Genomic DNA, 70,520 nt, shown 5'->3' on the forward strand with positions numbered 1-70,520 from the left:
TTTGCTGTAGAAATGTGTTTCTTATTTCTCTCATCTGCCCAAGGTTCCTTTCTCTCTGAATTTTGTCTCTTATATTCTCAGATCCAGCGCTAGTTTGATCTTGTTTTCCTCTGCTGGTGTTACCCCACTGTCAGCCAGGGAGAGGGAGACAAGAAAACTGGTTTTATCAGGAACAGAGTTACTCTTTTGTTCTCCAGAATTATGACGGGCTTGGCTTCTAATGGTCTTTGCTCAACCTATGCATGGATAAGCAGGTAAAAGACATGGTGGCCTTTACTCAGCCTAAGGAACATGGGGCAGTAGGCAGTGAAAGATGTTCAAACGATAAGGAAGCAAACACTTAGGTTTCAAACAAATAAATTTGGTTCAAGAGGTTTCCCTACCTACTGAAGCATCAGTGAAGCTGTAACAGCTCACTGTACTTGTGAAAATTTAAACTGCAGCACAAAATCTGAGTGTGCTTCGATAAGGGTAAAGGCTTGCAAAGGTATGGCATAATTTTTTGGTTCTGTCAAGACAGTGTAATCTCCTACTGTCTAGGAAAGCATGATCAACAAAACACTGTCTTTGGGGGTTGCAAGTATCTGCTGGGCAAGTGAAGTAAGTGATGTTTAAAGGTCAGAGTACTCTGTTGGTAAGAGAGACGTATTGAAAGGGCAAAAGAACCACAGAGGACTTCCTGTGTCATCACAGCGGGTGCTGTATGAAGTTGAGAGAACAGCTGAACAAAGCAAATCACAATGATGACAGGATATTTAAAGCAAAATGGGGAAATAATGAGTCATCCCCGTTTATTAAAGTGGAGGGAAAGAGATTTCTGCCTCCATTAATTTCTCTCTGGGATATAAAGGCAGCCTTTAACAAAACGGGGAAAAAAATCCCAGTTCCGTTTCATTCCCTTTAACCCAAGCAACCAAAATCCCTTTTAGACTGTGGAAGTTACCAATTATGTAATGTTGTTACCAAAAAAAATCAGTATTTTTCAGGAATCTTGAGTTTAATCTTTCTTTGTAATCAAAGTGATATGTTGCTTGGTTATGAACAAACACATCTGTACTCCTGAGTGTTTCTCAGATATCCAGAGTTAAACAGCATTAGTGAAACCATGTAGCTGAGGGCATGTCCTCAACTGTATGCAGTGCTGTATGAAGACACACAGACTCTCTCTGAGTGACATCAGCTCTCCTGGTCTGTCATCCAGCTAGTGGTTCAGGGCAAGCTCTTGAACTGCTCTGCTGTGTTGTGTCGTGAAGACTTGCTTGCAAGGCCTTAAACAGATAGAAAGCACAAGTTTATTTGGAATAGATCATCCCCATGGAATAGATAATGTATTGATTTGGGAATTTATTTTATTGGGTTTGGTGTTCCTCGGTGAAAGTTTGACTTCCCAAAAGGAATGCTTATTTGGGGGAAGACCTTGCCAATGCATTTTCCAAGAGATTCCCGCCGTTTTGTGCAGATTTATACTTCACACCCTCTGGTATGTTAAGTGACTTCTTTGTCCATCAAAAGCTTTTCCAAAGAGCTTTTATGCAAGTTCTGTTGCTACTTATTACTCTGGTAGTACATCAGGTTGCACATGTTGAATGCCTAAGATGCCCAGCTCTTATGCAGGTGATGCCCTCCCCCTTAATAAGGCAGGCTGATGGTGTCAGGAAAGCTCACTCCTCATGGAGAGTGTCCATATGGTCTGTTACTATCCGTCTGTTGGTATGAAGACAGACATCTTGCAGGAAATAAAAGTCTGATAATGTGCACAGTGTGAGAGTGTGAGTAGGGGTAGGTTAATGTTGACATCCTTAGTGCTTGGTCACCTAGGTGATGGATCTTGCTGCTATAGTAACCTGGAGGCTACATTACTCACCAAATACGAATTTTAATAAACAGGAATATTTTAAGGTGTTTGTATCTTGTGTCCCCTGTAACTGTTTGTTGCCCTTTTAAAATATTTACAAGAATTGTAAACCGAGACTTTTAAGTAAAGGTTTTATTCCCCATTTTTTTTTTATGCCCAAGCATCAAACTTAGGATACAGATTTTTGAAGAAAAGTAATGCTATTGCTTATCGCCTTCTGAACTCTTGTCTTAGGACTGTCCCTCACTAGGGAAGCTGATATTTTGACTTGTATCCAGAGGAGTTTGAACCAACTCAAGATATATACCTTTAGGCATCCACATGGACTTTTCATATACTTAATGCTATCATGCATACCTGCAGCCACTTGCTGGTCCAGGGTCATGTCTGGGACATGGATATTCTGTGTATGGCTTGTGGTAGTTTGCGGGACACTGTAACTTCTCTTTCTTGACCCAGAAAATAAGTGATTTTAAGACATGAGGTGCTTTCAGCTCATTAGCAGCGTAGTATGTTCATTCAGAGATGCAACCTTATATGCTGCTGGGTAAGAGATTTTCTTGGTTTCAGACACCAGCATGTTTTGGTGTGTCTCACAGAGACCTGTAAAAGATGATTCGGAAGTCGAAAGAGCACAGAGTGGGAGAGTGGGAGATCAGCTCATAAGACTACTGATTTTTCTTTTTGATGACTATATAGATATTGGCTGTGTGTTTTCAGGAGTCCCACAGAATATCCTCTCCATTACCCACAGTTTGTCATCTTTTTCACTTGGACAATAAAGATAGGAGATTTTTTTAATTCCTATACAGTGATACTTAACGCAAGAGCGGTTTTTAAGTTCATTTTGGCAGAGCAGGATGGGACAAGGGGAGTATGTTCTGATGACTTGTGGAAGGGCAGACTGGTATACCCTCCACAATCTGACCTGGCTGAACTAGACTTTCTGCTTTTTGGAAAATTTTACAGGGGATGAATAAAAATCTGGAAAAACACTAATGAAATCAAAACCACAAGTGATTAAAAACGAGACTGCCAACTTTGTCCCACTTACACAGGGCACTCTAGGCTTACCATGAAGATGGAGCAGGGCCAGCGTGTGCAGCCCAAGACTTCACCAAGACAAAGCTCAATGTAAATGGGGAGCTTTAGAATACGGCAGCCCATTCATCAGAAGCAAATCTGTGGAAATATCCCAAAGCGTAACTCCAGTCATGCTTGAAACGTCCAAGAGAGTGCTCTGATGTCCCACCCTACAGTACTGAAGCTTTGCCTGCTCCTGGCACAGCCAGCTGCGTGGCTGTTGATGCAGCTGTGTTAGATGTTTTGAAAAAGCCTGAGAAGAAAATATGTTCATGGCACTCCAGCTGTAATACAAACCTGAAAATACTGCCTCTGGGCATTAACAAGATTCTTTAAATGCTCTATTGACCAGCATCTTCACTGGCAGAACAGGGACTAGCTGTGTCTGTACGATCTGCTAGCTGATGTTTTCTTATGTGTAGGATTAAAGCAGAATACACATTCTTGGGAATGGGGTTAATTGGTGGGGAGGGATACAGTTTAATAGACCTTGAAGACAGAAACATGGAGGAATGGAGGCTGCCATTGGAGGATGCTCTGTACATAAAATCATCTGGATTTGCTATGTCTATGCTATGAAGATAGGGTGGATAGAGAAAGATGGCAGCATAGTTTGGGCATCTACTTGTAATCTGGGGCATCTATTTGTAATTTGGGTTGCCCTTATTCCTGGGCAGAAAGGTGTCAAGCAGTGTAGGGGGACAAGAAGAGAGTGTAGAGAGCTTGCTTTAGCTGCATGACTATTGGCCCCATGTAATTAGCTGGATTAGAACTAATCTAATTACATTTTTCATTGCTTGTCCATTGGCTCTATTGGCTTCTAATTGTGGTGGAGTCCAGCAGCCCCCATGAAACAGTCTCTTCTAATCAATGAGCAGCTGCCCTCTATGTCGTGTGAGATGAGGCCAGTTTTCAAAGAAACAACAAGCAATGAAGTGTGTGCTTGAGAAAGTAGAACAAGCTTCTATGAAACCCAAGTGTTTCACCATTAAATATTATTTCTTCCTCAGTCCCTTAGGAGGCAGACTGGCAGAAAGAATTTGCCTATGGCTGGCAAGCCGGGTGAGGATGAAAGTCCTGGAAAAATACCCTTCATGATGGAATTCTGCAAGGGGCCCTGATCTCAATCCCTGGCCTGTAAGATCACCAGGCTAAAGTGCTGCTGCCATGTTTGTGAAGCCAGAGCCCTGTCCTGTGAGTGTACCAGACACTAAATAGGAGTGAGTAGCTACAACCCTTTTTTTCCCCAAAGTAAAGCCAGCTGCTTTTCCTCAATCCCTTGGAAGATAAACCCAATTTCCATGTCATCAGCTGAATTTCATGTTCCACCTCCCATCTTAAAGTTGTCAAGGATAGTTAATAGTGATAATAAGTGAAGAGGGAGCAAATCTAATAGGTGGCAATAGGTAATGCTTCTAGCCCTATACTGAATCGCTTATACTTTTGTAGGGCTGAAGCAAAGAAAAGCTGAAGGCTTCTAGACCAGGTGTTTCCCTTCAGCTTCTTTAATGCTTGAACATGTTTCAGCTGGTGAGTGCAAGGGGAAGTGGACAGATCATTCCCATCAGTTAAGACTAAGAATAACTTTTGGTACCCTTTTTCTTCTCAATAATTTTCCTCTCTCAGAGTTGAGTAGTGGCTTGTGGGCAGATCTGCCTACAGAGCAGGTTTTTTTTGTTCACCAGAAAAGCTGATGTGTGAGTGGGCCAAGCCAGCCAAATTGGTGGCAGCAGTTGAGGGTGAAGGTGGAGCTGACTAGGCCATGCTTGGTGCTCTGTAAAGGTAGCTGGCCTCAGAGTAAAAGAGGCTTCTGAGGTTAGAGAAGTCAGCTATCCTAGATACAGACGCCTACACTTAGTGTTTGAATGAAAACTATTTTTGGTGAAGGTGGTCTTAAATGTCATCTTTGTTGCCTTGTTCCTGGGACCTTCTGAACAGGAGCATGGCAATTAGTAGATGCAGTTGAATTTGCTTGCTTTGGCTTTTATTTCATTTGGGCTGCAAAGAAGAGGATGCTTGCATAGCAAAGGCTAGATTGATTTCTGCCAATTGCTGACTCCAAGCTTGCTTGAATTTGTATAATGTGCTGATGCTATAAATAAAAGCAGTTCTGTCTCTTGTGCTGAAAACTCTGTCATCCATGCAATACCGAGATTTTGTTAGGTATTAATTAAAAGTTACAGGTATGTATAGGATGCCATGTGTTGCTAGGAGGGGTGGCAGACTCTTTCAGTGTGACCCAACCCAATTTGCAGTAGGTTTGGGTGTGAGAAACAAGGTGTCTGAACAAAAGGTTTGCTTACTGAGTCACACTCCCAAAAAGAAGGCAAAACTGAGGATGTCCAAGCAGTTATTTGGCTTGGGTTCTCAGTGACACATTTTTGTCTGCAGGTCTTTCTAATATGCTGGCCATGGCTTTGCTCTTGTTTTTTCCTCCTCATTTTGGTGTGTGTTTTCAGTACTGCATTCAAAGGCAAGGCACCAAAAAGAAGTACTGAATCCAAGGAACCAGGGCAAGAAGGAGGGTGCCTGCTGTGCAAATATTTTGCCCAACAACTGGGCACCAGGCAAAAATTTCAACAAAGACAGAAGAGGCAAAAGGGGGGAAGAAGAGATTCTTTCTTGCTCAGTCCTGCAGGCAGTTAATATTGAAGTCTCTATTTCCTAAGGATTATTAGTATTATTATGGTGTCCTGTGATACTTCATCCCTCTTGGGTTCAAGGTAATGGTAGTTTTCTAAGCATGTAACAAAACCCTGAGATGTTTGTCAAGATCTGCTAGTTAAAGAGACAGCAGACTCTGTCACAAAACAACACAGCAATTATCTTTGAGCTTTGAAAACCAGTTCTTCAACAGTCAAACTCCTGGAAAGAGATGACATTTTCTTTCCTTCTTTCCTGCATAAAACCTGCTGGAGAACTGGTGCTGGCAGTTAGTGTCACACTCCTTTCTCTTCAGTGTGTTCTGCTCTTGCCAGAAAGCATTTTATTCAGGCTGAACATGCCCACTCACTCTTAGCAAGCCCTGAAGAGGAGGAAAACTGAGAGATAACAAAAAGGTGGAGTGGCCTTTGCTCACAGTGTGTTACTTGCATGATGGGTGGCATGAGCTGGTGAAAACTGGGGGCTGCTGGTGTGAGCTAATACACACCGCTTGAAACTACCCAGCTTTTCTGTAGCTGACTAAAGTACGCATTGCGCTCAGAACTGTAGTTGCAGGCTTGTTTTCTTGGAGCCAGGCACCTGACACCATAGAAACTGGAGTCAATGGTGCTTCACTCCGCACATCTAAGATGGATACTATGCTGCGTCTGCACTACGTAACTTCATGTGATGAGCCTGTTGGTTCAAACACTGCTTTGGCAGAGCTCATGACAAGGGAACGCTTGCCTGCACTTGTCAGAAGATAGTTTTTGCTGGGCCTAATGACTTCATGATACTAGTCCTTATGGTGAGGGGGGTATCAGTCAGCCTCCCAAGATCCCTTCCTACTCTTGTGGTTTGGAGGTCCCTGGCTTTGGTTCAGTTTGTTGCTTCCAGAGAAGACAGATGCCCTGGGCTTTTCCACATCAGTTGGCCTCTTTCAACATCAGACAAGAAGAGTATTACAAGGTTGGTGCAAGTAGAGCAAAAAGCCCAGTATTTGAATACAGAACTGGAAATGAGGTGACGGAAGGGAAAGGGAAAGCAAAAGCTCAGATTACATCTTCTCTTGTACTTGGGAGTCCTTCTTTGGGACTCTTTGGGAACTGGGGAAGGATGCAGCTGTGAACTCTGTGGGGCTGACACCTCCCACCTGCCTTCTCCCACAACTACTTAAATCTAGTCCCATGCCTTGCCTTTTATCTTATCAAGCCAGCATCTCCCCTACATTCCCTTTTTCCTGCTTTTGCTCCTAATCTGTATTTTAACACTTGCATTCATATGTAAAGGTGAGGAATAGGGCCCTTGCCACTTACTGGGCTTTCTTGGCTTTTAGGCTTGTATCCCATTCTTTTCACTAGTGCTTTCCCACCAACTCAAATGCTCTCCCTGCTGGCACAGCCTTTCCAGAAGTGATACAAAGTACTCTGCAAAGTTTTCCAAAGTATTTTAATTTGTGGAACCCCTAACGTGTTTCCAGTTAAATTGAGGATACCCCTATAGAAAAACTCATTCTAAATCATAAAAAGTATAAACTGTACAACAGCTCTGGTAATTATGTTGTCTCTGATATGCTTCCTGCTTATCCTATGGCATAAAAATACAGATTGGGTATTTAGGGTGCTGTCTCTAAGCCACCTTTTTCCTTCCCTTTCTCACCATCCCTCCCTACTTTTTCACACATACCTGTTAGGGGGTTTTGGTGCCACAGCAGGCAACCAAATGGTAACAAGCTTCCTGGCTCTGGCTTAAAACAGTCCTGCCACCAGTGGTTAACTGAACATAGTAGGTCAGGTCAAATCTATTGTACATGCACTATGAATGTACATGGTCTGTACATACTTTTTGAAATGTGGATACTTTTTTTTTTTTTAAATACTGACTGAAGGATGCTAAGGATGCTGTTAGCCCTTTATAGACAAGAGTTTATAAAAGAGAGATAACTGAGATACCTGGAGCTCACTAGTTTCCAGGAGGGAGACTCATCCAGGATAATTCTTACTATTAGAAGAAAATTACTCACTTGTTATTTTTGAAGTACATAATGGTAATAGATTTCCATTTACCCTTCTAGGTGGCCCAGGGCTTCCTGCTGCTGCTGAACCATCAGTTTCGTTTCAAAGAAAAGAAGAGAAGGAACAAAACACTCGATCCATGATAGCTGTAGTAGGGATTGACATGTTACCCCAGCTGGTGTGGCATGCGCACCCAGGAGTGACAAGAAATTCAGCTCAGGTCAGCTGCAGATGAATGCTGTAACTTTGCATGGAAACTACTGGATTGGTTCTCTACCTTTGGCTACAGGTAATTGCTTTGCCTTATGCAATTATGTAGGGTAATTAGAAGTAGATTATACAAGGAATAGCAAAAACCTTCACTGCATCCTCTGCATTTGTGGTCTGTTTCTTTAAGAGTGATTATGATTTTTTTAACCTTTTTTTTTAGCCCAACCTGTCTGTTGCTTTCTACCCCAGCTGATCAGTATGGCATAGGAGGGGAAAATAAAGTGTAGTTGCAGCACATTCCTGAGTTCTCTTAATTTTTACAGCACGCTATCTAGTACAAGCTGTTATTGGAACTCCAGTGGAAAAGCAGAATGATTTAAGGACTCTAAAATTCACATTTTCTTCCAGCCTGATATAGTGAGGGGCTATTAATACCCCAGGCAGACCTCTGAAATAGATGCAGCTCAGTAAATGACAAACACATTTTAGTTGGCTCAGAATATATTAAGACAGTTATCTTGGGCTCTCTCTTGGCTATTTTTTTTTCCTACATAAAGTGGTACTTTTTTCAAAAGTGAAAAGTGGCAAGGTAGCAGACAGTTTCTCTAACAAAGGTTTATAAAGTTTCCACCAAACCATTACTCGAGAAGTGCTATCGTGCTGCTATGCTTAATGAAAAATCAGTCAAGTAAATTGTTTCTGGGATTCAACTTAATTACATGCAAGAGATAGAAACTTTGTTATTGAAGACTAATAAAATACCAGGTGGCTTTAATGAATTCAGTAAGGTGGCAGTTTTAAACTGAAACCTGCTTGCTTAATAATAGAAGGGACAGTAGATTTGAGCAAGATGTTTTATAAGCAGTGTGTCACTTCTCCACCGCAAGGCAAGAGACACATTTTTTAAGCTGCATTAGAAAGAAACGTTAAGTTCATTGTCAGTGTTTATCCTCTAAGCCTCAGACTGAAGGGCCTGTAGCTGGAGGGAGATTTCTTATTGAAAAATTCTTTTAGTCTGCAACTGGGCATATGATGACTAGGGTGATTTTTCTTAATGCTTGCAAAGCCATTTATCCAGACATGTAATTGAAATCAGGAGATGCCTCAGAACAACGTGGCTCTGACTGCTACTAAATTTTGAAATGTTCAATAAGTAAAGGTGCTTAAAGTTTTAGACTTTAATGTTGACCCATTTTATAATCATTTGGATGTTTTCCTATACATTTTTAAATTACCTGTTTTGGGTTCATTGTTATGCTGAGAATAACTTGCCTTCCTTGCCAGTCCAGCAAATTTTTTTTGTGGTACAGTAAAATTAATACGAGTATTCCAGTTGTATTCACAAGTACTGCAAACTGGTAGATTGTTCGAGGCACTTATGCATATTTCCATTAAAAAAAGAAAAAATTATTTTAAAAAAGCATTTTTTTAAAAAAGCATTAACAGCATTCTGCAGGATTCCTGACCTGATGGGGAGCAGTTCTTGCTGTGCGGGTGCTTTTGGGGGCCAGTTCATATTTTACAGGGTGACGTTGTTTAAGCTGTGCCTGGGCATAAGTTGCAGGACCAGCAGCGAGGGAGGGCAGTGGGCTGTCAGGTGGGGCTTCCTGATGGAGAATAGCCAGACTGGTCCAAGCAGGCTGCTTCTGAGATGTGAATAGGGGACTCCCCCAACGCATACACTCTGATGTCAGTCTTGCATATTTGATCAATACTACTTTGCACTTAAAACAGGAGATAAGTTGTTGTACTCCGGAGAAGGTACAGATTGGTTCAGTAGTTGACAGGCCAACACCTGACTGGCATAGAAAGGGCAGAGCCACTGTCACTGCTGCCTGGTGCTCTGCTGCTGGCTTGGCATCGTGTGATGCTGTCTTTCAGTCTGTTCGCCTCTGCAAAAATCAATAGACTGGTTCTGTCAGGAGCTGTGATGAACATCAGGAGCCTCATGCTTATTTCTCTCAGTATCTTTCACAAATGACCTAAATATTAGAAGAGGATCCTTTGCTCTCCTGACTGCAGGCTTGTCCCACCAATCCCACAGACTGATTGGAGATGGGAGTTGAAGGCATGTTTGCCACAAATGGAAAGAACAAACCCCAATTTTCTACAACTTCTGCCTTTAAACTAAAGATTTTTTGTGTCACACTTTCTCTGCCATTTATCAGATGTATTGAGAGACTTCGTATCGCTTTTCCCCAGCTGGCATCCTGGCTTTGGATTTCGTCTCTTTGATGAGAGCTGCCCAGGGGACCATTGGACTGGAGACAAAGGAGGTAACATAGTGTTTCTTGTACAGAGAGCTGCGCCTGAGGCAGAGTGTAGGCAGGGCTAAGGCTATGCCCAAGAGTGATGAAAGGGGTAGAAAGCAGGATAACCTGGTGGATTGAGAGGACTGGGGGACAGGGATTTCTGCCCCTCTGCTCTTGTACTGGATGTTTCCTTGCTCTCAGGCTACATGTCATTTAGGATAGACATTATTAGAGTAGTTAACAATTGCCTTATAGCTTTTGTCACAGAAGATCCTGATGGTGTCTCTTCATTTTGCATGTTGAGTGTGAGATGTTTTGATCTGGCTGTGAACACTCCTGATGCAAGAAATTTGGGACCATCTTGTCTCAGTTTGAGCTCCTAAAATTAGGGGCTGTTTTGGAAATGCTGCCCCTTATCTCTGTGTGAGATAAAAGTTGCAATCCCAGTGTAACTTTTACCCACATGGCAGGATGCCAGGTGGACTGAGTGGCTCCAAATATTGAACAATGGCAAGTCAGCACTATGAGCAATTGTTGTGAGTCAACGTTGAATCCCTGCCAAAGATGCCTTTTTGCAAATAAAATTTAGCACTAATTTATCAATGGGTTAGTTCATAACACGATGTAAAGCACTCAGTACATAATGACTCCTTCTGGATTGAAAGAAAATGCTCATAACACCTTTATTATAAATAAATACTATGTTTAAGTGGACCAAATCAATGTAAGGGTATTGCTGTATTTCTCCACTGCCAGTTTGCTACTTTTGTTACTACCCACCAGAGAGGGTTTTGTTAATAGTTTTTTTTTTCTATTTTGTTACCTTAACAAAACTGTCAACATGTGTTCCTTACTCCTTGCTGTGCAAATGCTTCAGTGAATCCTGTGTACAGCCAGGTAATGCCCTGCTGTTCCTGCCATTCAGAGAGCCTTTGTATCTGCAGCCCCTCGCAGGCAGCTCTGCTCCCTGCTGCTCCCCAGCCAGCATCCAATGGTACAAGATGCACAAAAGCAACCCCTCCAAATTCTCTCCCACATGCCACACTCTGCTTCTGTCAGGAAGGGCTTTTTCTAGATCATTGTCCCCATCCCTTACGATGAAGGTAATCCATCTGTTCTGCTGCCCAGAGCTGATCCTGAGGGAGAGACCACCTGAACGCTCTCGGTTCCTCTACAGATTCTGGTCTCAGGCCTTGAAACCAACAGCAGCTGGGTTTTTCCCAGCTTTCCCCAGAGCAACCTCTGCTCTCTGTGTGCATCTGCTCCAGGCTGATGCGTCTTCAGGCTTGGTGGGTTGTTAGTTTTGTTTTGCTTGTTCTCTAACGTTCGCTGACCCCATTTCAGCAGTGCCACTTCAGTACTAAAAATTTAGCACCGCCAACAGCCAGGGCTTCCTGGGGCTGCTGCTGCACCCTCCGTACCCTACACCTGCGGAAGGGCTCGAGACCTGCAGCCGAAAGCTGTGTTAAAGCAGGACCTGACGGTGGCTGGTGGGGGGAGCGAGCAGCTTTCGGCTCAGGTCGGGAAGCAGCCGTGGGTGCTGTCGGCGGGCAGATCCCCGAGGACGGCTTTATCGCCCGAGACTCGGACGGTGCTGCATTCAGCACCCCCCCCCCCCGACACCCCCCCGACGCCCGCTGGTGCCCCGGTGGTTGCAAATCCCCGTTTGCCTTCACAGCCCTGGGCGGGGGTGGCTTGGGGGGACAGCCCCCTCCCCGGTCCCACCGGGGAGTCTGCCGGGGGCGGGCGCGGCGGCGGCGGCCCCTCCCCGGGGCGGTGCCGGTGGCGCGGGCGGCGGCGGCGCGGGGCCATGGTGAAGATCGGCGTCCAGCAGCCGCCGGCGGCCCTCAAGCCGGAGAAGGAGAAGGCGGGGGGCGATGGGGCGGCGGGCACCGTGCTGCTGCCCCCGGGCGCCGTGAGTGCGGGGCGGGCGGGGACGGGCGGGCGGCCGCCGCGGCCCGGGCTGTGCGACCCGGCCCCCGTGGGGGCCGCCGGTGATAGCCCTCTTTGCGCCGGGTCTTCTCCCTTTTCTGCGAAGTTAGAGCTGATGAGAGCAGGAAGGTGCGTGCGCGGGGTCGGGTGTCAGCTTGGAGCTCGCTCCTGTTCGGAGAAGTGCCCAGGGAAAGATAAAAGGGTCCGGTTTGATGGATGTTAGTTCACCTCCTAGAGGGTGCGAAGGCATCTGAAGTTTGGAGAAGTAGGGAGGGGATGGGGCAGGGGAGTTTAGCCATTATGGGGAGCCACCATCCTTAGGCACTGAAGTAAATGTCCAGCGTGGACAAGTGGCGTCAGAACTCATCCCTTTGGTCTAGGTGGTTTTGCCTGGGGCAATGTGATTTGGGATAGATCATTCGTGGGTGGATTTCAAATTCTAACATCTCTGGAGGCTTAGGGTTGGCATGGAGAAGAGGCGAGAGGAACAAAACGGCTGGTGCTGGAGCAGGATGAGAAGCAAGGAGATAAGAGCACGTGCAGCTCTCTAGATGTTTTGCAGTTTTCAGGATGGGAGTTGACATGCTGAAGTTGAATTGCTCTGCTGGCTTCGGGTGATGAGTATCAGAGGGGAACGAGTGCACACGCCTGCAGAGGTTGGGATCCTGCCAGGCGTGAGGTGAATGAAGGCGTTGGGGCATCCCTAGCAGATGCAGAGCATGGCTGGGGCCTTGGGATAGAGTTATGTCGAGTCCCATCCAGATGGCTTGAGTCACGGGCAGGCACTGTCAGGCAGTGCTGGGCATGAAGCAGTGGTGGTATGGCTGGTGCCCCTCTCGAGGAGGGGAAGGTGAAAGGGACACTGTTGTGTTTGGCCAGGAGTTGAGTGTTTCTGAAGTCTCTTGTGCTAGAGAACCCCCTGCTTGCAGGCTCCTCTGTGAGGTTGGACCTGCCCGGGGTAAATACCACACTGCGTAGTGGGAGGGTCTTGTCCAGAGAGGTGGGCCTGACCCACAGCATCAAGTCTGCCTTTTTACAGTGCTTCTGTCTCAGAGCAGGAGACTTAAATGGCAGTTCTGTATTGCTCATAAATGCCTCAGACTGTGCGTGCAGTTTGGCCATTTGATGAACCCTAGTATCTCACTGACTCAAAAAACTATGGAGGAGCTGTGGTTTTGCTCTGTTCCTGCAGCAGTGCAGAGTGTCCCTCCTCATGTGTCTTACCAAGCGAGTGGGAATTACCTGCCCTGGAGAGTTGCTCTGCGGTAGGGGCTTCAGGAGATTGCTCAGTTCTGCAGGCAGTTCAGGGAGTTGCTTATACATCATGCACAGATGTGCTTGCAGCTCTCAGTTGTGCTATCAGTGTCTGGATGTGCTCTGTCTGTCATGATTGCATCTATTACTTTAACACCTAGGAGCTGTACAGAAACCTGTAATGGGGGAATGTGGCCAGCTGTGATCTCTCAGTGATTTCTAGACTTCATCTTTCCTAATTATGAACAAAAGAAGGTGGCAGGTTTCTTCCCACCTTTGATATTCAACCCTGAAAGCTGACTATCACACTGGACTTCTAGCTTATGCTGCCTTTAAACCAGCTTTCCGCAGCTGGAAGTCGGTTGTTCTGCCGATCCTGCATGAGCTTGGGCAGGATCCAGCTCCTTCTCATAAGCACGGTGAGAAAAGGGGTTTAAAAAATAATAAAAAATAAAAGTGACAGAAGCTTATTTCCATCATTAGTGCTGCCAGATCTCAGCAATCAAAATTATTCTGATTCAGGCCCTGCCAGATGAATGAAATTGGCTTAGGTAGCAAATAATACATTTTAGGTTCTTTACATTGCCTTGGGCCTCTCTCTGACTCGTGGGGGGCACAATGTTGTTCTTTTAAGCCCACGTGAACTATAGAGGAACTTAAAAACATGAATTTAGAACAAAGACTCTTCAACAGTCTCTTAATTCCAGCGGATAGGCATGTAAGAAAATCAGCATAAGACCTGTGACAGAAGGGCAGGAGCAGGTTGGGGTGAGTCAGTGCAGCATGAGGGTGTCCAGGGAGCAGCACATCCACTGACAAGAAGGTGGCCTTTTCCTGATGCTGTTTTTCAGAGCATCTATGACACTGGATTCTTTGGTGTAGTTTGTACTTAGCTGGACTGTGGGAGTGTGCTGCTTTGTAAAACTCCCAACCTGTGGGCTTGGTCTTTCCGCAGCCAGGCTTTCTTGCCGTGCTCTCTCTCCTACTGCCAATAATTCTTGTCTGTGTGTGTCTTTCTCTAGCTGCCTCGCAGCAAAATGGCATTGGTGACATGCAAACAAGATGCTCTGCATTCCTTTCCTCTTTGATCTCACAATTTCAATCCCAGTGATAGGAGCCAGAGCTGGGCAATGATTCAGCAGCAGCTTCCGCAGCCTGTGAATTTTGGCAGGTGCTCCGTGAATGCAAAGATGTGGCAGGCAGGAAGATGTCTGTGATGCTAATGTGTCCTGAAAAGTAGTAGGTGAGGAGTCCTGACAGCAAGCTCACATGCGCTGAGCCTTGTTTCTCCCCTGTGCAGCTCAGTTTGGATTGGAAAGAATATGCAGTTTGAACTCTGTCAGAAAAATCCACGTAATTTTGAAGCAATGGCAACATTTTAAGGGCTTATAAAAGAAACAATCTTGTTTTAGGAGCTGGGAGGATATAGCAGCCTCGAGCAGAAGGCAGTTTGAGGTTCAGTCAGTAAAATAATTTGTTGTGTTCATTGGAAAATATTTTTTCAGATGCAAACTAGTATGCAGTGAGTTTTAATTGAACTCCAGATTTACAGTCTGAAATGGAAATAAATACATAAGCTGTGTCTTTAATTGTGCTGGGAAATACGCTCCTTGCATTTGTGATGGACGTCGAAATCCACAGGAATCAAGTAAAACTGATGGCTGGAGCTCTCCAGTCAGAATTTGGTTTGGGTTCTTTTTTTGGTCGATTCCTTGTAAACCCTCTAATACTTGCAGCTAGTTATTCTACAGAGACAGTGTAAGAGCCAGAGGAGAAGGGGTTTCATTAAAATCTGCTTCATGAGATGTAAATGATAAGTATTGGAGGGGAGAGGCACCTCTCATCCCCCTTGCTCTGTATGTAGCAGAGACTGGCTGCTCAGCTGCCCTGGCCAAGGGCTCTGCTAGACACTCCTCCCTGCTGGCCTGGGGTGAATTGTACCTTACAGCAAATGCTGCAGCGCAGACAAGGTGTTTGTGGAGACCGGGATGGTTTGCGCATGATGGGAGGACATCTGTGTGCACTGGAGGTTGCTTTCACAGAAACCTGTTGGTAGAGGAAGCAGAAAGCAAAACCTGTTGTCCTGCATCTGGGAAAGGCTGTGCTGAGATGGCGTGTGCAATTGTGTTTGTCTTCGGCTTGCCAGAAGGATGAACATTGAAGGGAGGGCGATGTCTGCTCAGGCCGTGACTGCTAGGTCTGGCTGGTGGGAGAGAAGGGCTTTATGGGTGAAGCAGGAGGACTGGGAGAGCTCTCTCCATACCTGCAGGCCTGGCAAGCCTGCTGGAAACACTTTGGCAGTGGGTCATAGGCCTGGGGGCTGTGAGGGACTTTCCAGGGTGCATACAATGGTGTCCTGTGGGTGTGACTGATGTTTTTCTGTGGGTTGGTTGCGGTAATACCAGGCTTTGGTTTCGTGCCTTTCATCTTGTCCGCATTCCCCAAGACTTGACAAGACTCTTCCTTTCAGTGGGCTTTGGATCACATCCTTCCTGGTCATATGGAAAAGCTTCCTACAAGGAGCTGCTTGCTGTCTGGTGCTGGATCCGTCCAACCCTTCTGTCTCTGCGTGGTCTCTTTGTAGGCTGCACCTCAGCACGACCATCTGGTGGGGTGCCTCAGCCTCCTGGCTGCAGGGCTGCCGCTCCCTGGGCAGCCAGTGGCAGCTCCTGCCCTGAGCGCTGTTGCCCTGTTTGTACAGAAATAGCAGGGGAAAGCCCTGAAACCCTTGGGGAGTGTATTGCCTGGGCGGGCGGCTGCCTCTCTGGTGCCCGGGAAGCTCTCTTTCCTGTGACTGCCACTGCGAAACTCCCCAGTGAGGAGCAGGTCCACTGTGGATGCAGAGCTCTTAGCAGACAGATAGTGTCTTGCTGCTGGGGGTGTTGCTGTGCTCCCACTCCCCTGCCTTTTCTTGCACTCAGACAAGCATGTGAGCCGTGACTGCTTTGCATCCACCTGAACAAGCCCAAGAGGACATGTGCTTCATGGGAGGTGGCACCAGATCAGAGCAGGACAGGCAGCAATGCTGCTTCTGGTCTTCCCAGAGGTACCGATGCATCATGAGCAGTGATGCTCCAGAGCTGGGCTCCAGCACATGGGGCACGTGGAGAAGCAGTGGCTCTTGCTGGCCATGCAGGCATCTGCCAGCCCTGTAAAGTGGAATCATACCAGCTTGGTAGAAGCTGCTGTGCCAATGAAGGGCTGGGTTTTGTGACTGACTTCCTTGCAGGATGCTGTGAGGAGGAAGACAGATGGCGAGGGAAGGGGATGTGAGGAAAAGTCTTTTAAACAGGCTTTTTTACAAAGCAAGCTGTAAATCCAGAGAGAAAGAGAAAAACTAGCTGGCAGCGATGTGGATTGTTTATGTTTATTGACGTGTTTGCTGGCTTGAGTCCAGGCTTGATGCTACTGAGCTGCGGGTATTTTCACCATGTTGAGGTCTTGATTTAGTGACCTAAACATGGTAGATATTAATTTGAAGAAGCTGCCTCCTCTAACAGAAGGTTCTTCCTGGCCTTTGCCCAACCTTCCCATATCCATGTGGGCTGAAGTGATGACTTCTTTTTGTGTCCTGTATGGAGTCATCAGCTTAAAAAGAAGCATTGCCACTGGTTCTCAGTCCTCTGTGGTTTGGGGATGCCTTGGAAGCAGAGGAAAAGGACTGAATTGGAAAAAACCATCTCCGGACCCTTACAGGATCCGCTCTAGTGAAATACTAGACTTGAGTATCTTACCGGACTCTGGACATGAATATTTGATATTCTAGCTGAGCATGACAAAGGATCTGGCTAAAACTGGTGGGGCGATTAGGAGAGGGAATGACTGTTTCTCGCAAAAATGTTATAAATGTGACTGAATTTGGAAACACAGAGCTCACTGATGAAGGAGATGTAGACTGAAGAGCTGGAGATGGAGAAACTTGAAATGTCTGTCTAGAGGTGTGCATTTTCCCAAAGTTGGGGGAGAGCCAAAGCCAACGCAGCTTTGCATGTAGGTGCTCTCTACGTGGGAAGAACCTTCTGTGTTTACCCCCTTTGGGCACAGCAATTTCTTTGGCAAAACACAGAAAACCAAGAAATACCTTTAAAAAGAAGCAGCTTTAAAGGGTAAAAATGAACCAAACGTAAGTATGAGGTGGAAGCTTTGCTGCAAACGCTGCATGTATTAATACATCCTTGCCCTGCTGTAAGAAGCCCTGTGCTGTGCGGTGATACGCAGAACGCTGGTTTCCACCCTGTCACTGCAGTGTGCTGCTGGCATGGGGGTTCAGGAAGAGGTGGCCTGGCAGGTGTTGTGTCTATGGCTGCTCAGAGGAGGGGAGCTCCTCCACAGCAGAGCGCTGCTTCCAGGTCTGGAGAGCTGGAGCATCTGTGGAGGATGAGTTGTCCTTGTGTGCAGTTTTGCAATTCCTACTTTTGTGCTACCAAATCTTTGCTCATTATTGGGTTTACAGGAGATGGAAAAGGCATTTTCGCTTCTGGATGGGTATTTTCTTCCAAGGTGATGTGTGGGAACCTAGGCATGGGGATTTTGTTCTTTTTTTAATGCCAGTGTTACCATTTGAGGGAGGACAGTGTTGAGGGGGGTTGGGTTTTTTTAACTCATCCCTCTGTACTTGCATTGCAGAGTTGTCTTCCTTGCTGCCATGCCCTACCATTGAAGTCAGTTTGAGCAACGAAGCAGAGAAGGGTAAATTTGCCTCCTCTGTCTTGCTGTTGTTAAACTAGACACTGTTTCTTTGTGGTGAATTTTTGAGTGTAGGACTGACTGTCAGGGTTTTCCTACGCTGCTGCTGGGAGAAGTGTTCTGAAAGGGAGCAGTGACTTCATTTTGTGGTGTGATACTGTGTAAGTCCTGGTTTTCAGGGAACAGGCAAATGTTGTAACCTGAAGTCTGGTTCCTCATTAAGATGCTTCAGCTTGTACTCCAGGAAATGCTGGACTCTGACCCCTCTGCTTGAAGTGAACAGTATGGATTTACAGCTCTGATGCCCCCTCTCCTCTGCAGAGCCAGCAGAAGGCAGTACCCTGGCTGTTCCAGCTTGTAAGCGTCTTGGGCATGGCTATGTCCTCCTCTCTACCAGCCTTTTGAGAATCAGTCACCTCTAGTGAAAGAGTAAGGTGGGACAGCGATGGCTTAATTGGCCACAACCAGATAGCAGTGCTTGGCTTGCCCTAGGTGACATCCAAAATGGCTAATTTGCTCTTGACCATCTCCGCCTGCCTGACTGTAGAAGCTCAGAGCTGGGTGCTGTCGTTTTAAATTGTACGTTTACGTGGACCCCAAAACTATCTGGACATGGAGCTTCCTGCAGGGAAGCAGTGGTTATAGCCCAGCAGCGGTGTTCAAGTGAGTCCTTTGCCCAACTGTTGCTCTGCTCTGGTGCTTCATTAGGATCCAAAGCTGTCACTGATGGTGAACAGCTTCAGGTGAAATCATGTGAAACCTTTTGGTGTGTGTGGAGGTCTTTTCCCTGTCATGTTTTCTGCTTTCAAATACGTTGAGACAGCACCTGATCCTTCACACCTTTTGCAAAAATCTGTCGCTAGCTCTTGGCTTATGCCGAGGATTCCCTGGGCCTCTTGCACAGGTTGGTAGGTATGTTCATTTTCTATTGGAGCAATTGTACATTTTTAGTCCAGGAAAAAGTGAGCGTGTGGCTGTCAGAAAGGAATTCTGTCCAGCTCCTTCCCAAGCACATGGTCCCACTTTCCTGCCACAGGACAGCTTGTCACTTTGGTGGGCAGTCAGGCTTGTGGCTTGCTTCTTCCCAAGCCACATGTGAAGGTGGAAGGAAGCAGACTCTTTGTGGGCAGCTGTTAGCAGCTTCTCTTCACCTGGGAGGAGAAGGAAGACTCAGCTACACGAAGAACAAGCTGAAAGCTTTTGGCCTTTCCTTGCCTTAGTTTATCAATGTTCTTTAATATTTTTGGCATTGGTCAAAGGTCTTTTAAGGAGTCAGGTGTCTGCCCACCTGCATATGTCTTTACCTTTGAATCAAGTCTCTCTTTAACTTTGCCAACCCCTCAATTTAAGAGCTTCCCCTATTCCCAGAGCAGCTGCTGTGCTTCACTCTTGCTTGAGCTGCCTTTTTGTCTTTAATTGCTCTAGATCGGTTTTGAGACCCAATGCCAAAGCTTAACCTTCATTCTTCTGCTGGGGAAAATTCCTATTCTTTTAATGCTACCTTCCACTTCAGGGTTGCAGAAAACCCCTGGCCTTCACTTGGCTGTTCTGATTCCTTCCTTCTCCCAGGTGAGGTCTGCCCAGGTGCTCCAGAGCCTTTTAGCTGTGGTGGTAGAGCTGCCCCGGGGGCAGGGACTGATTTTCCCCATTGTCACACTGAGTGGCTGCAGTTCCTGTTGATATCCGGAAATCAGGCCATTTATCAGACACCGTATTTTGGCAGTCAGGCTGTTAAACACCCAGGTTGGGACATTTTTTGCCTCTATCACAGCTGTTTATTTTCTCTCTGCCTGCCTGTTCAGTGTGACACTCGGGGCTTTAGCTGTGTGCCTGGTAAGAATAGCTGTATTTTTACAGGGGGCTTTGTTGGTTCTGCTAATGCTGTGAATGGTTTTACTCCTGGGAAAGAGGAGAGGGAGGCTGGAAAAACTCCAGCTGGCAGTTGTTGTGCCTCTGCCAAAAAATAAAATAAAAAAAATATGGAAATTAATTCCTCAACCCTGTGCAAAGAGGGAGGAGAAACAGCCCCTTAGTTCCAGAAGAGGATGGAAAAAGGAGACAAGAGGGGGGGGTTATATCTCTCTTGCTGACAGGGGAGAAGGAAAATATGATCACTGAGCACTTAGGAGCTCCCATATGCTAGGCTGTGTTTTTAACATCCTGCTGTCTTTGTCATATAGCAACAAAGCTGGGGGTTTTAATTAGCCAGTGGTTGTTTTTGATATTCTAATTTCCAGTGCTGCGAAGGGACTCCTGAGGCAGGTGGCTTTATTGCTAGTCACGTGCTGTGGTGTCATTTAAAGATGTGATTAGATTCATTTATTGCAGCCTTTTTGCCTTTGGCTGTGATAGTCTCTTAATTACATGCCTTTTTTTTTTTTTTTGCTTCCAGGTGTCTTTGAGTCCAAAAGCCATCAGTTGTGTTCTCTGTGGAAATGCTGCTGTGTGCCCTGCACAAGCACTGCTCAAGTACAGTGTGCAGGGAGTTCAGTTGCCTCGGAAACTGTATGCCATATATATGTGTGTGTGTGTGTGTGTCTCTCTCTCCCCTCCCCAGGCATGCACACGTTATTTTCTTTTCTGACCTAAAGCATTAGAAATGCTCTTCAGCCTGGAAGGACTTTGCTTCCAGGTGACAGGCTCGTTCAGAGGCCTCTCATTGCTAGTGCTGAGCACTGACCCCTGTGACTCTCTGCCAGGGCGATGGCCCAGGCACTGTTTCCCCCTTGGTGTCACTTGGTATTTCTCCTCATTTCACTCCCTTTCCTCCCTCCAAGTGTAACTGCTCTTGAGGACCGGACTCCTTTTTTGTTCATGTGGCAGAGGAGCCTTTTTTGGAGCGTGGGAGATGCTTTGGTGCATGCAAGGATGAACTGCCTTTGCTGCTATGATTTCTCTCTCTCCATTCCTCTCCCCCGTCTTGTCTTTCTTCATCTGCCTTTTCCCTGTGCGCAGTCTCTCAGTTTCCTTCTCCAGAGCTCTAGCTTGGCAAGTGCTCCAGTCTCAAACCCTGGCTGGCCACCTCTGCTTGCTCTGGCCGTCCCTGGGGGCTCTTCACCACCGAGCTCCCCTGGGTCTGAATGCCTAAATACAGGAGTGGTTGTCTCTGGGAGGGGGGTCTGGATCTCTTTGCCCTACAGTTTATCCCACAAACTCTCCAGTGCTTTTTCTCATTCAGAGCAGCAGCAGTAGGTGCTGGCAGTGCCCAGCACCTGCAGGCAGTAGGGATGCTGTCTGTGAGGTGGCTGGATGAGAGGGCTTTGCTTCACGTGCAGGAAGAGCAGCCTGTGCTGGTGAGGACATGGGGGTCGCTATCCTGAGAGGTGACACTCAAAGCCAGGCTCAGCACATCAGAGGAGAGGTCAGTCTGTACCAGCTTACGCCCACTGCAGCAGCAATGCAGTTTTCCAGCAGTCAGCTGTGGGGTTTTTCCATCTGAAGTCAATGGATATGCTGCTATTGCAAGTCCTTAAGTTTTGTAAAGCAGTAACTGATTTTGACTGTGAATATGGGACTTGATGTGCTGGAGGTAGATACTTTGAACTGATTTTTTTTCTTTTCCCATAGTCTATATTGGCCTTTAGTTACCAGAAATGAGTAAACGGCGAGGTTAGTTAGATTTTCTGATGTGGGTTTCTTAGGTTTCGAGCCTGCATCCTTTGAAGAAGCCGTGGCTGCCTGTGGCAGTATCTGTAGTTACGTCAGTGCATCCTCTACATTGAGAGCTCAGGCTGCTGCTCTCTTGAAACAAACAACCTCCCAGAGAGCGATGACATGTTTTGCTGCCTTTCAGACAGTACTCGTCTCCAAACCATGTCCCTTTGAGTATTTACTCTGCATCGCATTTCTCTCCTCACTTGTCAGTCATCAAAATCATATCTGCTATTTTTAGTCTCCCCAAGCTTCTTTGCCTGTTGGGGATGTATATTTAGACACTTGCCAAGCTTTGTCCCCTGTTTGTCAGGCCCTGCTACACCTAAAATGAAAGATTTCAAACCTGTGTGTTTCAGAAATGCAGGAAAAGTGGTTTGTGGAGAACTCAGCTGTTTCCAAAGCTGAAGAAGCAGGAAAAGGGTATGAGCTGAGTCCATCTCTGCCAAGGCGGTGTGCAACTCAGGAGAGAACAAGGCATGATATGACACCTTTAATTTCCTCACTTCTGTAATCTTCAGGAAGACATTGTTGATGAAGAAACGATAGAATCAAATATCTATTTTTCATAACCCTGTACTGTATTCATGAGAAATATCAAAGGCAGCATGTCACTGGGTGTGGTTCGTGCTAGCAGCTCCTACTAGTTTTGTGTGTCCAAAGGCTCAGTGCCGTGAAGCCAGGAGGGTTTGCTCAGCAGTTGGTGCCCTTGGCAGTGCTTGGCAAGCATTGATGGTTTCCCTGCTCTGTCTTACTCTGGCCTTTGGACTTGATTTCCATGCTATGGACTGGACATTGCACCTGTAAAGCACAGCCAGGCTTTTGTCCTCCAGCCCCCTGTAGTAGAGATGTTCCTTAGCCATTCAGTAACAAATAGGGATAACAGGACACCAGCCATTTTCATCATGTCCTCAGCAAGACCTGAAATTCTGAAGAAAATCCACAAAGACTGAATTAGGACTTTTTCTCCTCCCTCAGGCTAATTTCAAGCCTCCTCTGCCAAATGGTCTGTATCATAACTTCATCCTCTCCCATCTAGGTATCTGCTGGCTGTGCTCTGCTCCTGTGCCAGCCTTGCAAGCAGGCAGGGTGCTGAAGCGTAGTGAAGAACCTGTTTTATCCAAGGAAAGGAATTCCTTTTTATATTCCAGTATCTTGTCTGCTGCCAGGCACTGGGCTGAGTGTCTGTGAAGCAATCGTGCCTGCAAACTGGAGCGGAGTCAGCATGTCTGGTTTTCCAGGCTTGCATGCTGGAGCTTCCTCTGTCTCTCACCCAGTGGGATGAAGTATTAGCAGGACAATGCCTGGCGGAAAACCAAGATGCGCAGGCACTCTTCTTGAGAGATGGTTGCTTTCCCCCATTGCCCACGCAGAGGAAGAGTGAGCTGTGCCTTCCCCTCGGGTTGTGCAGGGGAAGGAGCTCTGCCCACGGCTTCTTTCAGTTTTCCCAGTGGAAGGGGAGCCAGCCCAGCCCTTTCTATAGGATCAGCACAGCGGTGGCTTCCGCTGCCTGCACTGGCGCTGGAGCATGTGGTGGTGCCAAGAAATATGGAGCAAAGAAAGGATCATCACATGGGGTGGCAGGGTTTTCCTGCCCTGAAATCGCAGAAGGATACTCCGCAGAGCTGTGGATCTGTCTGTGCATCCTCCTTCTGTGTACATCCATAGCGCCTGGACCATGGGACATCATGCTCTTCTTCCACTGCTGTCACTTCTCTATCTGTTTGTTCATGGAGGAGCAAATGAGTGCTTGTCCTCTGCACCACCCAGAGAGAGGAGGAAGGACCTTATGTTGATTTTTGTGTAAAATATGCCCATCTGTTGGAATATCATGTTTAAAATGATAACAGAAGGAAAGCCCATTTGCTGAACTGAAATACCTGTCCCTGCCTCTTCCCAGGGATGGTTTTGACACCAGCTTTTGCCATTTCTCTTTGCCAAAAAACCCCATAGTTGTTTGAGGCAGAGAATTAGTAGGATGGCTTGTTGCAAGAAAAGTATCTGGTTAATGAATTCTTATGGAATATTGTTAAACATCTGGTGAACGTACAGCATTTTTGTGTGTTAATATTTTGATTTTTTTGTCTTCAGTGGAAATGCATGTCTCGAAGGTGTGATCTGCTCTTCAGGAGAACCCTGCTGCCGAGTTTAATTCTTTTCCCCACCACCAAAATTCATGGAGACCAGCAATGCTGCCAAATCTGCAGAGTCTGCCATGCGGCATGAGCATGGTGCATGGTTTGGTTTGCTGGTTTGTCCTGGTGTCTTTCTGGCATGGATGGCTTTCCTGCAGCTTGCTGCTGGGACTGCCTGGTTCTCTTTATGATAAGGTTAGCTTAGGGGAAAACTGCTCCCTTGCTGGAGAGCCAGGTGTTCCTATGGCAAGAACTGATGGAAATCAGCTGCAATGGATTGCCCATTTTTTAAAATACCCATATTTCTACTTCAGGGAGTGGCGGTCCTGTGGGAAGGAGGTACATTGTGGCATGAGCAGTGCAGCAGGCTGTGGAAGAAGCTTCTTGGATTTTTCCAGCCTGGTAAAGATTTGTTATCCTGGGTGAAATGCTGCTAAAGCAGGTTGCGCACTGCACCGTCCACAGGCTGTCAGCACTGAGAATGCCTCCAGCCTGAAGCCGAGGTGCCAGCTGGCATGTAGTTGCTTTTAAATTGTAATTCATTCACAGTGACAAAGGCTGATGGCCTTTCAATCTGCTGGGCTGGGGGATGGAGATGCATATTTTAGTGACGGTTTGCGCAGGTGATTTTTATGCAATATTTTGCAGGACTGTGGTTAATTGTTCCCCTTGGCCTGCCTGGCAGCATTTTTAACCTCACTGCCTTAATCCCCGCTCCATCAGAATGGTTGCTGCTGAGTTTTTCTTTCCCTGCTCAGAATTTGAGGGTTTTTTTAATTTTTCCTGGTGTTTTGTAACTTCTCCTAGGGCAAAGCTCTCCTTCACTTCCCCTACCTTCTCCCAAGATGCAAAATGCAGGTGTTTTTCCTGAAGCCATTGAATGCTTTGTAGGGAGCTGAACTCATGTCCTTTGGCAGTGAGAGGTGGGATGTCTCACTGTGTCTTTGGCTGTGCAAAGAGCACAGAGCTGCTTTAGCAAATAGCAAACCAGCAAGGGCTTATTTGCCCCTCCCTACCATTCTTCAAACACAGGTGTTTTTTTTTACTGGGAGTATTTGTTTTCCTCTTTGAGTCACTGTGTCCTTCTGAACCCTCTCCCCAAGCTTTCCATGGGGTTAGCACTTGCAGCTCACTGAGGAAGCGAGCAGTGCATTATCCATCATGGGAACCTGGCACCTTTCGGATGTAATTCGCTTGTGGAGCATTAAACATTTTCTCAGCCTTGCTTCAGTGTCAGTAGCAGGAGATCTTTTCATTCCTCTTCACCCCCACTGTCTGCACTCTTTCTCTGATGACATGTATCTGGAGAAATCTGTTTTTGTGATACACTTGACATGCAGCATGACTCTCCTGTCCTACCAGTTCATGTCAGAGAGCCTTTAAACTTCCTCTAGTAATGTGACTTTTTTTTTTTTTTGTGTGTGGCTTCTCACAGTTGCTACCCCTTGTCTGCAGGAGGAGAGACAAGGAAAGATTGAAAGTGAACTTAAAATGTGGTATTCTTCAGTTTGCTCATCCCTTTCTTTGCTGGAGGAGCAGCAACAAACTGGTTACACTGATCCTTCAGTGTAGAGAGCTGGCGGTGAACAGAGGTGCTGTGGATCTTTCAACAGCTGGGATGAAGGAGAAATAAATATAGATTAGTTTCTCCTGGAGGTGTGCTGGAATTGTAGCTCTCCCAAAGCAATTTGGTCTTTGCAATTATCAGTCTGTATGTGGCCAGAAAAGAAAAAGTCAATGGCTAGAGCAGTCCTCGTTGGCTGGGTGTGGAGCAGGTAGCAAAGGGGTTGCAGGACCCTGGCTCTGCCCCTGTTCTGTACCTCAATGGAGCTCAGGTGCCGGGAAGGTGGAGGGGATCCCTGCCTGGTGGGCTCCCCATGGGTGCCCCAGGGATGGTGGGGTGCTCTAGCCTCAGGGCAGGAGCGACCTGATACCTCCAAGCCTGGGGCTGAACTGCTGCTCTCACGAGGGCAGCTCCATGGCAGGGAAAGGGGAAAGAGGTGTTTGCTGCCAGCTCTGCTGGGCAGAGCTGATCACATACCACCAGAGGGTGGCAGGGACCCAGGGTCATCTCCCCGTGGGCCTTCAGCACCTGCACCACCCTGCAGGTTTTGGCCATGTTACCCTGGAGAAACATCTCTTTAAAAAGAGATGAATCTTAGAAATGAGAGGCTGTTGTTTGCTTTTAAAACTGTTCCTCCAGTTCATACTGGTCTCTGGCTAGCTGTGGAGAGTGTCTTTCTAATCAAACACGTCCGATCATGTACTGCACAGAGGGAGTTAATCTGCGTGAGTCCTCCCTGGCGCCTCTCTCCCCTGCCTGCCTGCTCAACTGAGGGCAGCTTTCAGCTCTTCTGTGTGGAAACTGGGGCATCTCTGAACCGGCTTCTTTCATCTGCTGCTGAAAGGCCTTACATCCTCCTGCTTAGCATTTTGGAGGGTTATTTTTGTAGTAAAACCAAGAACATCGTAGGCTGGGATGAGTGGTCCCCAGGAGGTAACCCTGCCTTTGCACTGCCCTCCTTTTTGAGGGCTGTAACAAGGTGAGCTGCTACTGTCTAGAGAGATTGGGTAGTGCTCAAAAACGGCGAGTATGTTTTCTTTTGATGCTCTGACCATATTCCTGGAAGGTATGTGGGAATCTTCTTGAAAATGAAGTTGAGATCAACACAGTTGTTTGGGTAGGCTCACCCCAGCACAGCCAGGAGGTATCTCTCTGAGACCAGTAATTTCCACCTCAAAAATTTCCCCTGAAAAATTCTGCTAGAGTGGTAGCATTTTAGCAAAAATTTTTGAGTATAGATACATAAATGCTGTTACATTTAGTAGCCAGGAACTGTTAGTTTCTGATTTCCTTTTTTTCAGTTGCTCCTTACTGCTGAAACAAAGCTTGACTTTGTTCTGAGCAGTTGGTGGGAAGCAGAGTATACATATATGTGTGTATGTTCACATACACTTTTTTTTTTAATATATTTTATATATTATATAAAAAAATATATGTTTGGGGGGGTGGGAGAGCAAAATGCACAAGAAGTGTTTTATTCATGCTGTCAGAAGTGAAGTAACTTCTCAGGACGGTGCCTGCCTTCTTCAGTTGCACACCGCAAACCTGTGCACAGCCTTTGCATAAAATACAGTTGATTTTCTGATCCCTTGCAGTGGCAGCTGGCAGATACTCTTGTTTTTGTCTCGCAGGAGGAGCCAGGTCCCACGGTGCAGGGCAGGAGGTCATCGCTCAGCGGGGTGTGCTACCTGACCATGGGTCTCCTTGTACTGCTCCTGGGCTTGGTCTTTGCATCGATGTATGTGTACAGATACTTCTTCATCACCCAGGTAGGGGCAAGTTGGGAAGGACTGCTGGCTCTTCAGCTGGAGCAGGCAGACAAGCCGCTTCAGCCTTTGAAAGAGATGGTGCTGTTCTTTATTGCTTTGCACTGCGGTAACTTGGGAGCCAGTCCTCTGGGCACTGCAGTCAAGGCATGTCTTAAGTGGTGGGCTCAGGCTCACCTCCGTCCCGACTGCTAGGAAGGGCCTTCTAGAAACCCTCCTTTTGCCCTCCCTTGTGGCTTTGTTTTGACTTTTTTTTTTTTAACTCCATAAAAATATTCTGCCAGTTCTACCTTTTAAACCCAACGTCACTGCTGTCAGAGGTAGGGCAGTCTGAAAGCATGGCTTATTGTGAGGGGAGAGCAGGGAGGTACAGGCAAGGGAACAACTTTTTGCAGTAGGTTTTTTAGGCCATAGCACAGCAAAACTGTGTAGGTGTAACAAAAATAGGTACCACTATTGATAAAGTAGGCAGAGAAGTGAAAAGCAAGTGGGAGATGGTATGGAAGGTGAGCCCTCGACGTCCATTACATTCAGCACCTTTTCTTCCACATAGTCTTTGCAAAGCTTGGCCTAGCTGAGGTGCTGGGCTGGCAGCATTGTGGTGACTCAGAGCATAGGGAATGAGACAGGGCAGAGCTGCTTTTTAAGGAGGAAACTGCTGAGCTCTGTGGCTTGCTGAGTGTTTTGCCAAGAAACCCCAGAGCATCAATTTGCACTGAAGCCTTCGTTCTGCTGCAGAACAGCTATTAGTGAATGAGTTCTCCCAAGACCACTGGCTGCCTTCCTCTCTGCAGCCAACATTTAGCCACTCAGCAATATAGTCTTTTTATACACTCCCTTGCTTCATAAATTTTCTTGCTTTCAAATTAATTTGCAATCTTTGTTTTAAGATACATCAGTGCTTTATTACCCTCTGTCGTGGTTTAAGCCCGCCCGGTAACAAATCACGACGCAGCCGCTCGCTCGCTCACTCCCCCCTGCCCCTCCCCGCCCCCGCCCCCGGCGGGATGAGGAGAAAACACAAAGGCAGGGTCGCGGGTGGAGGTGAGGACTGGGAGGGATCACTCGCCACTTATGGTCACGGGCAAGAGACAGGCTCAGCTCGGGGAAGAGACCAGATCGATTTAATGTGCTCCCAGTCGAACCGGAACGAGGACCCTGGGAAGGGCACCCGAACCTTAGAACACCTTCCCCCCAGCCCTCCCTCCTTCCCGCCTCAGCTCCCCTCCCGGTTCTCTCCGCCTCCTCCCCCCGGCGGCGCAGGGCAACAGGGGATGGGGTCAGCTCGCCACCCCGGGTCTCTGCCGCTCCTTCCTCCTCACTCAGGGGGAGGAGGACTCCTCGCTCCTCCCCTGCTCCACCGCGGGGTCCCCCCGTGTTCTCCCCGAGGCGCTACCACCGTCACCGACGGGCTCGGCCTGGGCCAGAGGCGGGTCCGGCCTGCAGCCGGCGGAGCTTCCAGCAGCTGCCAGCGGGAGGCGGCCCGGACGACCCTCCCCCGCCAACAAACAAAAAAAACCCGCACCACACAAACCCATAACACCCGAGCTCATTTATACCTGATCTGGAAACCCTGTGGCAACCGTAGGGCTGCTCAACCCTCCCCCACACCGCTGTGATAGTGTGATGGCGCCCTGTTGCAGGGCTTTTGGTGTATACACTTCCTTATGAGATGAAGCTGCTGACACTGAGGAAGGTTGTTAACTGGGTTATGGCCTGCATTCAGTCCATCACCCAGTCAGTATCTACCATTGGTGTGTGCTGAATGGCACTGGGAAATGCACGCTGGTACATTTGGGGCCACCTGTTGTCACCCCAACTGCCTGCCTGGGATACCAAATGACAGCTCATACCCAATTACACAGCAAAGCCCACTCAATGTGGTCAGAGATGCTTTGGAGACCGAGGGAACGGGGCCTTTATGTCTCAGTCTCCAATGGCTGCAGTTCGTCCCTGTGATCCTCCTGCTCAAACTTGATTTCTCACCATGCGTTAGCTCTCTTGCCCATACCTTGTGCTTCTGGAGCCCTGGAGAGCAGCAGCTCCTGTTTTGCTGTGAGGTGAAGCTCCTTTGTTTTGGTGCATTTTCCATATCCAAGCTAGAAGTGCCTTTAGAAATGATGCTCTGCTTGCCCCAAGCCTATATGCCTTATGTAGAAAAATGCAGTTACTGGAAGCCATGTCTATGGATGGATGTGAACAGCCTGGTTATAAAATTTAAGGCAGTCAGTTTGCCTTTCTGAATTCCTCCTCGTGAAATCCCACAGGAAATCCTTTATTCCCTTTGGACCCGTCTAGCAGGAGGGGAGACGTGGTCATTTCACAAGGGTGTTTTTCATTATGTCTTCATCAAGAACATTTTCTGGTAAAAAGACTGATCGTGAAATATATTCAAGCATCTGTTTGAAAAGAGTTTTTTTACACAGTACGGGTACATTTCTTCCCATGTTTGCTGTAGCTGTTAATGGGGTGTGGGGTGTATGAGTGTTGTACCTCCACCTGGATCTCGTCCCTGCAGCTGCCCCGCGAGAGTGTGTTTCACTGCGGCGTCCTTTATGAAGACTCGCTGTATTCGCCATTCAAAGGGCAGCTGGAGTTGCACGAAGATGTCAAGATTTACATTGAGGAGAACTACGAGCAAATCAGTGTCCCAGTGCCCCAGTTTGGCGGGAGCGACCCTGCGGATATCATCCACGATTTCCAGCGAGTAAGGAGCTCTTGGGGCCTTTGGGGGCGTAGCACGGGACTGAGCTGGGGTGCACCAGCAAGGTGCTCATGTCGCATATGTATACGATGATCTTGTTAACTGAGCTGTCCTCCTTCCCAAGGCCCTCTCTGAGATTTTCCAACATGCTCGTCTTGCTTGGTAGGGAGGTCCTTGGACAAGTTTGTTGCTTAAAGCAATTTCCTGTCTTCCCTGAATTTCCTCTTTTCACCCATCTTCCCAGCCATGTTTCATTGCAAAGAGCTCAATTCCTAAATTTCTCTGCCTGGAATGCAGGGTCTGACAGCTTATCATGACATAACGCTGGATAAGTGCTACGTTATCGAGCTGAACACCACTATTGTGATGCCTCCTCGCAACCTGTGGGAGCTGCTGGTTAACGTGAAGGTACAGCTGCAATCCTGTTTATTTTGCATGCTTTTCTTCAGTTGGCTCCTGAGTGCCAGCTAGAATCTCATGGGAAACCAAAACTGCTGTGTCTGTGGAAGTAAGCCTTGGCCCTGACAGAGCTGAGCCTTCACGTAGAGCAAGGGCTTCAGGGGGTTTAGCTGAAATATTAATTTTGCAGGCAGCACAGTAGCACTGGCATGATGGATCAGCCTGACCAGGGTGATGCAGAGAAGCAGCAGATTCCTTCCCTCTGGTTTTTACTGATAATAGGAATCAAGGAAAAAAAGAAAAATTTCCCTCCTTCCACTCTTGCCTTGGTTACTGCTGCAGTTTGCCATTTGCAAAGCTTTGTCACCCTTTGGGGGTGGAATCTGTGCTGCCCTCCCCACAGTGTTGCAGGTTGCAACACCGGACTTGGGCTCATGCAGTTTTGCTCACAGCAGGCATTAATTGGGTTTAGTACCAGCAAGGTTTGTTCAGTTCAGAAGCCTGTACCACAATTGCAGTGACTGGAAACAGTCGTCTTAAAATAGAGTGCTATTTAATCTTAGCAGCAGGAAAAAAACCCAGACTGCAGAAGGTGCATATCTATCTCAGTCTTTTGCAGGTAAAGCAAAGCACTGAGCCTGGGTCTCTGACTCCCTTCTGTGATGGTCTGTTTAAAAGAAAAGGAAAAAACCCCTAACAATCTAACTCTTTCTCTTTCTTAAATTCTATTTGCTCACTTGCTGCTACATGCAGCGTGATGAACTTTGTAGGGGTTAAGCTCAGAGGCAAAAAGTTGTGCCTTGAGAGATGCCTGATCTCCAGTCCTTGTCAAACTCCCAGTTTGTTTCCTAGCTGTCCTTGCAATTTCTTGCACTGTGACCATCTGGCAAATGTGCTGGGAACCCTGCTGAGGTAGAACACGTATTACTTACAACTCGCTCCAAACCAGCCACAGCTTCTCACCATGGCAGGTGACCAGGCCCTGGGGCAGAGGGAAATGGAAAAGGCAAGACGGTACAACCTGACAGCAGAGCCCCAGAAAAAAACCTGAGAGATTGGGAATGCTGGTCACATCCTAAAATAACAGATATAAACTCACAGTCAATGAAAATGATGCTTTGTCTTTATCAGAAATTGAATTTAAAAAGGGGATAAAAATACAATTAAAATGGTCTTACGTGTTTTATTCTTTAAAGGGAGTACAAAGCAGATATGGGTTTAAATAACTTTCTGATCATTGGGATGGGTAAATGTCTAATCTGTCTGTGGAGGTTTTAACATGCACCTTAGAGACATTGTTTTTAAGTGTTTAGTTTGGTCTTGAGCTCAGAAAAAGTTTATCACCATGAGGACAGTGAAGCAGTGGAACAGGTCGCCCATGGAAGTTGTGCTGCCTCCTTGAAATCCTTAAAGGTTTTCAAGACTAGACTGGGTAAAGCCCTGAGGTCCCTCCCCAGCTGAATTAGCCTGTGAACCCATGATCTTAATGTCCACAGGTAGGGCCTTACTCGTGGCCTGTGTCAGGTAGAGAGGGCAAATTTCTTCCTGCTGCAGGGACCTTCATCACCTGATGACTTGCCCCCATGCTTAGAAGTGCTCCTGTTTGGATGCTGCATTGGTCCTTGGACTTGGAGACTTTTGCCTTCCCTGCATCTCTGAATCCAGTCAAGTCCCTAACAAATGAGACTAATTTCCAGCTGAAAGTTTACTTTTGAAGATGTTCAGTGGTTTCAGTCCTGTTTCTAGGACCAAACCTTAGTCCAGCAAATAACGCCAGCGGTTTGCTCCAGCAGACTGTGGCAGCACAGGGAGTCAGTGAACCTCCTTTGCACTTTTCTCCCCAGCCAGCCTGGTGCTGAGGTGCCCCATTGCAGTGTGGCTGTCACGTGTCCTATGCCTGCTCTGCAATCCTTGCTGTGTGCAGGCATGGCTGTGCCAGACCCTCCTCACGTCTTGGCCCTGCTGTCACCATGTATGCATTACCAGGCCTCTTGTGTCTGTTTTTTTTGCCTGTAAATGGCAGCTCTGCCCCTTCTTGCAGGCTATATTCTGTATAGGTGTGACAGTTTAGTGAACAGGGCTGCATAAGTATCTGAGAGAAAAGGATGGAGGGATGCTCCCCTCATGCAGCAGCAGGAAATTGGAGATGACCCAGTTAAATGACGGACAATCCACACCTTATGCAGAACACAAAATGCTCAAAGCTTTAGTTTTCTTAAAACTCTTGGTGGAGAATTGAAGGTATTGTCCTTGTTGCACAGTCCTGTGATGGAGGAGTGATTATCCCTGACTACTTCAGGTGTCACAGCTATTTAAATCTAAAACAATGAAGAAACTGGATTGTGTGCATGTGTCTGTCTCTCTAAGCCCTCTCAACAGTTCAAGGATATGGCAAATCCTGAGCCCCAGCCCCAAGTGTTAACATGATAGCTCCTGCCAGTAACTGCACATATTGCATGCCCTCTCCTGCACTCTCCCACTGAGAATCAATAACTGAATTTCTTGCAGAACTGTTGTGTTAGTGTAGTACAAACTTCCACTAATAGTCTAGTCCTCCAGCATTAGAGGAGAGCTTTATCGATCCAGCAGGCTATGCCAGCCCAACAGCATGGCATGAAGTTAAGACAGCGTGTTTCCAGGTACATCTCTATGGAGATAACCAGCCCTGTGGTGGAAACTGAAGAGGTGGTATTTGAAATTGTGCTGTTGTTGCTTGCTTTTCCTCTTGTTTACATTTATATTGGACCCAGGATCTGCTGGTTCTTTTATTTCTTTGTCTCTTCTTAAGCGAAAGGGGCCAGAAGTGAGTCTTTGCTTCACGGCCTAGTTAGCATCTAGTCTGCTCAGAAGTGCCCCCCCAGCCCAAGGTGTCCTTGTTACACAGCTGCTTATTGCCACAGTGGTGCCCAGACAGCTGCGAGATGCCCTGAGCTTCCAGGGATCAGCTTGCAGAGAGTCTTCAGTGCCAAGCAGATCTCTTTCCTGCAGGGGAAGAGGTGGCCTCCATCCCCAGGGCGCTCCCAGGTACCCCATTTTCTCTCTCCCCATTTTTTCCAGCCCCTGGTTACTTTCTGCCATGTCCCCCCACCAGGCACCGCACTCATCACCCTGGTCTTCACAGCGGCCTCCACCCCAACAGCAGGGAGCTTATGTGTGCTGCTTTGCCTCAGCTTGGTCCCTGGCGTGAGCTGCCTTCCTGTACTGCCCCAGAGTCACTGAATTATGTTGCTGGGTGATGCAAGTGTGCCGAGAGCTCTCTTTCCCCTGACTGCCTAGCGCTATCATGCAGCGCGGTGTTTCTGAATGTGGTGTCCATCTCTAGTCCCTGTTCCTGTGGGCTATAAGGGCAGGAGATCACCGTGGCTGTGCTGAATGGACCAAGGAGGAGGGGGAAATGTGAAAAACTCAGGAAACTGTTGGAATCTGAGCAGGGCTGGCATTTTTGGTTTTTGCCTTTTGAAGTAAGTGTAAAATCCACATTTTCAGTGGAGTTCCTGGCATTTTGGTTGAGCCTTGATCCCTCTCCAGATGGGTTTGTTGTGCTCTCAGAGTTACAGCTTCACACACCCTCCTTTAAAACTGGGGTTAGTTTATAACAGGGTTGATCCTATGTTGGCTTAATCCCCTATGTGAACATTCAATTCTTGGATCTAATTTGTTTTGTGTGCCCTGTGCTAGTAGCATGAGACAGTTTACTGCAAGGACAGGGAAGCATGTTAACTGGCCTCAGTAAGTGGAGCTTGAGCCTTCAAACAGTGAATTTTCTGCAGTTTGGCTGTTCTTGGTGCTCTGTGTGAGACAGTTCTGTTCAAGGAGGAGATCATGGCACCACTTCTGCTTTATTTTGGTGGAAACTGTGTCGTTTCAGAAAGGGACATACCTGCCTCAGACATACATAATCCAGGAGGAGATGATCGCGACTGAGCATGTCAGTGACATGGAGCAGCTTGGCTCCTTCATCTACCGTCTCTGCAGTGGCAAGGAGACTTACAGGCTGAAGCGGAGGAGTGCGAGGAGACGTAAGAGCCTTGCTGTGTTCAGCTGTCCTAACTCGCTTTACCCCCACATCACAATCATTATTTCTGCTGTTACAGCCATGCTGGCCTCTTCATGACAAGAGGGGAGGTTTCACTGTGGGTGTAAGCACACAGGAGATCTCTTGAAGTGTTTCGCATCTCATTAATCTAAACCCAAATACGGGATGCTGCTGCTGTAAATGGGTTCAGGCTGCTGTGTTTCTATCATCTATCAGCCTAACAGAAACATTAAGAAAATGGTTAGGGGACCCAGCAATTCATTTACACGTGGGCTCATGAGGCTGAACTAATAGCAGTGCTGTTGGGAACGGTTTGGAAAATATTCCTAATGGAAACGCCCACTTCAGTGGTAACTATTCAGAGCAGATTAGATCTGCAAATTGCCTTTATTTAATAAAGTTCCTAATAATATGGGAAAAGTTGTGAAGATAGAACATTTGACTACCCTAGAATGATTTCATGAAAATCAGCAATATGTATCTTATATACCTTAATATATCCTTATATACCCTTAATTTCAGTATTTGTATTTATTTGTTTTTAGATACTGGTGTACTTAAAGGCTCACCTGAAACATGAACCTATAGTCAGTTTGGGTTTGGATCTCTGGGGAAGCTGCAGGGTGCTGATAGCATTTGGGTGCAGAAGTCACCATGGCTGTAGTTCGTGGTTGCTTTCCCAACAGGATCTGCACAATTGTGCGTGGGGCTGCTGGCACACTGGTTGCTGCTCTTGTGGAGCCCTGGCATGGTCCTGTTCGTCAGCAGGGCACCACTGGGTTTGCTGTAAGAGGGGAGTAGCTGCCTGGCAGAGCTGCCCAGAGTTGAGGTCTTGCAGTTTAAGGGCATGGGCAGCATTACTTGTTTCCCAGAGAGGCTGAGGCCATAGCAGGATCAGTGCATGCAGAGATACAAACTGCCAGAGGAGTGGTGATTTTAAGCCCTCCTTGGCTGCGTTCAGAGCTGTGCTCTGTACCAGCCTGTGACTTCTGCTGGTTTCGTGAGGCTTTCTGGTCTCTGAGTTAACACTGAGATGCTGTCAGCTGAAACCAGCTGTTTCCAGGCAGCTCCCCCAGCTCATGACAGCTCTTACTGCAGGACCATGGCCTAGAGAATATGGCTATTCTTCCAAAGACCAGATTATGCTGCTTTTGATATGGGCTATGTTGTTGCCGCATTTCAGTGTTCTGCTGTTGCGTCTCATCTGCTTTCCTTCCCCACTTGCTGCAGCTCTTATAGATTATCATTTGTTGAATTTCCCCTCTCCTCTCTTTCAATTACTTCTAGGTATCAGTCGACGCGAGGCTGGAAACTGTCATCATATTCGTCACTTTGAAAACACTTTTGTGGTTGAAAGTGTTATCTGCAAAAAGTCATGAAGCCACTCTCCAGATGTAACCTTCCTTGGCTTTGCTTCCATACACATGCACACCCATGCTCTCAGCCCTCTCTTTAGACATAGTAATCTGTCTTGCTTTTTTTTACTCCCCTGCTTGTGCAGCTCTAACCTCTTGGGCCTATTATGGCCTCACAGTGGATTCTTTTCTCTCCCTGCTACCTACCTGAGACATTTGCTGGGCTTAAATTTACACAGTGGTCAAAGATAACCTGGTAGTAGATGCAGCTTCTCCCACACCACAGGATGGAAATCTCTTTTGGAAGCCGCTTTAGGGTTGAAGAGGTGGCTGAGAAATAGGAGTGCTGAAAATAGGTACTCTTTTCCTGGCTGAGCGATTTCAGGCTGGTACAGTGCTTTGGGGCTGCCTTGGCACCAGGACAGAAGGTGTATGCACAAGAGGGGAGGGTTACCATTTTGATGCTGATGTAATGACCAAATATACATAACCAGATGCGCTTAAGAAAAGAAGAGTTGTGAGGCTACAGACAGGGTGGTTCAGAAAGCTCAGCAGAAGGAGGGTTTCTGCCCAAACCATGCTGTGGTGGTCCCAGCTTGCTCTGTGCTGTCTCCCTGAAGACCAGATTTCAAACATTGAAAGCAACCACTATGTGGGGTTTTTTAATGACGGGCTCCTGGATTCACCCCTCATCACATCTCCTCCTGAATGTGGCATGGCTCAGCATGACCCACTGAGCAATGCAGGGTATCCTGATGGGTGTTCAGGGTGGGTAGGAGGCCAGGGCAATCAGGTGGGCTGGGAATGGCACAGCACATCCCTGCTCCATGACCACAAAACAGAGGGTGAAGTGCAAGGCTGTGTACCCTTTAACACACAGTTGCAGCGGCTGTGGATCCAGGGCAGATCTGCTGTCACTTTGCTCAAGTAAATAAAGAGGTGAATCTTTGATGCAAGGTGCCAAAGCTCCACTGATGTCCCATCTATAGGCTGTGGCTGTGAGTGGAGCCGGGTGGTTTACTCCAGCCTTGTGTCTGTCCTGGCCAGCTTTGCTTGCTTGGGAAGATGAGTTATGTTCACATGGGGTCTGCCTTCCTGAGTTGTTGAGATTCCATCTGCGTGCAGATAGGGTGCCATGCCTACGTACAAAGTGCTATCAGCAGCAGAACTGGTAGTTACTGGCAAGTGTGGAAGCAGAATTTTTTTTTTTTAACAGAGCGTGTATTCTTGTATAACTCCTCTGATGAAAGCTGTTTTGATAGTAACTACTGTAGTCCAGCCATGTATCACATTATCTGCAGGCACCATTGTAGTACAGATATTGATACAAGACAAGATTCAGCTGATCAATATACTGCAGAGAAATTGTGTGAATGAAACTGCATTTCTATTGATAATCAGACAGAAGAATTGCAGAGTAATTAAATATTCTTCCCTCTGTTCTGTAAATATAGTTAAAGCCAATTAGGTTCTTGAAATGCAGGCAATTTTTTAGCTTGAAAGAATGGGGTGAGTTTCAACTTGGCACATTCTTGCTAATTGGTTTCCAGCAAATCTGGACCTGTTCACCATCTGTTGAAATGAGCTTGTTGTTTTAGAAGAGGAAGGATAAAATAAGTGCAAGTATAATCATTAACTCAGCGGAACCAAAAAAAGGGAATATATTTTAGAATAAAACTTTTAAGTAATAATACTGGGAGTTAATTATGTGAAAACAAAATGGGATCTCAAAATGGTCATGTAATGCAATAGGAATTAGTATGTTCTTAGAGGCTGAGAATTTCTTTTTTATATAAAAAATGGTCAGCTATAAACATTAAGTTTCAATGAGTAAAGGAGGACACTTTGGTTTCATTCTGCTTTAAGCCTGATGTAAAATGAAGAATTATGTGCACTTCATGCAGTTTAGTAAGGAAATTTCCCACTGCCAGAGGGGTATTTGCTTTTCTAGTGTTGTGTTTTTCCAACGATAACTTGCTGCTAGCCCTAACCTTTCATTGTGGAGTGGATGACAAGAAGTGGGTCAGAGAATTGGTTCGCTTAATGGAAGTGCCACAAACTGGTAAATTTAAGCCCCACATTTCTCTTCATTTCTAGGAACATAAGCTTGCACTCAGGTGAGCATTACAGACCTTTTTCCCCTTCCTTCTTATTCTGCATGAATTAACTAGTCATTGAATATGCTAACTCCGTGCAATCCCGCAGCTGTAAGGACAAGCCTTGGTTCTTTAAGGTGAACTAATGTGGTCAGTGTTTCATAGGATGAGAATGCGTTTGTCTAGAAAGAAAACATAAGATGCTTTGTATATTTTGTCTGGTAGGACTCTTACTTCTTAGGAAAAATCCATGGGATAATAAAATCTTTTACCTCTGATCTGTAAAGTGTGTGTTTGTTTGGAATGAAAAGCACATGCCCTCCATGAAGCTGTTGCTTGTCAACAGCCAGATCGCCCTGGAGGGGCTGGCCTGGAGGCATCTTAGAGCCAGGCTGTGGGAAGATGCTGCAGTGTGGAGGCCCGTCCTCATGGTGATGGGAGAGCTGCGTGGGGACATGGTTGAGCCACCTGCTGTGGAGCCTGCCTGTGCCTGCAGGCTCTGCAGGGCTTTTCCCCTGTCCTTGCACTTCCCTGGGAGACCCAAGGGTAGCCCATGGTGGGGAAGTTGCTGCCAAACTGAGGTCCGTGAAGCAGCAAGATACCTCTGCAGCTTGGGTGGCTAGTGGGTGTCTGATCTTCATGGTCAGCCTTGCTTCTCCAGCTGCCTGACTTCTAAGTAAAAATTTGTCTGCAAGTGGCCTAAGCCTGCTGTTGCCTTTTGGGCTAGCTCTGCAGTGCAGGCCATGGGAGGGCTTCCCTCCTCGCTCCATGCAGCAATGTGGGTGCCTTAGTGCTCTCCTGACCTTTCTCTTCCCCTCTTTTGTCCTGGTAGGGAAGTGTCAGAATATTGTTCCTGAACTTGACTGTTCCTCTTTCCACAATTAGTCTCTGGTCAATCAGTGAAGACGTTCACGTTTTGCTTGTTACGGTCATTTTTGCTGCATTTTGCATTTACCTCTTCAGTGTCTGGATGCTTTTTCCATTATTGGGGTTCTGCAGAAGAGCTGCATCTTACAGTAATTATGTTTGCCAAAGCATTTTCTCCTGGGCTGGCTGAGCCAGCTCTGCCTGACGGCCCTCTCCTTCCATCAGCACTAGGCTGAGGAAGCAACTCTGCATCAGCCCATGGGGAACCTGACCCCTTCAGACATGTTCACCTTTTGAAGGCTGAAATGCTGATATTAAGAACATGACTGATGCATTTCATTATATCTAGTTACCAGTAAGTCAGCCACCTTGAGACTTGTCCAGTGTAAAGAAAACAAGCTTGTATTGTGAAAGTTCACATTTTCTTTTTGAACATTCACTCTTGGTTCAGTTTTTCATTTCCTGAGGTTGTATTCATTGCTCCTTGCTCTTAGGAGACTTGAAATCAGTCAGTTCTACTTCCTGATGTTGCTCACACTCTGGCAGAAGGCTGCTTTATTTGATTGAACAGTGGCACATATAAAAGCTTGGCAATAAAGCCTGCTTTAGGAGGACTGTGTGGCAGAGATGCAGTTGAAACCCTAAGATATGGGTCACTGTAACAGCAGCTAACACCTAACATAACTTACTTTTTAATACTTGCATATTGCAGTATGGCTCAGTGGTTGTTGTTTAGCCTTGCCAGGCAGTGTTCAGTAAGTCAAAGTTTTGCTTTAACTCTGGGAGCATCCACTTCCAGGCTCTCGTGGATTTTTAAAAAAACATGTGATGGAAACCTGTTAACTTGGCAGTTGAGAGGAGGGACCTCAATGTCTCTTCTAAAACATAAATGAGCTCTTTATTTGTTACAAGTCTTCTACAGCTACATTTACAGTCCAGACCCATCCCATGAAGTGCAGCCCACTGGGATTTCTGCAGCCTTTGGACAAGGAATGTTTTGGCTGTGATGGACCACATAGGCTCCAGCAAGGACGCTGAAGGACCTGTTTTTTCACCAGCATGATGGGGAGCCCATTTTTGGTCGGGGTAATGGCTCCATCTTGTTGATGTGTTGTGCATGCTTCCATGCAGGTGGCAGGATGCCTCCTACGTCCCTTGGGAAGGGGCAGCGAAGCATAGGCAGTGGGCGCACTTGTCCACTGCCAGCCTGGTGATGCCATGAGGCATGGGAAGCTCTGCGCTTGCAGGCATTCCACGCAGCAGCTCAGCTGGGGGTTGGCTGCCCACTGCCAGCACGGATGTGGTGTGGCTGGTCCACAGGGTGTCCTGGGTGTCTGAAAGGCCGTGCTGCCCACACTGTCTTAGTATGAGCAGCAGGAAGCTGCTCTCCACAAATCGCCTTTTGGCTTTGGGGATGAAGGGGGATTGTTGGGCCACCTGTGTGCTGTGAAGAGTGAAAATATCTGTCAAGTGTTGCCCTGCAAAATGGCTCCCTGATGCACGTGTCTGAAAATTGAGTGGTCCCCATTTTATTATGGCTTATAAGACTTTCAGTTGTCCTTACTGGGAATTGACTACAGCCTGTTTAGCTCAACATGGACAGCTGTCTGATCTATGAAGTTGATGCCAAGTTAATGAAAGCCTGTTCTCACTCTTACACATACCTACGTTTGTGCCTTAGGATGTACAAGTTGTTCCCGAGCATTTTGCTGCCAGCATTCTGATTTCTACCCAGGACATTATAAAAGAAAATACTGTGGATGCTGTCACAGCTTCCCAGGGAAAAAAAAGCTATATAATCTACCAAAAATAGCTTCCCAAGTTAGTGTCCCAGGTCTCAAGAAAATGCCAGTTTCTCATCCTTTTGGTAAGTACAATTCCTGATGATGGCATTCATGTCCCAGTGAAATCAATGAGGTGCTGCAGGCCTATTGGAGGGAATGTTTTCTGGATTAAATTAACAGAAAGCAGAGTTTGAGGGGAGAGAGTTGCTAACAAACATGGGCTGATCTTTAGTGAATATTTTCAGCTGGGAAAACAAAAAATCATAGCATAAAAAGGTAGGTGGTAGCACCTAAAATTCCTGATGTTAAGCTGAAGCATTTCTATTAATATTTTAGCAATTAAGTTATTGTTTCTTGTTTTGAAACAATTTTTATCTAAAAATGCTGAATTAAAATGGTCAGGTAACATGGGAATAAAACAAACACTTTTAATTTGTGTTAAAAAAAAAATTTATGTTGACCAAAATGTCAACAAAACATTACTACTTTGTTTTTTTGTGCTGAAAAAAACTGAGATAAAGAATCTAATTTTGGTTCAATCAAATTTTTTTTTTTTTTTTAATTTGCTTCATACCTCAACAGGGAAAGTCCCTTATTTTCTATTCAACATCCTCCCTTGCTGCCAGCAGGGCCTAATGTGACTGAAAAGGGAACTGAAGCTTGGAGTGGCATTTGGACCATTCAACTTACACTGAAATTAGGAGCCTTTGCTTCCTAAAGAGTAAGGACATCTCTAGAGGATGATTTTGAGATTTTGAGTGCTCAGTTTAGGAGTTTCTGCATACTTTAGTCTCCTAAGTTAGACAATATGAACACCCTTGTGTGTCAAGTATTTTCGATGACTGGTATTTTTTAAAATAAGACTGACTTTAGGGTGGGGTGATACTGGCTGATGCTTTTACTGGCTGCTGTGTACGTGGCCCCTTGTATGTAGGACACTCCTGCTTCTCTGCGTGAGGACTAGACCTGCTTGCTCTGAAATGCAGCTGGCTCTGACTTGCTGTGTCTGCGGGTAAGGAGGTAAGCGCTCAGCAGAAATACCAGTTGGGTGTCACTGCGTGCTGGCTTATGGCTGCTGCTTTCACAGTTTCTGTTGTATTAAAGGAAAATCTCTTGATTGAGGTTGGAGCCACCTCTACAGCAGCTTCAGCTGCACTAGGTGACCTTCCTCATCCCCACAGTCTCCTTTTGTATAGTCCCTTTTCCATGAGGTCCTCACAGCTCCCAGGTGGATCTTGTGGGGAGGAGCTCTCCCAGCAAGGTGGCACGGGGCAGTGCCCCATTGCAGGGGACTGTCCCCAAGAAGTGTCATCTGACAAAAAGCCTGCAGATGGGAGCAGTGCAGCACAGCCCAGAGCCTCAGCCCCTGCCCGACTGGGCTGTGACTAATGGCCTGCTGGAGGCAACGGGAGAATACTGCAGAGGTGATGTAACATGCAAGGCAACCTTGCAACTGGGACTGATTGTATACACTTACACACCTCTTCTGTAGGCAGATCATGTCAAAGGATGGGCTGGAGCTGGGTGCGTTAGGCAGGAAGAGCACACAGTGCAGGGACTGCTCAACAATTCCCAGCACTTAACTCCTTCACTCTTGCTAAAATCATAAAAGAAATGGGTGGGTTGAGGAATCAAGAATCACATGTTTCCTTAAGTTTGCTGACAATATTTGCTCTGGGAATTTTATTATTCATAGTGAACGTGGAAGGTTTTTGTGCCAGCGCTAATTAACTGTTCTCACTAGCACAAAGATGTTCTCCAGTGGAAGCCTGTACATTATTCTACTCATTTGGATTAATTAATGTGAAAAGGCCAAGTATGTAATTTCATACTTGAACTTTTATATCTGTATTTGAATTGAATTGAAATATTGTTATGCGATGATTGAAATGTTCTCATGGTCTGACCAGGGAAAGAGTTTCAAAAAAAGAAGACAGCTTGATGCTGAAGAAAACCTCTCAAATGAAAATTTGTCATCTTTTAAAGATATTTCTCTAGGATGTCACACTGTTCTCCCATTCGTTAATTCATGGAGGAAGTGGTTCTCAGTAAAGTAACAGTGAAGGCTTTGGATCAGGCCCCAACTCATTTCTCACTCTTTTCAGATGGTGATTTTGTGGTTGCCACTGCTAGAATGACAGTCAATTCTCATGAGCCATTCTCCCTCCTCCAGAAATCACTGCATGTTAAAACTCAAAGAAGAAGCTATAAGCTTACTTGCTTTGGCACTGTGGATACATGGGGCTGCCTTCTGAAAACACCCCTATGTCAGCAGTGTTGTCAGAGCATTGCCCTCTGCAAAGTCTGCAGAGGTTTTGGGGGGTGCAGCCTGCCACTGGCCCCCAGGTACCTTATCCTGCAGCATGGCTGGGTCTGACAGTACCAAGGAGGCCTGGGAAGCGCCTGGGGGCAAGTGGGCAGTGACTTAGCAATGTACATCATTAAGAAATTTGGCAAGCTGGATTTGAGAAATGAAAGAAAATTATAGCTCAGTGTTTTTGAACACATAGCAGTCTTTGTGGTAATTAAACCAGCAGCACTATGTTAATGGTCTCTGTGGGGGAGTATTGGAAAATACAGACTAATAGAGTTACCTTTTAGTAAAGGTTTGGACCTGACACTGCTGTGGTTTTGAGTGCTGAAAGTAGCAACTTTAGGCAGCATTTTATATGACTTGGCTGAGTTCCGTTTCATTTCCAAATGGACTGATCATCTTGTAGGTTGAATATTTGGGAGCAGTCCAGTAGACTGATGTGTTGTTGTTATACAAGCTAAGGATAAACACTGGAGGTCACTACAAATATGTTGGGGGGGGGGGGGGCGCGGGTGATAAATGCCCAGGATGGAATAAACCATGCACAGACACCTACATCTACAGGCTAGCTTTACAATTAGCTGTGAGTGGCTTTGCATGGCCACCTGCAGCCCCAGCTCCTAGTGGGGGAAGCAGGGGAGGCTGTGTGGGTTGGCAGCCCCACACTGCCAGCTTGTTCATGTTGCAGGTTGTGCAGCTGATTGCTTTTGGTTTTGCAATGATTTTAGCAAGATCTCAGAGTGAGTTAGGGCTGTCAGACTAGCTGAGGGGGGAAGGGAGTAGGGGGCTCGGTGTGGAGGGGTGAATGCTGGCTCCAAACCTCAGAAAGCGCTCCTCATCCTTGGCCTTTCCCCAGTGTTACTGAAGACTCTCTGCATTATAAGGAGCTTTTGATATATATTTCAAATGCCCCTTCAGATGCGGCATGGTATGGAAGCAGCTTGCTGGGGGGCTCAGTCCCTTTGTAGAGCACATACTGCAAAGGGCTTGCATGCTGCCTTTGAGACTGCCAGCTGGGGTCTAAGATGCTGACACAACCTCCTCCTTAAAAACTAATAGCATACCCAGTTATTGAGCAATGCTGGAAAAATCCCACAGCACCACAAGCAGCACCTGTTTGTGCACAGGTCCCCGCGGTGTAGGTGAGGCAGAGCAGGAGGGTTCATCTGCTCCTCCCTGGGGCAATGAGTGTGGCTGGGAACCGCAAACGGGTGATTTCCCACTCCACCACAGTAACTCTGTTTAAACGCGTTGTGTTACCCTTTGTGGGCAAGGTTGTTGTGAAACTGTCCCATAAGTCAGGGGTCTGGGTCAGGACAAGTGGGGTTAGCCCCTGGGACATGCTTGGATGGCTATGGTGAAATGGCAGCGGTTTTGGGGCAGGCCGTTGGTTTGCCTCTGTCATGCAAGATGATGACCTGTTGGGAATGAGTGCTGAGCTCATCCAAAGCCCCTGTGCTTTGGCTGGCTGTGTGCTCCCTCCCTGGCCTGCCAGCTGCAGAGGCAGCCCTTAAGTAGGTCTTTATCAGGCACTTAGTTATATTTTGGGGACAGTTCCATATTTGAGGGGTCACAGCCGACAGTCTCGCCTCTGCTTGCGCCCAGGACCTGAGAAGGAAATTAGGGCCAATTAAGCATGTTCTGTCTCCTGCCCTATTTTTGTCACTTCTCTGTTCAGTTGAAGACATCCAGGTCCCCTGCACTGCCAGGAGGGGCTACTCTCTCGGTGGCAGCAGGCTGGGTTGCTGGGCACTGGGGAAAAAAAAAAGCCTGATAGAAGTGCTTTGAGAAGCATTTTATAGTACTTGGAAAGAAAGGAGGCCTTTAAAACTGATGCTTATTCACTTCTCCAAGGAACATGAGTGCTACAAAGGTATGGATAGTTGCAATGTAGCTTGGGCCCCTCTGAAGCGTGAGGCAAGTTTGCAAGATTTTCGACCATCTCTCTCTGAGCTTTGTAACAGCTTTAAAAAAAGATTCAATCAAGATGTCATGGATATAAATGGTTTCTCTTTCTCCCCACCCCAGTATTTTAGTGTTAGGCCATGAAATGCATGAGCAAACAACAAAGTCAGACCTAGCTGCCTTTATAACAGCAGGTACCAAATATTGAATTGGCTGCTTGAAATGTTAAGCGAGGAGAGGAAGGCAAGTCAATTCCATAATGAGGTTTGCAAAGGAAATGCACTTTGCTTTCATTCAGTGCTTTGATGAAGCTGTTTAATTGCACTAAAAGGTAAATATTTGTTATCGACCTGCTTAACAATCTGAATTCATCCAGTGTATCTGTTTCTGAAACGCCACCTCTGCCAGAGCAGTGCTTTGTGCTTGCCCGTAGGGACTTGGTAGGTCTTTAAATTTTCAGTTCACTTCTTTCCCAAAATTTTTTATTAATAGCAAGTGCTCGACTATTTTTATGCTATAACTGCTGCAAGGGCAGCTCCATGTGGGGTTGTTTGCAGAAACTGTAAGATCAATTAACACCTTCTACTATTTGCACCTCTCGGCACGTTCAGTTCGTTTGCTGTGAAACCTGTGGGCAGCATAACCTTAGCTCCCTGCAGCTGTAGCAGGGCAGGGTGAGTACTGCTTGCATCCACCAGCTTGGCTAAAAAGAGTGAATTTTTCGAGCGAGGAGAAGGTTCTCCATGTCTGACACCTGCCTCTGAGGGCTCAGTGGCCGCACCATCGCGGCTCCAGTCCCGGGCATTGAGCAGGCCTGAGGGCTGCTCAGTGCCTGTGCCATAGCATATGGGGCTGCTTGCCTAAATTAGCATGTTGTTAACTCATCAAATGCCCCCCATCATTCAACAGTTTTCCTGGCCATGCTGGCCATGACTCCTCTCAGCCGGCCAAAGCACGTGCTGGGGGTGATGGCTCATGGCAGCAGCACTGAGGGAAGGCAGGAGCTGCCGGCTCAGGCCTGCATGCCCCACGCCTCAATCCTCCTCACATGTTGTTTTATATTTGCTTGTGTTAATGTCCTGGCACTCACCCAGACATGAAGTAAGTGGGGGAAGCTTAAACAAATAGTTCAACGTTGAAAACTGTGTTGTTTCCTCACAGAAACGTGGCCCTTTGGGCAGTGTTTTGTCACTGGAGCTGTGACCGTTTCTGTGCAAAATCCTCTCTCAGTACAAGAAACTTTTAAAAGTAATGCTGCTTTTCTGACTCAAACTATTTCTGAATTTGGCAAATGGCTTTGGGGAGAAAGAAGTTAAATCCCTTGCTGTCTGTATTTAAAAGACACCTGTGGGGCCACCATGTTGAGGTGCAGTCTGCTCACAGGTGGGCTTGCCCTCCGGCTCCCTTGGTCTCTTGCAGGGGCCATTGCAAAAACAGGATCCCCAGGTCATCTTGTGAAGACAAAATCCCGAGTGTGGTGGTGTATTTAGGAAAGTATTTGAGGGTGGTTGGGGTTTTTTTGTTTTGCTTTGTTTTTTTAAACAAGGCATTGCAGCCTGCTCTCAGGGGACGTGCAGCACCATGAGGGGCAGCATTTCTTTGTCATTTGCTGTTGTTTTGTCATTTTAAAAAATGTGGTAAAAGAAGTAGCTGGCATGGTCAGAGTCAAACGCTGGGTGGCAGCGAGCCTTTCCCAATGTGGGTATTGGATGTGACTTGCTCTTGCTGTGCTCTGATGTCAATGGTGTAGTTTGCAAGGGAAAAAAAAAAAAAAGAGGGAAAAAGCTGTCTTATGTCACCAGGGCTTAACACAGAAAAAATTGCAAAGCCATTGAGAGAAATACGTGCAAAATACATGATCTATTCAAAGAGCTGTCACTGTGTGTACCTTTTCTTGGCATTTTCCCTCTAGGGCAGTTTAAGCCCGGAGTTTTCCCCATGGATGTAGCAGTGCTTTGCACAAGGCCTTAAACACTCTCCACCTGCTGCTGCAGGCATTACCAACTGCTGCCTCACTGCTTCTTAGCTCGTTGTGCCTGCTCCGAGACGCTCCCTCAGCCCTCCATCATCTCCCACCACCAGCCTTCACTGGCACTTGCTTGCCTTGGCTCGAGGGTGTCAAGATCTTCCAAAGGAGCTTTTCACAGCCAGCACCTGCTGAGGAGAGCTGCTGTCGTTTGCCACCACTCTTCTTTTTACTGCATTTTTCTTTCCTTTTTTTTTATTCTTTCTTTTTTAAAGATTCTTTCTCCTTTAAAAGTTTGGTAACAGATGTTGAAAATCGTTCCCATCTAAGGGTGTGAATAGGAGCTAAGTGACAAAAAGAAAGTTAAAGCAAATTGGACGCTTGCTTTTGGTCGCATCTACCAACTCCCTCCTAGGGATGCAAACCAAATCTAAAAACGCTCTGAAATTTTGTTTACAGTTTAAAGAGCAGCTGATGCCTCTTGAAAAACCTTCAACCCAGAAGGATTCTGTTGCTTTGTCTCTGACTTTTCTTTATTTCTTCTTTATTGTTCTTCCTTACAAATGCTATTTGCATGAAAACGAGACCTTTTGTTTTTCAAGAGCTGATCCATCCCTATTACTTATTCGTTATTGGGACATTGACCATTTGAGTCTGAGTCTGTCCAGGGAGTGCAATTAAATCAGAGCCTCCAGACTAATCCTCTGGGATACTGGGCTCATTTCCACAGCAACTGATTGTGATATAGAAAAGGGTTTCTAACTTCAGGTGGATTAAGTATGCAGTAAAAGTTGAGTGAACGTGGTTGTAATGGAGAGTGGGGTGCAGGAGTACAGAAAATGAAAGTTGCATTGGTGAATTACCTTTCTGACAGGGATGCTTCCCCAGAGCCCTCCAAAGGGCAAATGTAGCTGTTATAGAACTGAAATTTGCATGTGCTGTTTCTGTCCATGTTTGAAACCCCACTTTTTCCCTGGAAGCTGTGAATCCTGGAGCTGCAGGTGCCTGGTCTGCTGCCCCTTTGCTCCAGTGGGCCACCTGCAACGTGGCTCTGCTCCACAGCTGGTTTTTCACCTGCCATAGGCTTGTGGTGCCACCTCTTCATCTTGTTGGATTTTGGAAACTTGCTGAATGGTACTTTGGGCTGCCTTCATTAATATTTGAAATGTTCCAAGACTTTTCTAGGTGTCCTCGAATAGACCAGCAAAGTGCTTCCTTCCTCTCGGCTCCCTGTCAGGATGACCTTCAAGCTTTAGTGCTTTGACATTTTGTATTTATTCAAGAAAATAATAATTTGTACCCTGAACAGTTTTGCCAAAACTTTGGTAAGAGACATTATGACCTATGTCATTCTGTTTACACCTGTGTTTAAAGGACATGTAAACATGAATAGGAACTGGATTGTAAACTTAATGTGACTAGGAAGAATGTTGAAAATAAGATTCTTGGGTGTATGCAGCAGGGTTCTGGAAAAGCAAACACTTCATCTGATGCAAACAAAGTAGTTTTTAGTATGGAAGTCTGGCTGCTGTGTTGTGCAAGTTCAACAACCTGTTAGACTAAAAGTTAGAATGGGTGTATTTACCCACAGGATCAGATATATTTTTTGCCAAAAAGTGGAAGAGAGATTTGGGATGTCTTTTAAATATGTTTTGTGATAGGCGTGTGTGGGCATTCCAAGGCAAGTGACACAGGCTAATTTGAGAGAGCAATAACCCATAATAGCATGAAGTATAATAACAATGTGAACTGTGTGATTATGTCCAGAAATGAAATCTAGGATAAGACTCAGTGATACTACTTGATTTGTGCCCCATTGTTCCAAAACAAGGGAACATACTATTCTTGCCTCTGTATTTTGTGTTGCAAAGGTGTGGGGGCATTAAATGTCTCACTATTGCTACGAAGTGTAGGGTTAAGTTTTGTCTTGCCATTATAGCACCGAGTTGGTTACAGATGCAAATGTGTCCAGCCCATTGCTTTACCTCCTCCCACTCCTGGCAGCCTAAATGTGTTTTTCTGAGGAATCATAAGGCAAGGTGTGTCAGGTGGTGGGTTTGAATTGTGTGGTCTGGCTCCTTTCATATGATTTTTGCAGTGAGAGAGAGGTAGAGGTGAGAAGGGCCTGGAGTAGCCCATCCCCATTTGATTTGGCATTAGAGGCTGGATGGGATACTCTGGCGTATCTCAAATGGGAGCAAACACCCCTTGTTGCACAGCAGGGTCCTGCCCCAAGGTCCCAACAGGTCTCTGCACAGCCACTGCAGGCAGGAGCAGTAGCAAGAGCCTGAGCTCAGAGTGAGATGAAGACTGTTTTATAGCTCAGGCTTTCTTTTATCTTCTCACTACTCAAATAAAATGGTCTACATAAACATATTTATTATTAATATCATGTTATTTTACTCTGCATGCGGGAAACAAATCTATCTGCAGGGTTTTTACAGCCATGCCGACCTTGGTCTGTTGAAAGTCCCATTCCTTTATTTCTGCCCCCTTCCACCTGTGATGTTTTAAAGCCACTGTGCTTCCTATTAGTTCCTGTTAGCATGAATGAAGTCAGACTGGTGTCTGCTGTCTGCAACTTCTCATGCTTTCCTAAGCTCCTCTCTAAACTGAGTAAAGCTATTTCAAACAGTGTCCTTCATTATCTCAGATACTATGGCTGGCCGAGTGGGACCAGGTTAGATGCTGGTGTCTGGGAGGTGGCATTACTTGTAGTCACAAAGTTAATACTTAACAAGGAATGGCTGGGATTGTGTTGGTGTACTCTGAAATGTAATCTATACTGGATTTTCTGGGTTTGTAATGCTTAGTTTTGGATTAACAATTGCCTGGCAGTGTTTGTAACTCTAAACTGCTGATACTTGCTCTCCAATATAATCCCAGTTTAATGCCTTTTTTGTCTTGAAATAGAGAGAATGATTAATGGGAATCTGTGGTATACAGTAGATGTGAGGTTTTACATCCTTTGGTGTCTGCAAATGGCACTGATTCAGCTTTTCCTGGGAAATATTTCTGATTCCTCATAGATTTTTGGTTGTATCAGTATCCTGCAGCAACTTTTTTATCACTTAGACGATGTGGTGAATGTCATTCTTATGGACTGACTACATATAAAAATCAGAATAAGAAGGATACATGAGAGAAAATGAAGGAGGTTGTAGGTGTCCTTTGCCTTTCACAGCAGCTAAAGACACTGATTCATTAGGCTTTGTTGCTATGGTAGAAGTTTCTCAGTGAGCAAGAAACCCAATGGAGGGAAAAGTCTCGGCTTTTCTAGCAAATTCAGTGCCTTCAAAAAGCTGAAGACAGAGGCACGTGAAAGGGAAGGAAGGATGAAGACAGGGCTGCAGGTGGGCTGCAGCACTTGATTGAATTGTAGCTTTGCACTGGCCAGTTGTAGTTGAGTCTCAGAGTATCCTCCCACCAAAACTGGACACATTCAGGACTCTGCACATCTCTATCACACCAAGGTCAGCAATGGGAATGCTCCATCACTTTATTGTGTCACTTAGGACATTTTTACTTCTTTATGAGACTTCTAACTCATACCACCAGTAAATGCAGCAGATGAAAAGGGCACACAAAGAGCTTTGCTGTGTGGAGAAATAACTGTGAAGTGAGCTGGGGTGCAATTTCTGCACGTGCCTAGCTGTAGTGCTCCACTTTCACAGCAAAATTAACTATTTCACACTTGTCTGCACGAGTTTTCTCAGAGGGCTTCTCCCTAGCATCTAGAGTGCTACAAATTCATCTTTAGCTCATGGTGCTGTCTTTCTGCAGAGAAAACAATGGAGAATTTTAACTCTCTCTAGTGACAATAGAAATGCTAAAAACACTTTGAGAGAAGTGTAGGCATATGAAAATGTCTATAAAAGCCTATACGTTTCTCTTGAGACTTGCTTTGCTGAGGTTTTTCTCATTATCACTGACCACAGATGCGGCATTGCTCATGGTAAATGTTTTGTTCTGTTCATTGTATGTGGACATCTTTCATAAAACATAAAAGGCAATAGTGAAATCTGTAGGAGATACTGCATGCCTGGTACCTGTGCTGATTCTTCCTTTTTGGGAGATGAATGCTTTGGCTGGGATTTCCATGGTTATATGCAAATATCATCAGTGATGTTTTCTTATAAACCTTTTTCCTTCCCAATCCAAACAGATACTTTCTGAGCCTGAAACAAAAGATAATAGCTGTACTAGAAGAAAAGAAATTTGGAGAGCAAAGGACAGATGTGCAGAGTTAGTGGATACCTAAGTTTGAGCTTTACTGCTTTCCCAAGTGAGTGAGGCTGCAGGAAATATATTTGGCTTGTTTAAGTGTGAAATATCAAAGCTGCTGAAACACATGCCCAGTCTCTTAGTGAAACATGCAAATAAGTGAGTAGGAAAGTTACTTATATGAATACAATACAGGCATGAATGTCTGCAAGACAAGTCTCTTGGTAAGAAATCTGGCAGCGTCAGGGTGCGTTTTGTGAAAGGCCTCTCAAATGAAGTGGCTTGGTTGGCCCACAGGATGAAGTTCCCCAGCAGAGCACCTTCACCATCTCCCATGACCCACTATGCTTTCACTGCTGGTTTAAGCCCTTTCCCTTTCACTATCCAAATGCAAAAACAAGTGGAAAAAGTGCTCCATAACAGCTCTCTAGCCCCCATTCTCATTCTTTCAGAATAAACTAATGATTTTTAGTTAAGAACTGTATGTGTTCGGAATGAGTCCTCACTCCTTAGAGGTGAATCATTTCCAAACAAATCCTCAGTTTTGCTTGCTTTTTTCCCCAGATGAATCATTACCTGTATTCTGGAAAGCCTGTGATGGCTTTAGATTGCAAATTTTCAGATTTTTTTTCTCCTTTTATTTCTTAGCACTCTATGTCTTTAATATTCTCTTGGTGGAAAGAGAAATCTCTGTAGTCTCACTAGATAGCCAGTGTCATGATTTGGATATAAAGCCCTAGGAATGAAAAAGCTGTTACAGCTACCCACCTGAGCAAAGAAGGGATCAGACCACACCAGACTTGACCTGGAAAGTGAATGTTCAGAGGCCTACAAGCAATAAGATCCAGCAGAGAACTTTTGAGTAGAAACTGTTGCCTTTGCAAAATTATCATTTCCCCTAGAAATCTGGAACAAAAGTTGTTACCCTGCCCTGATAATTAGTGCTCTCTTAGAGCTGGCAGAGGCACTGCGAACCATGTGTAGAGGCAGGGAGCTGAGACAGTGGTTGGCTGTACCCTGTCTATAGGCAGGTACTAGCTTTTCCACACCTCAGCCTCTTTGTTTCTAGAAAAATCAATGGCCAGAAACACTGGAGAAACATAGGGGAGAGGCTTGGGAGAAGAAATGTCTCAAGCACTTTTAACTTGTCCTTCTTACAGTTTTAACTGCCTATTTGGTCAACATTCCTGGTCTTCTAAGCAGTGTGTTATTGCTGAGGTAGGTAGCCAAGAAGCCAGAGTGTCCTAAATTTAATACTCATTTCACTGCTGTCTACTAGCACTCTAAATGAAATTACTGTGCAAGTTACTTTATGATCTGTGGGAGCAAGGACAGCAGGGTAACAAACAAGTAAGAACAGGCATACTTAAAAATGGAGCTGAGCAACAGAGGAAGCATAAAACTGCAGGTGAGCTTCTAGTCTCAGTTATAGCAGTGTAAGCCCAAAGTCATGTAGGTAAAACTAACAGAGCTGCCTCAGGCTATAGAAAAGCAATTGAGATAGTTTTCTCATGTATTTTGGCATTTTCTGCCTCCTGAGGTACTGACAAAATCCCTGTTCCCTATGTTCAGTCATTATCAATTAAAGTGGAGGCCCTCTTGGCATGGCCCACTGCTTTGAGATGTAAAATAAATCTTCTGCGTCAGCACTATTTTCTTCTATTATTTGTTAACTCTGCTTCCAAAAGGAGCCTGAAGTCTCAGTAGTAAAACCTTTTTGTCTACTGAAGCACAGTTAGTTAAGAGAGAAGTTATGAGCAAGGATACGATGAGGATTCAGTACCTGCTGGCAGGGAAACTAGTCAGATATTCTGAGTTTACTGAGGGAATCAATGGAAATGGCAATTGATATGGAGAGAGAATTCTTGCTGGAATATCCTGGTGGATTTTATTTTCATGCACTTGGACATAACCAGGACATGGTTAGTGTAAATGCACAACCCTTGTATCCTCGAAAGCACTGTTCATCACCTGAACACCAAAAGGACTGTCTAAACACCACCACACACTTATGTTTATGTTGGGTCAGACTTTCCCTCCTCAGCAACTGGACTTCTTTGGTACAGCCTCATACACAGATGTAGCAACTCCAAAAAATTTCACTTTTGCGGACTGGAGTTTCCATATGCAAAGTTGCCAGCTCGGGGAAGAAATCAATACATGGGTTGTGCGTTATCCTTCTCAAAAGTGTACAGAGAAAAGACAGTTCAAAGGATGGGATTAGTATCCCTGCCAAGAAGAGGTATTGCAAGGATCCAGCTCAACATGAATATGAAAACTAATTGCTTCGGTTGTCATCATCCTCATTGCTCAGGAAAGTGGCAGTTGGCTGCCAGGGTAGCGGTAGAGGCAGCAGTGGAGGTCCCCCAGACCCGTAAGCTGCTTCTCTCCAGCCTGGATGCATACTGTCATTCAGTTTATCTAGATGCCTGTGAGCACTGATAAGAAGTAGCTGACTGGCATGTTAGGCTCCTGCTGGTGGATTACTTTTTATTGCCTTGTTTGTTTGGGAAGTGGTAGTGTTCGGTTTGCTCTGAAGTCTGAAAGGCTGCTTTCCCACTGGGATCCTGTGTTGCTGGCTGCTGCTTTAGGGATCAGGGCTGCTCTTATCCCTTGGTAAGGTGGGGGTTGTTCCTTCAGATTCACGTGTTTGCCGCTATGTTGGACTTGGGCTTCTTATTTCACGCTTTTGTTTGGTTTGGCTCTGTTCTTGAAACTAAGTTTGTAACCAAGCAGGAAGGAACAGACACGTGAAAAGCCTGCGAGTAGGAGCGGAGCTGGTGAGGAGGCCTGGAACTGGGATAGTCAATTAATCTGAGCTAGTGGCAATATTAGTTAGAAGTGCGATGTTGTAGGCACAGGACCTGTTGCTAAAACAAGTGTTGCACCTTGCCAAGCAAGTCAGCCAGTGGAGGAATGACATGGAGATCTTGCTATACCCATGTTTACCTAAAGCTGCCTTTGGATTTAGAGTTACAATAATATTTTTTTTTTTAATAGCATGTGCAAATCTAAACCTGACAGATGTGCATGTATGTGAGCATGAGCATACATGATCAGGGCAGGGGAGGCAACAGAATTTACTCTGAAGCTTTTTACCATAAACTCCAAGCCTCTGTTTCTCAGCAACCCAAGTCTGTAGTAACTGAAGCCCTGAGGAAGGTTTGCAGGTGCAGTGTAGACAGGGAGGCTGAAAGATGCTACCACATAAAAGTGAACAATTCTTTTTTTTTTCCTCAAAGTAAAGAGGAATTGCATCCAAAGAGATATGCATCACCATTTATAGGAATAATTCCCTTTCTTTTTACCTGTAAATGCTAACACAAAAAATTATGGAAGGAAATAAAAAAAGTTAGGAACAGTCTCCTGGGAATGGACTTAGTTCTGGTTTTTATGAAATATTTTCAGATTTGAATGTTTGAAGGAAGGTGCTGAGATAAGTAGTTCAGGACCCTGTACTTTCCACAAAGCTTCTCCACACATCATCCCAAGTAACTAACATGTAGCATATGAATCAAAGCTTTCGCGTGGCTGTTTTTTCCCTGTTTCGTAATGTGTCTTCCAAGGACTCCTTTAAAACAAAATAATAACACACCCCATCAAGACAGCAGTTCAGGTTTGCCCAGCAAAGGGTGCCCTGAACGATGTCTCGTAGCACTTGCTGAAAACTGGTGTGAATGATGTTATTCTTCACCAAAAAGTACACAAAATAGGCCATGTGGTAAGGCGTGAAACAGACCAAAAACGCGACAACGTTTGTCACCAATATCTTCTCTGCTCTAGTGGTGTGTGTTTGGGGGTTGTCTCGTTTTCTGTGCTTTCTCAAGCACCTGACGGTCTGAGCGGTGCAGAAGGTCATGGCTGCCATGCTGCCAAAGAAGGTGGTCTCCAAGGCGCTGAAGAGGCCTGTGTTTTCCCATGTGCTCTTGGAGAAGTTATGGAAGCAGGATGAGATGTTGTGGCCCTCTCCATGCAGTTGGAAAGTAAAGACTGTCCCGGCCAAGGTGCCCAGGCAGATGACAGCACAGACCATAGCAGCTTTCTTGGTAGATCGTAGGGTGGGAGCCATGAAGGGGTGCTGGATAGCAATGTACCGGTCTACACAGATGCAGAGGGAGATGAGGATGCTGCCGTACATGTTTACAAAGTAAAGACTCTCCAAGGTGGAGCAAAACACAGACCCCAAGTTCCAGTTGTCCTGAAGGTGGTAGGAAATTATTTTAAAAGGAAGAGTAAACAGCAGCAAAGTATCCAAGAAAATAAGGGCTATCATGTAGATTGTAGATTCTGACAGCTTTTTAACCTTAAAAAACAGGAATGACAGAGCCATCACATTGAACAGCAATCCTAGGGTAAATGTGGGTGTGTACATGATGAGCTGGAACAGTTCCACGGTTGTGCTGATATTATTGATATTGCTCTTGGTACGGGTGTCATTCATATCTCCAGGTATGCTGGAAGAGAAGAAAATCACCTTCAGCACAAGGAAGAATGAAGATCACACTTAAGACATGGTACAAAGGCCAATGAGGTCTCTATGTGTCCACAGACTTGGAGATGCTTTTTGTCTTGGGCTGCTGTGTGCTGAATTGCAGCTCCCAGTAATGTGGAGCTGCTCAGTGCCAAGGGATCTTGGGGCAAGGTTGTGCCTCAAGAAGGAGCAAGGCTTTCTGGGGTCCAAGCCTCACACTGTCACCTGTTACCCCAAACTGTGCTGCCCTATAGTTTAGGCTACGCAGAGTATGAATGTGACTGCACTGTCCCCTTGGAGTGATGTGATCTCTTTGCAGAGCCAGGGTAGTAGCCCCTGATTTTTGGGTTACTTGGATTGTGGGGATGGAAGCAATTAGTTCGATCAGATTTCCCGAATCAAGCTATCGTAAGAGACGTTGGGGAGCCACAAGTATGAGGGTCCCCTGTGTTTATTAATGTGAAGATCCCACACGGTCATTGCCATTCTGCACCCTCTCCTACCACCACTGGGCAAAGAGGGGCTGTGATTATTTGTGGGCCTTCTGACAAGCTTGCTTAAAGCAGCAGGCAGGAAGTTTCAAACGGGCTATTTCTAGCAGAGGTTAAGTCTTTAGAAGAAGAATGAGATTTAAGAACCCAAGCTTTTGTCTAAAACAGACAGACTTGCCACAGCAGATAAATCTGTATCTGCAGAGACAGGGATTGCAGAAAACATGCACCTGGTTTCTCCTCTGCAAAGAAGGGACTGAAAATGTCAAGGTAGGCACCCTCTGAGCAGGGGTCGTGAAGTAATTCTTTTCTTTAGAGGAAGGGCGCTGGTTTGATCCTGCCCTCAGACTCTCCTGAAAAGGACCGGGAAGGCTCTCATTGTTTCTGCAATGCTGATCTCAGCTGGAATTGCTTACAAATGCAAATGCACAGGCATACCTGGTCCTTTCTTCTAGCCAGTTCTGTCACAGCAAATGTAACCTGTAAATAAAGCCATCAGTGCCCAGAAATTACTTTTGTCTGCTGTTCTTTAATTGTCATTACTTCAACCTAGTGCCTTTCCTACATGAGTTACTGATCTTGATGCTGTTTCATTTCAGATTTGTCAACTGGTGCAGTGAAAGTTCCTGTTCTGCAGATCAAGTCATTCCCTGAGTATTTCAGAGGTAAACTCTCCAGTGCTGTGGTTTGAGAGAGATTAGAATCTCTTTGAGAGAGATTAGGATCAACAAAAAGGAAATTTATTTCTTACTAAAGAACTAGCAATTACTGTTAGGAAGCCAGAGCAGGTTGGCTGTTTGCTCCTTAAGGTCACACTGATGCCAGGTAAATGATTCTGTAAGTTACTAGTTGTCCTGGTTTTGGCTGGGATGGAGTTTATTTTCTTTCTAGCAGCTGGTATGGTGTTATGTTTTGGATTTAGTAAGAGAATAATGTTGATAACTGATGTTTTCAGTTGTTGCTAAGTTGTGTTTAGACTAAGTCAAGGATTTTTCAGCCTGTCATGCCCAGCCAGCAAGAAGGCTGGAGGGGTACGAGAAGTTGGGAGGGGACACAGCCAGGACAGCTAACCCAAACCAGCCAAAGGGATATTCCATACCATGTGACATCATGCCCAGTATACAAACTGGGGGGATTGCTGCTTGGCAGCTAACTGGGCATCGGTTGGCAGGTAGTGAGCAATTGCATTGTGCATCGTTTGTTTTGTATATTCCAATCCTTTTATTAATATTGTCATTTTATTATTGTTATTATTATCATTATTAGTTTCTTCCTTTCTGTTCTATTAAACTGTTCTTATCTCAGCACATGAGTTTTACCTTTTTTCCTTCTGATTCTCTCCCCCATCCCACTGGGTGGGGGGGAAGCGAGTGAGCAGCTGTGTGGTGCTTAGTTGCTGGCTGGTGTTAAACCACAACACTAGTTTACATTACAGAAGTGAGAAAACCATCTCCAGAAACCCAGCCTGATGAGGAGAATGGGTGCTGGCAGGGCTGTGGGTGGAGGAGAGCATACCTCTGGTGGGGTCAGGTGCAGGGATCTAGCCACAGCTTCTGTCTTGCTGTAGGAGGTGCAGGTTTTATTTGGTTCCCTGCAGTAAGCAGTGCTGCTGGCTGTGTAAAGCACTTAACAGGCTCCTTCCTTGCAGAGCACCGCTGCCTGTAAGGCATGGGGGGACATGGCTCAGTGGGGCAGCAACCCTGTAAGCAGCACCTGCTCTGCTGCTATCTGCAAGGGACTGAGGGAAATTTGAGGGGAAATAATGAAATTCTCTCATCCAAATAAAAAAGGACATGAAATCCTGAGTTTGTGAAACACTTGGGGATCTGGGTGGCTGGAGGGAAGAAGCACTCCTTGTTATGCTGAAGGGTCGTTCACTGCCTGGGAGTTAAACCCACCTGCAGCCATGGGCCCAGGGAGTTTGTTGGGAGCTGGGTTGGGTCCCTGAACCTCCGAATTCAGGTAGCCCATGGCAGACGAGGGGTTACACTGACAACCTGGGCAGAGATATTGCTTGATACAAGAGGGTGGCCTAGGTTCCACAACCAATATGCTGCTCTCCTGCTGGGTCCCCTTCATCGAGTGAAGCCCTGTGAGTCTAACACTAGGAGGGAACCCATTACTGAGAGCCAAAGGGATGCAAAGTTAATTAAGGAATTACTGAAAAGTAATAAATATTGACAAAGTTCTTTACCTCATTGTCTCTGTAGGAGATTTCATCAGTCGTGTCTCCCCCCCCCCTTTTTTTTTGTTTTGTTTTAGGGTTTTTTTGTTTGATAGTGTGTCTAGGAAGTTCTGGGTCTAGAGAAATAGAATTTCAGCTTCTTACCAAGATTTTTACTTGAGGAAAATCTAGTTATGATAAAAAGGCATTTTCGACTAGAGTCTTTTGTGTAGATTTATAAACAAAACAGAAAAAAATACTTAAAGCATAAAGGCAAAGGGTAGCTCTGTTTGTTTTTAAATAATATGTAGATATGCTATAAGCAAAACAAGTTATGTAAAATATACTTAGAAAAGAAGGAAAGCTTTTAAGGCAAGGTTTCACTACAATGAAATATTCTCTCTTGTCATCTTACCTTTGGACTGTCTTTAGCTCTGGTGGTTGACTTTTTTCCTTTCTCAGCTTGTGGAATTCTCGAGTCTTAGCTTTTCTTTTAAGGCAGTGGAGTGAGCTGCATGCAAAGTAACTGCTGGTCAGGATGTCAGAAAGCATGAAGTGCTGCTACTTTTTGTTTCATCACATTTCCATTACAACATCAGTCTCCCCACACAGTGTCTGCATACATGCACTATGTACACAGTATGTCACACAGAGCTCATTTAAGGATGTAAATACATGGCTTTGTGGGGCTAGCATCTCTGTGAGTCACCCATTCAAAATAGTCTCCAGTAACAAAGAAGGAAATTCTGGCCCTACAAACCTTTCTCTGCTTTTTTTTTTTTTTTCTACACAACATGATTTTATTGATTGTATATAACATCCGTGGGTAGAGTGTTAGCTACACTCAAAATGTCAAAATGTGCTTTAAGCTAAATCCTGAGCTATCACTGTCATTGTTTTCCTTTCTTTTCATGAAACCAAAAAGGAAAAAGAGATCATTGATTTTCAGTGGTTATCTGATATCTGAAACTTCAAGTTTGTATTCTAAAAAAAGACAAGGGTTATTCTTAAATCTGTTTATACTCCTAGAGAGCAGGGAATGTACCCATGGAGAGTGTCAGGTGCTGATTTTGTTCAGGGGGGAAGGGGAAAAAAAGATTTTTTGCCTGTTGTATGTGTGTTTGCCATCTTCTTACCAAAGGGGGAAAGAAAGGCCAGAGGGGTAGTTTTGCTTGGTCCTCTGCATACCACTTAAATATCAAACCTGAGGATTATATTGGCTGAATTCAAACGATGCATCTGTGAAAGAGATGGGGGATAGGAGACGAGAGAAGAAATAGTACTTAGGGTTTCCCCATAGTATTTTGGTTGAAATGACTCTACTTAAGGGGGGGAAAAAAAAAAAAGAAACCACCAAGGGGGAAAAACATGATAGAAGGTCTGATTGAACAATAATTTAGCAGATTCCTTAGCTAGGTTTCACTTCCGTGTACCCAGTGGTATTCTTGTGACCATGGTGGCATTTTGGATAATAATAAAAAAACCCCACACAACACAGGCAGGCACCACTACCATGAAGAGGCATTTGGGGCCTGAGCCAGCCTGGGTGGTGGGAACTGAGGCTGCCGTGAGCACGGGACATAAGCCCAGCTGCTCTGTGTGCTCCTGCCCTGATCCGGGGTTTGCACATGTGAGTTCTGATACTGCCACCAATGCTTGGAGAAGATGCTCTTTCTTCCCCATTCAAGGTTTTCCCCTCACACACTTGGAGCTTTCTCTTCTCTCTCATTTTCTCTTTGATACTCATATTCTCATGCCACCTAAGCGCTGCCCACCTCACCAGACACTGCCCAGAAGCATGCCTCCCTAGGCATGCTTGCTGCACAAAGCCCTATATCTGGAGAAAGACGCTTTGGAAAGGGGAAGATGAGGAAGCAGCAATGCCAGGGTTAGCATATCATAGCCTAGCCACCACCAGTGGTTGGTCTGCTATTTTTTCCAGCAAACATCCTTGTGCGTTTTTTAGGGAGGGATCTGAGGAGAAATGGCCAGGAAGGCATGCAGGGGTTACAAATGCACTTGGGACAAGGTGTGAAGGCTCCTCTCCTTTCAAAATTGAAAGCGTGAAAAAGAATGATGCTGAGGGCTGATGGAGAGGTGAAAATGAAACTGAGTGAGCAGCATAATGGAAAGGCTGAGATAGTCCGTGAAGGACTCTCAGACTGTTGATTAATAGCTTACTTGTGATGCAGGTGTGAGAAAGCTGTGGGCAGCCAAGGTGCCTTTCTTTTCTCACCACAGACCCTACTCTGTGCTAATGGGATGTGACTCTTCATGAAGTCCTCGACACCAAGTCTGCTGTACCTTTTCTTGCAGACTGGGGAGGAAGGCCACACCCTGCAAACTCTGCTCTGTCCTTGGTGCCTCTGTGCATGTCACCAATGTCACCAGCATGTGAAGCACCTGCTGCTTTGTGTGATTTCAGATGCTGAATGCATTATCTTGTTCCTTTTTCCTGATGAAGGAGCTGTTTCACATGTATTTTTTGCTAATATTGAGGACTTTGCCATATCACCGCTGCCACGCAGCCCTCCCCTTCAGGCCATGCATGCATCACTGGGTGGTAAGAGTAAGGCTCTGCTGATTCCCTGTGTTTGCCCTTGGGGCCGACCTTCTTCAGTGCCAGGCTGTGCCAGCCATCCCAAGGCACTGCTGGTCCATTGCTGTGCCCTGACTCAGGACTTCACTGCAGACAGCAGTGCCATGGTCCTGGCTCTTCAGCTGTCAGTCCTGGCTCTCAGGAAGAATGTCAGTATGGGGCTGGTTCTGCTGACACCCTTCCAGCTGAGGAGCTGAATCAGGAACCATTGCACCACACAGGATTGTGCAGTGGAGATGTGGTGGTTTTTTCTTGATCTAAATCAGAGTCTAGTCTAACCAGTCAGAAAAATATTTGCTCTGCTTAAGGAGAGAGACCATCCACTGCTGTGATCCCCTTGCTCTCTTCCTCGATTTCCCCCAGATGCCTTTCAAGTCTTCTCCACTTTTCAGCTTCATTCACCTCCCCCCCTGCTCTCCCATGTCCCCAGGCCCCTGATTTTCTCTTTTTTGAAGGGCTGCTCTAGCTCTGTCCTGGGGAGGAGGCTTCAGAAGCCAGCCAGAAGGAAAGAGCAGGAAGTCGGGCATCAGAGGCCACAATAGAGCAATGTGTGGAGCCTTGGGATGGTCCCCGAGAAGCTTCTACTGCTAGAGTGTGCTTGGCTGGGGTTACCATCGGGGACTGAGAACATGTTTGAGCTCCTTGGTCCTGCTATGAGGCCTCTCTGGGTGGCACCCAGAAACACAACCTCTCCCTGTGTCTCACCTGGGACATGGGCCAGGAGGCTATTGGAGCTCACTCCTGCCTGCCCTGGGCCATGTACTTGCTTTGGGCCATTGCAGCATCCCACCAGGGCTGCCTGCTGCAGAGGATGAAACGTCCCATCACCTAAATCTGGTGGCTCCACAGAGCCGTTTGTTATTCAGTTGCTCCATCTCGTGGCTACAGGGGAAATGAGAAAGACGGCTTCAGCCCTGTGATGTCTCTGTCTATCTGTGGTTGATCACCAGGAGGAACAGCTAATCCTGTGGCTCAGACAGCTTATCCCACAACCTGCCTCCACCAGCCTAGCACTAGACTCCTTGTCTTCACCGGCCTCTGTGTTTGCTCCACCATCCACACTGTAGACAGCCCAGGAGTGATAAGAAAAGGGAGAACCAGAAGTTCCGATGGTGATGGGCAGAGAGGGCCAAAGCACAGAAACAGCTGAAATGGGGCTTTCCTGTAGAGGAAGTGACCATAAGTACTGCTTGTGGGTTGCTGGTGAGGCCTCCATACTGGCACAGGAAGCTGCTGTGCCAGTACAGAGGTCTGACCCCAGGTGATGGTCTTCTCACTGGTGTCCTCTGGAAGGACCCTACAGCTTGAGGGAGGCACCAGCAAACCTTGGCTGTGCACAGGGCCAAGAGTGTCCCAGTGGAGAAAGATCCTTTCAATGCTGGAGGAGCTACATGTGCTTGGGAGAGCAGGTGAGCTGATTTCTCTCTTTAAGCCCTGACATGTTTAGTTTTGAAGTGCTTTAGTATTTGTTGAGAGATATCTCTCAGTTACCACAGAGAAATCAGTTGGGGATGCTCCCATGGGACTTCTGAGGCCAGCTCAGCAGGGTGGGTATTTTATGTGTCAGTGCTCTGATAGGTGAAATTTGAAACTGGTGAAATGTGAATAAACCCAGATGATAAACTCTTTTCCTCAGATTTTCTACTACATTCTGATTGAAGGCCCAGGCAATTCAGGCATTCATTCCCCTACGTCATTATTCTGCTAACTTGCAAGCTGCAGCACCAACAGCAACAAGCTGGTGGAGATCTGTCTCTTTGTGTTGCAGCTTTTGTGCTTTCAGCTATTCTCCAACTCCACAGAGCTGGTGTTCAAGCGGTGCTCACATACCCTGGCTGAGGGCCCTACATACCACATCATGGTGTATGCCTCTTTCCAGCCTGATGACTGAGTCATTTTGAGACTTCTAAGTTTTTTTTTGTTTTGTTTTGTTTTCCTACTCAAACCATTAGCCACACTGGTCTTCAACTCATAATTGCCTTTGAAAGACTTGAGACGGCATTTTCGTAAATCAACTATTTCCCAACAGATCATACAAACCTCCAAACCATAAGACCCACCCCCTCCCCTGGCATGATGAGACAGGCACTTCAGCTGTAATTTTGCAAGGTGGGAAAAAATTAAGTTGCTCAAGATGATCAAGGAGATCTCATTTCATTTTTCACAGTGCTGAAGCACATGTACAACTCTAGGAAAGTAACTGCATAACCGGAGCTCCTTTCCAAAAGGCACTCATACAAGTTTTGAGCCAACTGGGCTGCTCATATGGCCGTGGAACAATGTCCTTCTGGGGTACACCCGATGGTGACTGGGAGAGTCTCGATCAGACCTTGCATGGCTCATGGCTCCATTTCTTCTTAACGGGAAAGGTCAGTTTTCCTTGCCTCGTTTGGCACAGGGTGTGTCTCTCAGAAATTATTAGGCATATTTATGGCAGCCCTCATGGCAGGGAGGGAAGTTAGTTGAATGTCATTACGAGAAAATAATGAACTGAAGAAGAACATAAAAGTCATTTTGGGCAAGAGAAAAAATGCATGTAATATGGCATCCTGTCTTTAATTGAAGCCAGCAGTGGATGTTTAAGGGAAAAGTGTAAGAAACTGTGTTCCCATTGCTGACAATGCTTCAAGCAATAAGCAGTTTAGAAAATAAGGATAGATTGATCATAAAGACTCCTTAGTTACATTCCCGCTTTCCTCTTCCCATATCCCACAGTGTTTTTCTATTGAGGCCTTACAGATATATGCCATGCATTGAACATGATATGCACATGTCTATTTAGCAGACAATTCTAGCAACTTTATATGGAAAATACCAAAATGTTTTATCTGTGTATCTTTAGTATTTTAGGGAACCAGTTGGATATCAATGAACAGTATTACCTAACAACTGCTGCTTCAGGAACATTTCTTAAAAAAAATTCCAAACAAATTGTATGATATTACAACTTAAATTTTCCACTGTTTAGTAGAGGTAGTTTGTTAGAATTGCTTAACAGGAAAAGCAAACCTCTGAGTTCAGATAATTAGCATGAAGAGATTAATTGGTTAGAAATGCAGTGACAGCAGTCAGAATTGGACAAGACTACTTTTCCCTGAATTTATGTTGATAACATATTCCTCAAAGGAAATATTTTTACAGAAGGATACATTTCCAAAAGGATTATGGGGGGGGGAGAAAAAAGGAAACTTTTTAAGAATTATTTTTTATTAAAATTAATTTTGCTTTCTTGGTGTTCTGCTTTATTACTTCATTACATAAACTGTGTGTACCATTATTGTGCCAAACACCAGCTCATGGTCTACTGTAACATTAACAGGCCAGCAGCAATGCATATGTTTATTGTATCATGACGTGCTAGTAAGGTTTAACTTTGCTATAACCAGAGGTAGAGTACACAGAGGATTTGGCTGTTAATGAAAACCCCTCTCTCCTTGTTGTATACATAGCTGGACATATCAGTTTGATGCTTCACTAACCTTACAACCTGTTTATCAAATATTTGCGGAGCATTGTGCTGATGAGGTGTGGTGTTTGCTGTGCCTAACCACACCACTTTTAGGGTTATTTGGGTGTCTACACAGGACATCGCAATGCACCATGGCAGGCTTGCCTGCTTGACACTGTTGAGTTTGGGGTTTTCCGTCCTCTCCTAAATGTTCTGGTGTCATCCTGGTGGTGTAGGTAGGGTCTGCTACCTTTTCCATTTTACATGTAGGGAATCAAAGCAGAGATAAGCAAAAGGACTTTCTAAAGGTGATACAAGACACCTGCAGTGGAGCGCAGTTTCCCAAATCCAGATACCTCCCCCCTGGTGCCAACACACTATTTTTAGCCTGTTGCTTCCTGGGGCCCAGCTCCCTGTCTGCAGCCCAGGAGAGACAGCATTGCATCAGTCATGTCTGGATGTTCACATCCCTTCTGGAAGTCCTACATTCTTCAGAAATAATTTGTATGTTTGCCCTTTCATATTCAGAATTAACTATTCTCTTTTGGTAAGTGTTGAAACTACATAGTAACATGCAAAAGAAGTAATCAAGAATACATCAATGTGTATTTCATGTCATTTTCCGTATACATGTGATCACTTAATTAATTTGAATCTTTCAGTCTTTCTATTTAATTTCAATAACATTTTAGTTAGGGTAAGGCTGTGTATATGTGATAAAAGCATAGTGCTCTGCAGTTATACTCTGTGCAGATTTCAACAAGGATTAAGAGAAGAATATCTTTCTTTCCCTCCTTTTTTCTGTAGCTGAACTCAGGAAGTGGTGGCCTTCAAGCAGATCTTGCACTGTTGTAAGTATGTTGACAGTATGTGTGGTGTTTGTGCAGAAGCACTTAACCATTTAGTCATCTAAATTCTGGAAATTTGCTGAGCACTCATAATTCATCATTTCTTTTTCCATTATTATTCCTTTTAGGGCAATACAGCTTAGAGAACGAATCTTTACTTCTAAATATTTGGTTTCTTTGGCCTAGCGTCTCTCGTGCATTTAGCAGAAGGCTTTCTTCTTTTTGCGCCTTGCCTTGCCAGCACAATTTTTCTCACAACAGGCACAAGTGCTGAAACACCAGTTTGGTTATGCTAAAGCTTACTGCAGTGCTGCTGATGGTTTTTAGACTACTGTTAAGCAGTGGTGTTAAGCATTTGCTTTCTCCTATGTGAAACATGCGTGCGGCATCCCACACATCTCCAAATCATAGAAAATAGTCTGCCCATTTTTGTTTCCTTTTCACACGTTTGCAATTTGCTTACCTTTGATACAGTATTTTTTTTAAGTGTTTTTAAGTGTTCTGAGGTGCTGATTTTTAAAGCTTTGGTTGCTAACAGCAAGAAGTTTATGCAGAAGGAAGTCCATTCCCTCATTCCTTTCATGTTCAGATGAAAGGAAGAGGAAGAGTTCTAATAACTTTGTGTCCCTTGTCATTGTTACCATTTGGTGTTAGGTACCTTTGTAAGAGCTAGCTTCTGAGCCGCTCTCTTCTCAGAAGAGCTACTGTGCAATAACTACATTTGGGTGCAGAAAGGGAACTCTGAATTTCCAGCCTTATTTTTAACACCACTCCTTTTAAAAGCTATTGACTGATAGGATAGAATAGAACAGACTATTTCAGTTGGAAGGGACCTACAACAATGATCTAGTCCAACTGCCTGACCAGTTCAGTGCTGACCAACTTAAAGCATGCTGTTAAGAGCATTGTCCAAATGCCTCAAACACTGACAGGGTTGGGGCATCAACCACCTCTCTAAGGAAGCCTGTTCTGGTGTTTGACCACCCTCTCAGTAAAGAAATGCTTCCTAATGTCCAGCCTAAACCTCCCCTGGTGCATCTTTGAACCATTCCCATGTGTCCTCTCACTGGATACCAGTGAGAAGAGATCAGCACCTCCCTCTCCACTTCCCCTCCTCAGGAAGCTGTAGAGAGCAATGAGGTCACCCCTCAGCCTCCTTTTCTCCAAACTAGACAAGCCCAAAGTCCTTAGCCGCTCCTTACAGGACATTCCTCCCAGCCCTTTCACCAGTACTGTTGCCATCTTCTGGATGCATTCAAGGACCTTCACATCCTTCTTAAACGGTGGGGCCCAGAACTGCACACAGTAGTCAAGGTGAGGCTGCACCAACGTTGAATACAGCGGGATAATCACCTCTTTTGACCACCTGGTTATACTGTGTTTGATGAACCCCAGGATGCAGTTTGCCCTCTTGGCTGACCTCGTGGACATCTTCCCATTGCCTGGCATCAAGGCTGAGGGTAGGAGAGCTCCTCTTGGGATGGGGCAGAGAGGAGCTCTTCTGCAGGACAGTTGGGACAGGAGCCAGGGACCCTGGCACATGCATCAGCCGGGACTTTGCAAGGCAGTTTGAGCAGCTGTCGCTGGCTTGTTCCCATCCTGCAAGCTGGCACCAGTGCTAGTTGTAAACCAAAGCAGCAGACCAAAGTGCCTGGAGAAGCTGGTCAACAAGCAACCCTGTTGTTCGACTGTGAATCATCCTCTCAGTGTGGGTTTACCTGTAAAATGAGAAATGTGTGAGGTTTAATGTTTGTGGGACAATATGTACAGAATAGTTTTGCTGTCACGTTGTCCTTAGAAAAGCATTTATTGAACCACATTCAGGACATAACTGACAGACTTAAAAGTATGTTCAGAAAAGCACTGAGCAGGCGGCATGTTTGATTCTCTGAGCCCCATATACTGCAGAGCCCGGGGAGAGAAATGTTCAAGCATTGTCTCAAGAAATAACCTGTAAAATAACCCAATTTAAGGGAAGCAGATCTTCCTAACACCCATTGTTTTGCATCTTTGTATTGTCCCATTGAATCCTACTAAGTTCCTGGATTTGAGACAAGAAGAAATACAATTTAATAGGATATGGGTTGGGTTTTTTGTTTGTTTGGTTGTTTTTTTTGTTTGTTTGGTTGGTTTTTTTACACTGTGGAAGTGGTTGTTTTCGATCATGTTTGCAAGTAAAGGCTTTCCATATTATTGTGTATGCTGATATTTCCGTTATGCTTTCTTGCACCCCTAATTGTTCAGTAAGGCCAAATTTAGGGTCAATTTTTACTGTTTGTTCTCTCCAAGACAGAACCCTCAGAGCTGCAGTAGGCTGACGCAGACAGGAGTGATGGAGCCTCTGCTTGCTGTCTGTTTGCACATACTCATGGGGAGACACAGGACACAACGGGCAGGAGAGGAAAGACAAAGGAAAGGGGTTTGGTGGCCTTTTCACCTTTTCACAGGGATTCAACTGACATAGTGAGGGATTTTTTGACCTTATGTGATTTCTTTACATTTTTCCATCTGTCCTCGCTGCAAGCGTGTGCAGGGTGTTCCTGCCTTGCAGAACTAGGGCACTGAGATGTTCATGCCACCTGTGCTCTAAGGTAGACTTTGTATCTATATGTAACTATATGCCATAGTACGTATGCATAGTTAGATATGTAGTCCCTATAGAAAGGGGCCCACATGGCACCACAACCTGGGTTTCAACCAAATGAAGGGAGAGCCCCTGCTCCTGCCCTCTCCTTCATGCCATCTCCCCCCTCCTCTTTCCACTGGCCATCTCTTGCTTTCCTCGGAAAGTTGCTACATGGGGACCTAGGCTGCACCATTCTGTGCCTTTTCTTTTTTTTTCAGTGCCTTTAGGGAAAGATTAAAAGGGCTTTTAGTGGACAGCATTTGTTGAGTTTCAAAATGTCTGTGTTCCTGCCTGAAAATAGAGCTTATTTAACCGCTTCTCACACTTATTAATTCTTAGTGAAATCAAATTCATATGAGTAAATATAACACTGATGAAGTTGTTACAAGCATTTATCAGGCCACATCCTTTTCCTGTTGTTTTCCTGGTAAGCAGTTCTAAAGTAAAGTATTTAAACATTTTAGCATAAAATTTCTCTGTTCTTGAGCATTTCTTTGTAAATAACCACAACCACTGAAGCAAAACTAACTAGGGCTATGGCTTTGATGCTGATTTAGCCGTCAGGCTTGCGATATGAATTAAGGGGGGAGGGGGAGAAAGTGTTAGAATATCTTTAACTACAGGATTATTATTATTTTTAATACTGCTACCATAGTAGAGTTTTTGCAGAGTTGATGCTTGGTTCTTCTGAGTAAATTGTTCCAGGATCCAGTGTATTGTTTCTTCCATTCCTTCTGTATCTCATAAATTTGTGAAAAGTTAGATCAAATTCAAAATCAAGATAAGTCAAAGCTTCTAAAACTGCAGTTTAATAGTTTATACATAGCCTGCCACATTTCAGCCGAATCTCTTCTGGAACTATAACTAGTCGTTTAAAATTTGTTCCTCTCAAGTAGGAAAAAAATAGTAACGATCCTAAAGTAAGTATTTGTTGTGCTTGCTTTCTTTTCTTTTAACCTGACCTGGTTTATCAAACTAAGAAATATTGGCTGTTTCTGTGTAGGACAACTCTTGCTTATGATTCTGGATTGAGGAGAAGATACACGTTTGGAGGAAAACCCATGCATGCTAATTTAATTGTAATTCTCCCACAAACAAATGGACGCACTATGTAATTGTGGCTTACCACTCTTCTGCTCAATAGCACCTTCCACACCAATATCCAAGTGACCCCTGGTAGAGGGAGCTGCTACTCAGCAGGACAAAGATTTACAGCCTGGTCCTAACAACACATAAGCAACAGGCTAGGAAAAAAAAGGAGGTACATGATGCTGTTGTAAAACCATTCTTAATTTTTAACTTGATGCTAGTTACACCATGATACTTCCTCTTGTACCTACTGGAATCACAGAGCAAATGTGAGTGCTGGGTTTTGTTTTGCATTCAGCAGAGTCTTCACAGCCAGGTCGTGCATTGCCTTGGTGTGCAGGCATGGAGGAAGCACAGCTTGCCTGTAGTCCCCCTCCAGCTTGCAGGGTGTCCAAGAGCCAGTTGCTGCCCAACAGAAAGGCAGGAAAAGCAGGCAAGCCCCCAGCGCTGGCTCTGCAGGAGCCTAAATGTTACCACTTTGTGCCTTCTTCCTGGTGGGCTGTACTCAAAGACAGGCAATCTCCTCTTCAGAAATCTCTCTGCTTGTGGTAAAGGGCTGTGTTTTAAGGTGTTTTCATTACTTAAAGGTGTTTTATTTAATTTCAGATAGGTCCATCTCTTATACCAAGGTACAAGAGATACCTGGGCTGTGTTGTGCTGTTGAAGGTGAACCTAGGTGAGTGATTGGAAAGGGTCTGGGTGCTGTGCAGTGAACCTCCTGGCAAGAAGGAAACCCAGGCAGGGTTTTCATGTTCATGTTGTTTCCATGTTGCACACCGGTCATTTCATTACCCCCAGTTCTTCACTTTTTACTTAGCACCATGTTCTCCACCCTCAGGTGTACGCAAGACCTTCAGGTCCCCCAGCTCACAGAAATGAGAAGAAAGGTGACTCAATCCCTTGCTTTTCAATGTACAGCAAAAAGCAGCCTTTTCTCACTGCTGAGGGAAATCTGGGGCAGATGCTCTGAAGAGTCCCAGCTGTGGCTTTCTAGCAAGTGTCAAGCCTGGGGAAAGAGCTCTATGGACAGGCAACTCCCTGAATGGGCAACACAAGGTAGAAGGCAGCAGAGGATGCTGGCAGGGCAGGAGGAGGGGGGTGGCTGCTCGGGGTGACCACTGTGGGTGCTGGAGGGATGGGTCTCCTTTTCCCTTCCCTGGAGAATAACTTCCTACCTTAGGTGGAGGTTAGAGGACAAGCAAAGTGGGAAAGTTTGTTAAGGAACCTTATTCAATTTAAACAACTGAGCCACAAACCAGTTTTGAGAACTGAAATGTAAGGTTAAGGAGTTTTAGGTGCAAGGCTTGGGACTGGAAGAGGGTTTGCATTTCGGCCGAGGCCATGCTCAGGGACAGAAACATGTTGCCCAGAATGTTAAAATCCTCCTGGAGGAGGATTGTGGTGTATTTGGTACTCTAGATGGTACAGCCGCTTAAAAAATGAAAGAAATTTTGGTAGAAGAGCATAGCTGGCCCAGCATTTGTCTCATAGGAAACTCTGCACTTGCTGAGAGACTGAAAGTGCTCCTGGGATTACTCTGCCAGTGTGTTGGTAGCTCGGCTGCCTATGGTAATAATGGGGAACAGAGAGGGGTTTATTTATATTGTTTCATAATATATGTATTTTTTTACTTACTGGCCCTTGGAAAGGAATTGGCTTGAAGCTGTGTGCCAGGTCTTGTCAATGCAGCAAGCGTGTGTTATGCAGTCTGTCCTTTAGGGACCGGCTTTCAACATGCCCCAACTTCAGTGCTGCTCTCCAGGCTGTGCTTGTGTTAAAGAAGACACAAGCACATGACAGAAGAAGAGTGGAGTTGAAATCTTTAATCATTTGAAATAATTTCAATACCTTATGATTCATGACAGCGTGTTGTTAAAGAGGTTTCTGGCCACAGAGGTGAGTCTTGGACGACATCACCCATATGTGATGCACTAGCAGGCATGTTTAAAAGGACCACGGCTCAGCTGTGAGTGTCACTGTCATGGCCCTGAGTGCATCAAGGGGCTCTGCAACTTCCTCCTCTCCAAACCTCTTCTTCAAATGGGGCTTGGCAGCAGGTGCCTGAGATGAGCTGTAACCCAAAATCAG

General features: G+C 45.7%; 2 protein-coding genes across 2 annotated transcripts; one reads left to right on the forward strand and one right to left on the reverse strand.

The window, feature by feature from the left end:
• Positions 1–11,754: 11,754 nt before the first annotated feature.
• On the forward strand, positions 11,755–37,908 carry ITM2C (integral membrane protein 2C). Its single transcript, XM_075031941.1, has 6 exons — positions 11,755–11,973; positions 26,912–27,049; positions 29,565–29,753; positions 30,048–30,158; positions 34,018–34,168; positions 35,473–37,908. Exons 1-6 carry the CDS (start codon positions 11,869–11,871, stop codon positions 35,562–35,564), a joined length of 786 nt encoding a protein of 261 aa, XP_074888042.1. The 5' UTR covers positions 11,755–11,868; the 3' UTR covers positions 35,565–37,908.
• Positions 37,909–54,210: 16,302 nt separating this feature from the next.
• Positions 54,211–57,629, reverse strand: LOC142033276 (lysophosphatidic acid receptor 6-like). The gene is made up of 3 exons (XM_075033158.1): positions 57,557–57,629; positions 55,837–55,856; positions 54,211–55,170 (listed from the first exon to the last, which is right to left on the reverse strand). The coding sequence occupies exons 1-3, from the start codon at positions 57,627–57,629 to the stop codon at positions 54,211–54,213; spliced, it is 1,053 nt and encodes a 350-aa protein (XP_074889259.1).
• Positions 57,630–70,520: the final 12,891 nt, after the last annotated feature.

Source organism: Buteo buteo, chromosome 7 (genome assembly GCF_964188355.1).
Source record: "Buteo buteo chromosome 7, bButBut1.hap1.1, whole genome shotgun sequence".
Classification (NCBI taxonomy): Eukaryota; Metazoa; Chordata; class Aves; order Accipitriformes; family Accipitridae; genus Buteo; species Buteo buteo.

Coding starts and splice junctions, on each gene's coding strand:
- LOC142033276 (XM_075033158.1), bottom strand. CDS start 57,629: ATGGGCTACCTGAATTCGGAGGTTCAGGGACCCAACCCAGCTCCCAAC. Junction 55,857..57,556: donor CCCTGGGCCCATGGCTGCAG/GTGGGTTTAACT, acceptor CTGTCTCTGCAG/ATACAGATTTATCTGCTGTG. Junction 55,171..55,836: donor ATACAGATTTATCTGCTGTG/GCAAGTCTGTCT, acceptor CTTGTGCTGAAG/GTGATTTTCTTCTCTTCCAG.
- ITM2C (XM_075031941.1), top strand. CDS start 11,869: ATGGTGAAGATCGGCGTCCAGCAGCCGCCGGCGGCCCTCAAGCCGGAG. Junction 29,754..30,047: donor TCATCCACGATTTCCAGCGA/GTAAGGAGCTCT, acceptor CCTGGAATGCAG/GGTCTGACAGCTTATCATGA. Junction 30,159..34,017: donor AGCTGCTGGTTAACGTGAAG/GTACAGCTGCAA, acceptor GTGTCGTTTCAG/AAAGGGACATACCTGCCTCA.